A 72089-nucleotide genomic window follows, 5' to 3' on the forward strand; every position below is an offset into this window, starting at 1 on the left:
TTTTTTTAAGCATGCAAAGAACCCACTGATCTCTTCCAAGTGCCGTGTATCTGGACATTTTCATGTGTACCTCCCGCAGGCATCTTGAGGTTGACGGGTCTGAAACTCACCCACTGCTCACCACCCAAAATGAGTTTCCCTCTATAAATCAGAGAATGACACCCCATTTATCTGGGCACTTGAGTCAGAAAACTCTCATGAAACAGACATTCGTCAAGCATCTACATCTAAGGACGTGTGTCTGGCTATGAATAGATGAAAGCAAACACGGTAGTTCCTATTTTCGCTAAAAACAGAAATCTCACAGAGGAAGACATAGACATGGCCAACATGCGCATGAGAAAATGCTCTGCATCACTTGCCATCAGGGAAATACACATCAAAACCACAATGAGATCCCACCTCACACCAGTGAGAATGGGGAAAATTAACAAGGCAGGAAACCACAAATGTTGGAGAGGATGCGGAGAAAGGGGAACCCTCCTGCACTGTTGGTGGGAATGTGAACAGGTGCAGCCACTCTGGAAAACTGTGTGGAGGTTCCTCAAAGAGTCAAAAAATAGATCTGCCCTACGACCCAGCAATTGCACTGCTAGGGATTTACCCCAAAGATACTGATGCAGTGAAACGTCGGGACACCTGCACCCCGATGTTTCTAGCAGCCATGTCCACAATAGCCAAACTGTGGAAGGAGCCTCGGTGTCCATCGAAAGATGATGGATAAAGAAGATGTGGTCTATGTATACAATGGAATATTCCTCAGCCGTTAGAAACGACAAATACCCACCATTTGCTTCGACGTGGATCGGAACTGGAGGGTATTATGCTGAGTGAAGTAAGTCAATCGGAGAAGGACAAACATCTTATGGTCTCTTTTATTTGGGGAATATGAATAATAGTGAAAGGGAATAGAAGGGAAGGGAGAAGAAATGGGTAGGAAATACCAGAAAGGGAGACAGAACATGAAGACTCCTAACTCTGGGAAACAAACTAGGGGTGATGGAAGGGGAGGAGGGCGGGGGGTGGGGGTGACTGGGTGACGGGCACTGAGGGGGGCACTTGATGGAATGAGCACTGGGTGTTATTCTGTATGTTGGCAAATTGAACACCTATAAAAAATAAATTTATTATTTAAAAAAAAACTGTTTATGAGACTCTATCCTTACTTTCTCTTACTTCTGCCGTCCTAGTTCATCAAGTTCCATCACTTCTACTTCCTAAATTCCTCTGGGATCTATTTCCATTACATTGTCAATACCCCAGAGCAGGCCACCATCTTCCTTTCTCTGTATTACAATGTTGTCCCAATTGGTTTCCCTCCCTCTTGAACTGGTTTCCTTGCCACTCTTGAATTCTATTTTTCTCACGGTAGCCAGAACCATCATCTAAAATATAAATCTTATCATGTCAAAACCCCTCAAGCTTTCTATTACCTTTAGGAATAACTCCTTAACATGACTAGAATATTCTTCGTGATCTGGTCTCTGCTTACCTCCTCAGCCCCCTGTCTAGAATCTGTGTTCTTAGACTGTGCTCTACTCTCATGTGTGGGTCTTCCCACGAGTCGTTACCTCTGAGCACTTCTCCTCCTCCCCCTTCAACCCGGCCAATTCCTAGATATTCTCAAGTATGGAGCCAATTGGGTTGAACTGCATTTTCTAAAAAAAAAAAAAATATTTTTATGACCTGCCTCCCTTCCCCATGAGAATATAAGATGTCAGGTCAATTGTTAGATTGGCTTTCTACATTTGTTCACTATTAAGTTTCTAATATCTAGTTCAATGTCTGGCACAAAATTAGGGGCTCAATAAAGTTTTTTGAATGAAAAGATGATTGCCAAGAAAGCCAGGAGGAAAGTCAACTCATTCAGACTATGGAATAGGTAAAAACTTCTTGACTCTCTGAAAAATCAGGATAAGTAAGAGTCAGGCAAAGAAATCAGGATAGCCCAAATAGTCAATAAAAATAAGGTCTCAAAGTATAAAACTGCCTCATGAACGGGGAGTGGGTGTGATGGGAGATAAGGTTGGAAGCATAAACAGTGACAAGACCATGGAGGTCCTCCTAGCGCCAGGCTATGGAGTTAGACTTTATCTTGGAGGTGATAAGAAAGATGGATTGAAGAAATCTAAGCAGACAAGTGAAACTTTTGGATTTACATTTGGGACTGATCCTTCTGGCTGCTACTTACAAGATGAATTTGGGCCTGTGGGCAGCGGTGGTAAGGCTAGGGACGGCACTGAGATAGTGGAAGTGAAAGGGACAAATTAAAGTTGGAATGGCTCATGAGCCCTCCCAAGTGGATCCATCTAGAAGGCCAGGAAATCATTGTAGGAGTCACCAAAGGGACATGACCACTGGTTGACCTGTGAGCTGGACACCGGCAACTGGAGGCTCCTCATGCCCTCCCCTGTCCTTGAAATGTGTGTCCACCTTGCTTCCCCTGGGTCCAGAGGCTGCTCCAAGGACACAGCCTTGAGATAGTGATGTGCTGCCCATCTGGATTGCATACGTGACTGGACCCCATTCAGGATTCTACGTAAACTTTCAAGGTTTGGCAGGCAGAACAAGCCTTGTACGTAAGTTCCTTTGCTTCGTCAACCTGCTACCTACCCCTCTGGAGTGGCCTACCTCTTTCTTCCACCTCTCCCTGCCCTCCAACTATGGGCCTGGTTTCCGATTACACCCAGGAAGGTTCAAGGAGACTGTGAACCAATAGAAATAAAAGTCTGAATCTCAAAGAAGTCTGGAACAGCAGTTTTAGGCTCCATGAGCAAATAGATTAAAACAATGAGTGGGTGATACTCCCAAGGAGAAAATACAGATTACTACTACTACTACTACTACTACTACTACTACTACTACTACTAATATGTTGGAACCTACAGTGTTTAAAGGGCAGGGAGAGAAAGAGCCAGCTAAGAAGTACGAAGGAGGCAGAAGAAAAAGAAGCGACGCAAAGGGAGTTAGGTTTCAAGGAGGATCTGATCAGTGGTAGCAAATGCAGCTGAGGGGTCTAGAAGGAGAAGCACTGATCCATGTGCCCCTGTGTAGTGCTTCCTCCAGGGCGCCGAGCTGGGGATTTATGGGATGCACTCAGGGCTACAGTTCTGCCAGGCTCCTGGGTCAGAGGCATGGGACGCAGGGAGTGTGGATGCTGATAAACCCCGCAGTCTAGGCTGGGAAGGGGGGCGATGGCCTGAGGACTAATGGGGAAAATGAAAGAGAAGGGCAGGTATTCAGCACGTGAGGGTATACAGGTGCAGGAAGACAAGACGCCACAGCCATGAAGGATCCTAGGTCCAATTTTCTGCTGTAGTTAGTGTCTTTATGCAGGATTAAGACTCCAGAAAGTCTAGGTTGAGGGGCCCTTGGATGGCGCAATGGCTGAGCATCAGCCTTTGGCTCAGGTTGTGATCCCGGGGTCCTGGGATCGAACCCCACATCCCGCAGGGGGCCTGCTTCTTCTCCCTCTGCCTGCGTCTCCGCCTCTCTCTCTCTCTCTCTCTGTGGGTCTCTCATGAATAAGTAAAATCTTTAAAAAAACAAAAAACTCACACTTAGATAATAATAATTCCAATAAATACCCATTAGTCTTGTTTGTTTTTTTTTTTTCATACTTTTAAGTCTGACACAACTATCCAGTTGCCGTATGCCCCCGATCCAACCATCACACCGCGGAGCTGCCTTGCTCTTCTCCACGTTGGGTCCATTCAGATCTCGGGCCACGTACAGGTCACGCCTTCCTTGTCCTGGGCGCTCAGCAGTTCAGACGTTTGGGGGGCGCCGGTGCGGGCGAAGTCACGCAGGAGGTCTTGCTGGGGACCACAAATAAGCAACGACAACCAAGAGAAGAGCCGGTGCTCGCCTCGGGAGGGCCTCTCCCCTAGAAGAGCCCGAAGGCCCTCAGGCCGCTCCGGCGGGTCACACAGCTGGCGGGGTCCGCTGGCAGGAGGCGGAGCCTGGGCCCAGCTGCGGGCCCAGAGCTGTGCTTCCACCCTCCGGCGTCCCCCTCCCGGCCCTAAGGGCGCGTGCCCCAGGGGAGGAGAAGCCTGCGCAAGTCAGCAGGGCCCCTGGCGCGAGCGCCCACGAAAGGCCTTTTTTCTTTTCTTTTTTTCTTTTCTTTTCTTTCTTTTCTTTTCTTTTCTTTTCTTTTCTTTTCTTTTCTTTTCTTTCTTTTCTTTTCTTTTCTTTTCTTTTCTTTTTTTCTTTTCTTTTCTTTTCTCCTCTCCCTTCGTCACTTGGCTCTCCGACATCTTTCACGATTCCATTTTCCTGGCCTCCTTCTGAGTTTTGCCAGGTTCTGACTTTGAGCTCTACCTGAGTACATGGAATCAGGGAACGACGACAACAAAAAAGAATAAAAGAAAAAAAAGAGGCGGGTTCGGACTCGCACATCCATACGCACAGACAAGCACCAGAACCTGTCGATTCCAGCACAGTCTTTCTAGCACCACGTCCTCCCCGTATTCCGCGCAGTCCAGCTCCGCGCAGTCCAGCTCCGGCTCCCCCGCCGCCAGGCGCAGGCCCGCGGGGGCTCCAGGGCCCCAAACCCGCAGACCTCACGGCTCCGCCCCGGCTCCAGCGCGCTCAGGTCTTGCGCTGCAAGAGACCGACTTGCGCTCCGGTGCGAAGAGCCCAGTGGGGTCGGGAGCACCTGCGGGCCCGGCTCCGGGGGGGGGGGGCGGGTCACGGGGGAAGAGCCCAGCGCTGGGGCGCAGCGGGATCGGGAGCACCTGCGGGCCCGGCTCCGGGGGGGGGGGGCGGGTCACGGGGGGAAGAAGGCCCAGCGCTGGGGCGCAGCGGGATCGGGAGCACCTGCCGGCCCGGCTCCGGGTGGGGGGGGCTGTTACGGAGGAAGAGCCCAGCGCTTCCGGCGGACCTCAGCGCCCCCCACCACGTCACCCGGAATCCTGGTCCGCCCGGACGCCAACGCCGCGAGAAACGGTTCCGCCCGCATCCCGGCGCCCTCCCTCGCAGCGCAAGCCCCTCCCGGGTCGAGTCTCTTGAGCCTCCTCGGCCTCCGGCGCGGCGGCCGCGCAGGAAGTGGGCGGGGCGGAAGTGAGCGGGGCTTCGGATTGGAGGCGGCAAGTTTGAAAAGGGACGAGCGGCCGGTGGTTGGCGTCTGTTGACTTTTGGCGTGTGTCTTCGGGTGCTGCAGCCCCGCAGCTCCTCGGCGTCCTGCGGGCGGCGGGCGGGCGGGCGCGGTGAGTGCGCGGGGGCGGGCACGGGCGGACGTCTTTTGTTTCTTGTTGTTGTTTGGCCTTTGCCTCCTGGAGTTTGGATTCCCTAAACCAGCGTGTTTTAGCAAAGCGAAGGGTGCACGACCTTAGCAGGTGTCCTGGCAACGTCCACTCTGTTCAGCTTCTCGGTGTCGCAAATAAGTGAGGAACCGGAGGGAGAATTTAGCGGTTGATACCTGCTGACTTGCTGGGCGGTCCTGGGGTCGCCGTGCGTACGCGACCGGGTCATTTACCTCCTCGAGAGCTGTACTGTGCCCTCGGGAGGCCGCGCCCCCCCCCCGCCGCCCCCCCCGCCGCCCCCCCGCCGCCCCCGAGATGAATTGGAACTGAGGTTTGCCATCAAAGAAAGGTAGGAATTGGGCATGGGAGATGATTTCAAGAAAGAAGCACTGGGAGTTACTGGGAACGTCTGGGAGGAGACTCACTTGACACAGGAAACTCATGGATTTGTTAAATACTGGAATGCTTAAAAAAAAAAAAAAGAAAGAAAGAAAAAAACAACAGAAACATTTGGAACCGAGGTGGTGGGTCGGGTGATGGAGGTATTTTTTTCGCGAAGATGTTACATGATGCATTCGTGTTTGTAAGGACTGCTCTGGTAGTGTGCAAGACGTTAGAAAAGGATGTGTGATGATGGTGGTGGAGGTGTTTTACACCTACTCTTTCTCTCTTACAATAATCTTTTTTTTTTCTTTTTAAAGATTTTATTTATTTATTCATGAGAGATAGAAGCAGAGACCCAGGCAGAGGGAGAAGCAGGTTCCCTGCAGGAAGCCCGATGTGGGACTCGATCCCAGGACCCCGGGGTCATGCCCTGGGCTGAAGGCAGACGCTCAACCACTGGGCCACCCGGGTGTCCCGATAATCTTTTTTTCTTTAAAGGTTTATTTATTTGAGAGAGAGAGAGAGAGAGCGTGAGCAAGCACAAGCCGGAGGGGCAGAGGGACAGAGAATCCCCAGGAGACTCCATGCTGAGCTCAGAGCCTGACCTGCGGCTCCATCCCGTGACCCAGAGGTCACCACCAGAGCCAAAACCAAGAGTCTGACTCTTCACTGACCCCCTATCATGAATTTCTTTGATCCAGATGTAGCTTGTTTCCGAAAAGTGACTTTTTCTGCAATCCTCTAGCCAAGTCTTTATCAATGGTTTTTAAATCTGTGACTTAGATGAAAATGTGGAATGTGTGTTTATGCTGAAAAGGACATTTACTATGTGAGGTGTCAGGATCTGGAATGAAAGTCATAAAATTCAGTAATGGGAAGTGCAGATCCTTGCTTAAGGTTCAAATAATTATGTAAGAAAAACATGGAGAAGACCTGGCTTGCTATCGATGGGTCCCATTGAAGAAGGTCTCGGAGCTTTAGTTGATTTGTGTGTGTGTGTGTGTGTGTGTGTGTGTGTGTGTGTGTGTGAGAGAGAGAGAGAGAGAGACAGACAGACAGAGTCAGTAGGGGCTACAGTTGTCGACTAGACCAGCAGTGGCCGATGTCTACTGTGTGGATACTCTGCCCCAGGCAAACCGTATCTGGAGTATCGTGCTCAGTCTGAGCATTGCGTTTTGAGAAGACATTGACCAAATTGGTTTAGAGGAAAGTAAGTAAAATGGTAAAGTCTCTAAAATGATGTCATATAAGCAGTGGCTCTACTTAGATCATATTTACTTAACCTTAGAGAAGAGATAGCAAGGCAGAGATAGGATAGCTTTCTTCACATTTTTATTTTTTATTTTTTTTCTTCACATTTTTAAAAGTGATGTCATGGAAACAGAAATTAATGCATTCTTTGTGGTTGCACTGACTAGAAATAGGACCAATGAGCAGATTTCTAATCTAATGATTGAGCCGTACTGAAGTGGAAAAGAGTTGCCTTGAGAATTAGTGAATTTTGTGATGTTTGCACGTGTTCACACAGAAGTGCAAAGATGTTTCCAGCCGTCTTTCAGAATGGCTTTCTACATTTATCAGAGGTTATAGGCAAGTTGGAGAGGCTTCTTTTTAGCTATAGAATTCTAAGAAACATTAGGCACCCAAAGAAACGGATTTTTCAGAATCATGGGTCATTTCCGTTTTTTTGCAAAACTGGGTATATTCACACTGGGTCTCTTGAATTATGCTACTTCCTCACAGAGTGCGGGATCGGAATGTAATAAATCCAATGTTGTGAACAAGGCAGAGGCAGTGGCTGCTATGGCTCGTGCTTCTCCTGCTGTCACTACTGCTGCTCTGTTGGGCACAGCTGGAAATAAGAAGAAAATGAAAAGATGTCAGCTTACAGGGGCTCCAAGTGCAGTGTCGGGGTTCTAGGAACATGACCACAAGACACTGTGGCAGGCATCATAACAGTTAAATGCAGAGCTCTAGGACACGATTTCTTAACCTCAACGTCACTGACACTTGGACTGAATAATTACTTGCCGCGGGGGGCTGACCTGGGCACGGTAGGTTGTTTAGCAGCATGCTGGGCCTCTCCCCACCAGGTTTCCATGGCACCCCCATTCCAGTCCTGACGGCCAAAGATGTCTCCACACGTACCCAGATGTCCCCCCGCTCCTGGGGTTGGGGGTGCTTAGTTGCCAGAACGACTGCTCCAGGGGGACACAGGTGGGAATATTTCACATCCAAGGACATTAGGGAAGAGTGATTTTTACTGTTGTTTTTTTTTTTTTTTTTTTTTAGGTCATCTCTCTGGTGATTGGAATTCCTACCAATCACAGCATTCTATTTTGACTGTATTTTTTTACTGTTGTTTTTTTTTTTTTAGGTCATCTCTCTGGTGATTGGAATTCCTACCAATCACAGCATTCTATTTTGACTGTATTTTTTGTTTTAGCTCTCTGTTCCTGTGTGCTTCTTAAATCTTATTATCCATCTCATTATGTGTACATTTAATAGCATGTAAGATCGCCGTACAATTTCATTATCTCCCTATATTGATACTGTTTATATCGAACTTCTGCTGAGAGTGTCGCCTACATATCTTGCTTTGAGGATTCTCAGGACCAATCTTGTTAAACCCTAAGTCCCCCGAATTTAACAAAGAAAACACATGGTTTTTCAAGTATATTCGAGCAAAGTCCTCTTTCAACAGCATTAGGAAATTTAGAGAATGACTGAGCCATTTCAGAATAAAATGTATTTTAGGACACACACATATATACACACATTTATTATTTAGGATATACATATGTATGTAATTGTGTCATCTTACTAGGGTGTTTGATGGTAGTTAGCACTTCTATGACTAGTTCAATGATGGCTTGTTAAATTTGCTTATATTCATCAGCTTCCAGATAAAGAGAACAGCGGGTTGTGCCATGTTTCTGATCTTTGCCTTTTCTTCCTTCAGACTAGCGGGAGACTCCCAAGATGGAAACTTTGTCTTTCCCCAGATATAACATAGAGGAGATTGTGATTCATATTCGCAACAAAATCTTAACAGGAACTGATGGTAAAAACCTCTCCAAGAGCGATCTTTATCCAAATCCAAAGGTACAGTGTGATTGTGTTTGCATGTGGATGGTGGCATTTAAAAACAAGTGAAACTACTCTGCCTCTGTAGTGTTTGCAGAAGAGGATGTGCCCTATTACTTGATGTGGGCCAGTCATTTTAATCCAGAAGCAGTCTCACCTAGTGTAATTTTAAAATACTGTTAAGTTTATATGTCAGGTGACATCTACATTCCCATTAGGAATTCAGTTCTTTAATATGGTTGTTTTCTTAAAAAAAAAAAAAATCCACTTCTAAATCATAGACATATTAAAGTATATTAAATTTTTTATTATTATCGTAGTGGTCTGAGCATATCATTTATTGGTAGGACTTGGAGGAACCTCTTCTAAGTGGTTTCCAACAATAAAAAGTGCCTAGAAACAATTCTCTTTGGAAGCTTACAGATTAATTTTCTTGCATTTTGCCCCAAGGGGGGGGGGGATTGACTTGTTTTGACAGGCTTCGTTCTTATTTCTTTAGTTATTAAATGCAAAAATGAACTACTTATGTGTCACAGAAAATCCCAAAGTCTCCGTCCATCCTTCTGTGTTGGTCTTGAAGAAAACCCGGTTTAATGATATAGAACTCAAACTTTTTGATCTCAGTCCCTTTTTAATCTTTAAAATGGAAGGAATAATCTCAGAATAAATGAATTTGTATATGGAACAAAACTGGTTCTACAGGCCAGTACTTGGCAGCTGCTGAATTAAAAGATGAAACTTTTTAAAATTCCATGCTACTCTAATAAATTTATACCTCTAGGATCATAGTGTTCACTTAAACTTTAATATCTCAGGAAACCTTAACATCTAAAGCATGAAATAAGTTTACCCATGGTCTTTTTTTTTTTTTTTTTTTTTAATACACTCTCAGTATGGCCATTATGGTTGCCACATGCCTGCAATCTGTTTTAAAAGACTAACCCGTCTTCCCTAATGTGGATGGATTGGATTTACATATACTTGTTCTCATTCTGTTTATAAGCTTAAAACAGCTGATCTCATTGACCACTTATTACATCTGAGCAAACTGATAAGTATATAGGTGTTTTAAAATTTGGAAAAAATGAAATATTTCAAGGGGAATAGAGTAATTTTGTTACTCTTAGCATCCATTGACTACAATTTCGAATGGTAATGATGACAGCAATTCAGCTGTAGAGTCGTGCATCAGAGTATTAAAAGTTGTTTTTCTTTTGCAGCCTGAAGTCTTGCACATGATCTACATGAGAGCCTTACAAATAGTATATGGAATTCGACTGGAGCATTTTTACATGGTGGGTTTAAGATGAGGCAAAATTACATTCTTTCGCTGCGTTTCCCTTGTTCAGATGGCATACTGGCTTCAGGATGGGAAGTTCTTGACTTTGATTTTAACAAAATCAAAGGCTTATATAAAATTAATGTCCCTTGCAGAAGAATCTTATAATAATAGCTTATATTGATAGCTTTAGTAAGACAACAGTAGTAAAAGACTTAAATGACACGAATAACTGTGCAGTTATTCACAGATTTACAGGTTTGTCTTCAGAGCCTAATGAGCAGCAGCAGAGCCTTCCCACATACTCTCTTTTCTGAGGAAGGACTCCCAAATTACAGTGAAAGATGTATATTAATGTTTAAAACAATTGAAATAAGGCAACTGAGCTTTAGCAAATTAGGTATTGCTAGTAGGAAAAGTCATTTTTCTTAATTTTGTTTTTGAAGCCTCGGGGCATGATCTGAAGTTTTACTAAAAATGTACTATCGTTAGGATCTCATCAGTATGATTACATATTGCTTAAAAATCAAAGGCTTTGCCACGTATTTGCTATGGAAACTTGCTAAGGCCTAGTTTCTTTGTGTACAAAAAAGGGATAGCGCACTGTTGTGAAAATTAAGAAAGAATGCATATGAAATGCTTAACATAGTACTTGATATTTAGTAAATGCTGACTTTACCCCTTCATTCTTTCATTCATTTAAAAAATCATTACTGAGCACCTGCTGTGAACCTTGGCACTATTAGTAACAATTCTAGTTTTGTGCTAGGATCTGTATTGTTTGCTAAGTTTTAAAAATTTAATGATAAGATTATTTTGATATTAATTCATGATTAAGGAGGGGCGGCAGGCTGGCTCAGTAGAGCATGTGACTCTTAAGCTGAGGGTCATGAGTTCAAGCCCTGCATTGGGTGTGGAGCCTACTTAAAAAAAAAAAAAAAAAAAGTATCTTAAGGTTGGAAATTTTACTCATTTTGTCTATCAATGTATAACTTAGATTTTGTGATATCTTACATTTAGATGCCAGTGAACTCAGAAGTCATGTATCCACATATCATGGAAGGCTTCTTGCCAGTCAGCAATTTATTTATTCATCTGTGAGTAAAGTCTTAGACTACATGCATTTTATTTTCTTAGACTACATGCATTCATATTTTCATTACATTAAGCTCTCTTAATGACAGGATTTTCTTGGAGAAAGAATTTCTATCATCTCCCTCTCCACTCTTTCAGCACATTCAAAATTGTAGACTTTCTTCAAATAGAACTAACAGCTTCCCTCTGTGGCATTTAAAATTCTGCTTTCAAAGGAGGTTTTAAGGTTGTGAATCTAAAATGGTCTGAAGGTTTTTAGAGTCCTAGTACCTCCAAAAGTGTGTGCTGTTTATTAGGATTTATGCCTTGGTATTGTTTGAATACTTGTGTACAGAAAATGTAGATTTTCTGGATTATACATGATAGTAGACTTCTGCTTGGTCTTTTGACATTGAGAAACATATCCAGAAATCTCTTGGAAAATAAAATGTTTATATCCTGTAGTTTAAATATAACTCATAGTATTCTTTCTCCACTTTTTCTTCAAGGGACTCATTTATGCCCATCTGTCGGGTGAATGACTTTGAGATTGCTGATATTCTATATCCAAGTAAGTGAGAATTTAAAATAATTTTTAATATCTGACTTCAATTTAATATTTTACTTCCCCATCAATAAATGTAAAAAAAAACAAAACAACTACAGGTAATTGGCTTTAGAAAATATATCCCATTCCTAAGGATGGATTTTTTAATCGTTATTACTGGAATTGTTTTCCTTTGTAGATCCGTAGGAAGGCTGTTTTTCTGATCCGTTTTTCTTAACTCCTTACACTCAAAATTTATTCTGTAAATTTGAAAACATGAATATGCAAGCTGTGATATTGCATAGTGGATTCATCATACTGATTTTCTCAAGTAGAACAATTACTTCTTACCTTAAAGAAAAATATCTTTTACCTTGGATAAGAATAGTCTTGATATTTATTAAAATGTCAATTTCTCTTTCTCTTAACTTTATTTAGATGTCCCTTAATTCATTTGACTCCTTGATATTTATACATCAAGCTGTTCTATGTTGCAAGAGATTCAGTGTGCTATTCAAAAATTTTTTTTCGGGCACCTGGGTGGCTCATGGTTGAGCATCTGCCTTTTGCTCAGGTGGTGATCCTGGGGTCCTGGGATCGAGGCCTGCATCAGGCTCTCCACAGGGAGCCTGCTTCTCCCTCTGCCTGTATCTCTGCCTCTTTCTGTGTCTCTCATGAATAAATAAATAAAAAATCTTTAAAAGAACGTTTTTTCCTCTTCCTGATCTACCTTTTTGTTTATTGATCTATAATTTACACAAAATAAAAATTAACCAATTATAAACATAACTAATTTTGACAAAGATATATAGTTGTCTTGCCGCTGCCACAATCATGCATGGAAATTGAGCCTACAACAGTTCCCTGGGGCCCCCTTGCAGTTGATCACTTCCCACCACCCCTCTTCCCTGACAACCACTGATCTACTTTCTGACACTGTAGTTTCTTGTCTAATATTTGATATAAATGAGATAATAGTCTGTAGTCTTTTGTGTCTGGCTTCTTTAACTTAGCAGAATGCTTTTGAGATTAGTTGCATTTATTAGTACTTTGTTTCTTTTTATTTTGGAATAGTATTCTATTGTAAATATAAACTACAATTTTTGTAGTTGATACACATGTATATTGTTTCCATTTTTGGCCATTATGAACAAGGCTGCTCTGAACCTAGGCGATGAGTCTTCCTAAGGACCTGTGTTTTTATCTCTTTGGGTAAATGCCTAGCAGTAGAAATGCTGGCTCATGTGTTAGGTGCATACTCAGTGTTTTAAGAAACTGCTGAACTGTTTTCCAAAGTGGTGGCATCATACCATCAGCAATATCTGGTAGTTTTCAATTGCTCCATGTCCTCCCTGGACTTGATACTGGAGATTTTTAGTGGTTTTTATTTTCATTTCACTGATGACTAAGAGCATATGTTCATAGGCTTATTTGCTATCCATATATCCTCTTAGGCGAAGTGTCTTTTTGAATCATTCTTTTAAGATTTTATTTTTTAAAATAATCTCTGTACCCAATGTGGGGCTTAAGCTCACAATCCCGGATCAAGAGTCAGATGCGGGGATCCCTGGGTGGCTCAGCGGTTTAGTGCCACCTTTGGCCCAGGGTGTGATCCTGGAGTCCCGGGATCGAGTCCCACGTCAGGATCCCTGCGTAGAGCCTGCTTCTCCCTCTGCCTGTGTCTCTGCCTCTCTCTCTGTGTCTCTCATGAATAAATAAGTAAAATCTTAAGAAAAAAAAAAAAAAAAGAATCACATGCTCTACCAATTGAGCAAGCCACATGTCTTTTTTTTGTTTGTTTGTCTTATTATTGTACGGCTTCTTCAGATACTATAAAAACACATAGTTTATCAGATAAATATTATGCAAATATTTTCTCCCCGTCTATTACTTGCTTTTTTAATATAACAATATCTTTGGAAAGCAAAATATACTTCAATTTGAAGATTCTAATTGATCAGTTTTTTCTTTTTTCATAAAAATGATTCATAAAACCATTTTTTGTGTGTGTAGTAGTAAGAAATCTTGGCCTCAGAGATGTAAGATTTTACTTGTGTATTCTAAGTATATCATAGTTCTATCTATCATCTATTTATTTTAGAGAGAGAGCGGGTGCGCTAGAGTGTGCATGAGTGGGGGATGGGGCAGCAGGTGAGGGAGAGAGAATCTCAAGCAGGCCCCACACCCAGTGCAGAGCCAGGTGCTGGGCTTGATCCCCTGATCCTGAGATCATGACCTGAGCCAAAATCAAATGTTGGGTGCTTAACCAACTAAGGCACCCAGACACCCCAAGCATATTATAGTTTTAGCTTTTATTATTTAATGCTTGGATTTTTATATATGATGTAAGGTCAGGGTCAAAGTTTATGTTTTTTTCTTTTTTGGATATAGTCACCAATTATTTCAGCACTACTTGTTGAAAAGATTGTTCTTTTTCCATTGAATTACCTTGGCAGTTTTTGTCAAAAATCAACTGACCAACTACCACACACCTATTAGAATAGCAAAAGTCCAGAACACTGATAATATCAAATGCTGATGGTTTGTTGCCAGTGTTCCTGAGTGAGCTTTGGTGTTTTCCCTTTTCAGGGAACTTATCCACTTCATATAAGTTGGCAAATTTATTAACATAAAGTTGTTGGTAACTTTCCTTTATCATTTTTCAGTCTTTGGGGTCCATAGTGATGTCCCTCTCTCATTCTGACACTGGTAATTTATTTCTTCACCCGTGTAGTTTTCCCAGACCAGTGTGGCCAGAGGCTAATCAATTTTGTTTATCTTTTCAAAGAATCAGCTTTTGGTTTCACTGATTTTTCTGAATTCATGTTTTCTATTTTATTGGTTTCTGTACTTATTGTTCCCTCTTTTTTTCATGTGTAGTTTGGATTTGCTGGATTTTTTTCTTTTTTTTTTTTTTTTTTTTAAGGTAGAAGCTGAGGACATGAATTTGAGACCTGTCTTCTTTCCTAATACAGGTGTTTAGTGCCATAAATTTCCCTTTTGTCCCGCTTTAGCCATATCCCATAACTCGACAACAGATTGTTTCTTCTGTGTGCGTACATGTGCACATAAGCCTTTGGATTATAAATTTAAGCTTGTCTTCAGCAGAATAGTCCTGTGGCCTTCTGCTCCTGGAGTTGAGGCCACATCCCTCCTGAGATGCTTTTTGCTTCTGGCAGTAGTTCCAGGGTTAGTGTTGGCTAATGATCACTTTTTAATTCCTGATTGTGGTAGTTCTTGGATCACATACAGAGTTTAACTCAAACAAAATCCTTATGGTGGTGGGTTCAAGTTTTAGAATTCTGAGATTATTTTTCTCACCAGAGACAAAGCTAAGAGACAGTAGTAGCTTTGTCATTTCCTTCACTGGTGTGAGAGATTTTCGTTTTCCTTATCTACTTTTTCACTAAGGATGTAGTCTTCCTAGAGTCCCACATCTTCTAGGGACCTCAGCTCCGAGTCCCGAGGCATCAGCAACTGTTCCTACATGAAAGTAATTATTTACTTGCTTACTTAGCTGGGACTTATTTTCTTTTCATCCTCTCCCTGTCTAGTTGCTTAGAAGACTTTTCTCCTTATCACAAGTTTTTAGCATTATAATGTGCTTTTGGGGGATTTTCTATTTGTTGTCATGTTCCTCTCCCCCACTGTTCTCCTACTCCCACTTAGATTTACTCACTTCCTTGGCTATGTCTGTAGTGTCTATCTAATTTGGAAAATATCTGGATATTTTATACAAGGTTTTTTTCTGCCAGTCCTCTCTGTGGGATCCAATTACACATTTGTTATGCTATTTGATGTCCTTCAGCTCATAGGTGCTATATTCATTATTTTCTCTCTGGCCTTTCAGATAGCTTTTATTGTTGTGTCTTCATTGTCACTAATGCATTCATCTGTCGGGTCAGTCTGCTATTAATCCCATCTGGTGTGTTTTTTATTTCAGACATTTTTTAAGTATAAAAGTTTGATTTGGGACTTAAAAAAAAATCTTCCTCTTTTCTTATAATGCTGATGCATTTCTCTTTCTTCCTGAACAAACAGAATATATTTATAGAATATATTTATAAAGGCTGTCAGGAAGATAGAGTTTAGTTGAGAAAGGCCAAGGCCTCTAGAACTCATAAATTCTAGTTGCCTTAGCCTCTCCAAACACCAAACTTATCTTTGTGACTCGGCAAATCCTGATAGTTGTTTGTGTTCTCTCCTTGCAGTAGAGCCTGAAAACCCCCAAGTAGGCTGGCGCTATATGGGTTCACCTCATTTGTTTCTCTCAGGGACTTGTTATCTGGTGTCTAAAATTGTTGCTTTTTATATTTTATCTGGTTTTCAAGTTGTTTAAGATAGAGTAAATTTATTTCCTATTATTCACTCTTAGCCCAAAATGGTTTACTTTTTTTTTTAAGTTATTAATGCAAAGATAATTCTGATCTTATATTAGAGCACAGTTTTTGCACTTTGATTAATTATAGCATGCACACAGCTTTATTCTACATGCTACAAGCAGAGTATATGGTGGGAGAGGATGAATTTTATTTTTACATTGTCTCAAAGATTTACTTAAGGAGTCTTGCTTTCTCTTTTAGAGACAAAACGGACAAGTCGGTTTTTAAGTGGCATTATCAACTTTATTCACTTCAGAGAAGCATGCCGTGAGACGTATATGGAATTTCTTTGGCAATATGTAAGATGTAAATATATTTTTGGGTCACATAACCAGATCAGTAGCATCACTTATGAACTAATCCGTTTTGAAATGATTGTCACAGATATCTAATTGTCATATAGCTGTTAGGATCAATTTTATTTTAATATTTATTTAAGTCACAGATTTCCATTACTGGAAAATGTATATCAGAATGAAGTTCTCTTTGCTATTGGATAACATTAGGGAAAGGCTGGGTTTTTGTTCTAATCTTAACTATAGTTGAGGCTCCTTTTCTATATTAGGAAATATAAAGGAAGAGGAAAAGTGACAAATTCACATTATTTTTTCTTTGAAGTTTAATAGTAGTGTAGTGTGCTTTATTTAATTGAGGTATTTGAGATTTATGTTTGCTTTCTAAAGAATGGCCTAAAATGATGTTTTGTCTATCATGCTTGCCCAATGTTGCATTGTAAGATTAGTCCAAGTAAATCACTTTAACAGATGGAAACTCATTTCATCAACGATTTAGAGACTTTGGAAAGATTATGGGTCACCCGTGTGATCTGTTTCCATCTGTCCTTAGTTTTGGGTTACCATATTCTTAGAAAAGTGCCAGAGTTACACCAGACAATTAGAACTTCAGCTCTAGCTACATTGAGTATATAGATAATTGCTTCCTTGCACAAATCATGTTAAGCCGATACTTTTTAAACATCACAGACTCCCCAAAGCCTCATGTGTATTTGCTAAAACACTCACAGAAACATACAACTTTGCTTGGCTAATTTCTCCTCATTTTTAAAGACACAGCTCAAACATCTGTTGTTTTTATGAAGCACTCTTTGCTGTTCCTCCCCAGCCATTACCCAGGTTGGCTGGATGTCGTTCTATGTAGTCCCATAGCAAGCTGGTTTGTAGACTAACATGCATGTATCTGACCCTTCAAGGGAAATGAGCTACTTAAATCCCAACTGTAACTCTGTCTTCTTGAGTATTATTCTTGGCACTTAGCACAGTGCCTATGGTAAGAACTCAGCATTTAATGTGTGAATAAGGAATTCCTAATTCACTCATCACGAATTCTTGTCCTCTCTTAAAGTCTTATTTCTGATGGTGAAAGCTGAGAGGTGAGTAAGCATTTTGCAGTGTGTACCGGGAGTTTTTTTGTTTTGTTTTGTTTTGTTTAAGCACATCACTGTTTGTGTTGAAAGGCACTAATATGAAAGTTGCTTTAACAGAAATCTTCTCTGGACAAAATGCACCAGTTAAATACTGCACACCAGGAAGCATTAATGAAATTAGAGAAACTTGAGTAAGTAGATTAACAAATAAATATAATTTCAAGATGTAAAATGAATCATGAATAGCATATTACAACCCTGTAGGCTACTTCAAGTAAAGCAGACTATTTAAGTTTACCTGTCCCCAAAAAAGGAAAAACTCTTTCTTCTTTCTCATAGTATGTAATATATTCTTATAGTTAGTGAATTAGCCTGAGTTGTTTTAAAGCGATTCACTTAACTCCTAAATTCTGTCTGGAAGTATTTATTGTGTGTTGGTGAGCAGTAACTGGCCCCTCCTTCTTCCTTAAGGTCAGTTAATTCTATTAAAAGTTTTACTCCTTCAACAGAGCTTTGTTTTGTTTTGCCTCACCAGTCACTTAGGAGAGTCATTCAGGAATTAGGATTTCTTGGTCAGGTAGATAGATAGATTTTGAGCAGAAGGATTCCCCATCCCTTGTAATTTCTTGATGGCTATGAGTTTCTTTGTTTCACGGGGAAGCTTTCCTAAACTGCCCTGATACAGATTGTCTTTAGAGACTGCAGTACACTGCAGAGACTGGGAATAGGAGGCAGATACTAAAATTTCACAGGTAAGTTTAGCATAAACCAAGTCAAGAGATAAGTGACAGACTGGGAGCAGGTATTTGCAGCCTATGCAGCAGAGGAGCACTGTCCCTCATAAGAAAGCCTGTATAATATTCCTAATGTATGAAGTTCCTACCAACTAAGAGCAGAAGGAAAATAGGAAAATGGGCAGAGGCTAAGAACAGGGAATTTACAGAGGAAGAAATGCAAATAGCTAATTAAAAATATGTAAAGATTATTAAACTCACCAGCAGTCAGGGAAATAATAATTAAAACCACAATTCTGTACCATTGTCTCAAAACAGAAGTTGTGAACCATGCCCATGGCAGAAACTTTTACACGGGCAAATGCTGTTAAGAAGGATGGACCGGGCAAAGGGAATGGCTGATATCTGGGAGAGAGGGGAGGAGAGGAGTCTGGCAGGAGCCAGCACTGACAGGAAAGGGAGTATCTCACTCCTCGAATTAAGGAGCCGCATTAGAAAAGGCAGGTCCGCATGCAGGCGAGTCCATAGGTGGATTCGTAGATTCGGTGGTGGAAGGCCAAAGGAGCCCATCTGATCTTTATTTTCTGTGTTGTAGAGGCCAGGTCATCTATTTTAAATCTCTGTCACATGGAGGGATGAGAACTCAGAAACATGAAAGCAGATAGTTTTTTGTTGTTGCTTTCACTTGAGTCATTTGAGGACAGGGACTGTTTTGGCCTTGCAAAGTTAAGAACTTGATACATGTTGTTTTCATCTGTTTTGCTATGTTTAGTTCTGTTCCAGTTGAAGAACAAGCAGAGTTCAAGCAGCTTTCCGATGATATTCAGGAGCTGCAGCAATCACTGAATCAAGAATTTCGTCAAAAAACGGTATCAGCTGTGTTGTTGACCTTAAAAATTAAACAGTCAGTTATCTTATCAGCAAAAATAAGCTTATTTGGGAATAGCAGAGAATTGCAGTTTGGCACAAGTAGGCTGCGGCAAAAACCATAGGCTAGCCCAACAAACAAACGAGAGAAATGTTCTTTTATGGAGAAGGGGGACGTTGGGAGGGGTTGTTGTGAATGGAAGTCCGGGGAGGAAAGGCAGGAGTCGAGAGTGGTGATGGTTCCTCACTGGTGGAGCAGCAGGGGTAGTGCCTTTCCCGTGGAGATGGGGTGGGTGTCTTGCCCTGTTGGGGTCCCCAGTTGATGAGGTGGTTGATGAGGCTTCCTGTGGTTGACGCTGGTGGTGCGGAGTGAGAGCTCCCCCTCCTGGCCTCTCAACCCCAAGTGAATGAGGTTTCATTTTATTTCCACCATTGTTAGCTTAAAATAAAAAAAAAAAAAAATTAACGGATGTGGAGGGGGTAAGGGCATGTTACTTTCAGTTACTAAAGATATAGGGTCAATTGCTGTGCCCGTTTGTGCTCCTTATGGAAATGTACTTCTGTCCACCGTGATTATTCATTTGTGTGGTCAAAGTTCTACACTGTCTTGTTGACTAGACTTTTTTAGGATTTTCCGCGTTCTAGTCTTGCTGTTCCCATGATGTGTGGGAGCACCCTGGACTTGACACAAACCTGCGGGGCTGCTTAGGGTGTTTTAAAATTTCAGGGGAAACAGAGATGCTCAGCATCTGTCTTGCCGTGCTTGAACCACTGGCTCCGGGTTCCAGTAACTGACATTGCCTCTTTTTGTATCTTTGTGAACCTGGGTTTTGGCATTTGCTATGGTGAGAAACCAGTATTCCATGAGAAACCTCATAGAGCAGGAAATGAGAATGTCTGTGTCCACTTAGATTCCAACGTGTGTGAATTTGTACAGTGCCCAATAGGTCATGCATCCAATGGGAGTAGTTGTGGTTACTTAAGAATGAATGAAACATTGTTTTTTCTTTGGATTTGTATGCATGACTTTTTCAAAGGGCTACTAAGTTGTTAGGACATAAGTACTTATGCAGTGATGTGGCCTCCACTATTTACTAAAGGAACCCTTAGGTATTTCTTCTGGCCTGGGGGCATCGTAAACAGAAATTTGAGAATATCTGTTCTAATCCATTTAACTCCTTTCCTTTCTTACCTTTTATTTTATGAGAAAGCATTGAGTGGCGAAATTTAAATCTATTTTGAATCATTACAGAAAACAGTTTTCTTTTTTCCTTAGATAGTGCTTCAGGAAAGAAATTCCCAAAAGAAGTCTGAGATTTCAGAGAAAACCAAGCGTTTGGTAAGTGTCTTTTCATATAACCAGCATTTAAGGTTTGAATATTTTGTGTGGAGTATTTTAACTGTTATTATAGTCTAATGTTTCTCCATTTTTCCTTAAAATGAAACTAATTCAACTGTTTTCAATTTAAATATAATAGCTGACTACTGTTTTTTTTTTAAAATGGAAACGCAGAAATGTATGAGGAGAGTGAAAATCACCTGAAAGCTCAGCACACAGTCTGATTTGTGTCATATTATGACACCTCTCTGTGCAGAGAGGCATGTGTAATTTTACATCAGAGCTATTAGACTCTATATGCCTCAAACCTGCCTTTTTTTTTTTTTTTCCGCTGAACAAAAGAGCAGAAATACTTTCACGCCACTGTAGATCCTCATTACCTTAACAGCTGCATGTGGCTGTGATTGCACTTATGTAGGTCCTTCTGGTGCCCTAGGGACAGACACTCGCTGGCTTCTAATGTTTCTTCTGCTGGACAGCTGCGTGTGTGTGCTGCACACCCACCCGCATACACACACAGGTGTCTGTGTACCGGGCTGCTTTTCATCTTCCTACATGGAAGATTTCTGGGTTCAAGGAAATACACGTTTAAAACTACCCCACCTTGCCAAACTGACTTCTAAAAGGATATCAATTTACATTCCTACCAATAGAATCTGAGAGTGTTCTTTTTTTCTATTGTTGCCAAAATGTGATGCTTTTAGTTTGCTTTGTCACTTATATAGGAAAAAACAACACCTCATTTTAATTTTGATTTTTTTTTTCATTCTTAGTGATTTTGACATCTATTGAATGGTTTGTTATTTCTTATTTTGTAAACTACCTGTGGTTCCTGGCTTATTTGGTGTTTTTGTTTGTTTGTTTGTTTGTTTGTTTGTTTTTTTAAGAAACTATGAATTAGGGATATTAACTATCTTTAAAATTCATGATTTTTTTCCATTAGAAGGCTTATGTTTTTACTGTAAAATTTATAGACACGGCCTTTATGGTTTGTGGATTTAATTCTATACATAAAAAACCCTGTCCCATTTCTCATGTTTTTAATCCCACATTGTCTCATTGTACTTTTATGGCTTCCCTATTAACACATATTATAGAACTACCTGAAATTTACTTTGGTGTAAAATATTCCTCATTTTTTTTTATTAGCAAATGCTTTGATCTGAGTAGTATTGACTGTGGTTCAGTTTTATTATTCAGTTCTTTCTGTCCCATTAAAATCTACATTAAAACAACATCATTTTGTAATTAGAATATCCAGTTTAGTCTTCTTATAAAGGGAAGAAATGTGATGAAAGTCAATGTCAGGACAGCCGGGTGGCTCAGTGGTTTAGTGCTACCTTCAGCCCAGGGTGTGATCCTGGAGACCTGGGATCAAGCCCCCCTGCGTGGAGCCTGCTTCTCCCTCTGCCTGTGTCTCTGCCTCTCTGTCTAGACCTCTGTGTCTGTCATGAATAAATAAATAAAATCTTAAAAAAAAAAGAAAAAGAAAGTCAATGTCAGTTGTAAGGAGGGTGGCCTCTAGTTTTGTAGAGCTTGTGAAAGTAGAAAACCTAGTGGGGCTGTTGTTAAAATAACATATTGTTTCAAACATTGAATTTTAGCCTCTGAGTTAGTTGGTCAAAATGTAAAATCATTTGTGGTATTTTTAGTTAAAAAATAATTTGTAGACAATTTACACAAGCTGTAGGGGAATATATTCCTGTTACAAAATACTCAAATGCATACATATGTATAGTGAGAGGGACAGAGAGTCAGACACAGAAGGCCCTCTTCTCTGGCCTCCTTCCCCTCCTGTCCTTTTCCAGTGACATTGCATGCATTTATTTATATAGATGCATATAGTTATCTGTTGCTGCTTTCTTATTGTGTTCCTAGAAATGGGTTTATGTTATACGTTGACCTATAATTGATTCTTTTTTTTTTTTTAAGATTTTATTTATTTATTCATGAGAGACAGACAGAGAGAGAGAGAGGCAGAGACACAGGCAGAGGGAGAAGCAGGCTCCACGCAGGGAGCCTGATGTAGGACTCGATCCCGGGACTCCAGGATCATGCCTTGGGCTGAATGCAGGCGCTAAACTGCTGAGCCACCCAGGGATCCCCCTATAATTTATTCTTTTACTTAATATTCTTGAAAATATTTCCATATTGATACATAGTCTCTCACAATGTAAACGTAATTTATCAACTAATTCTTGAGGAGGAAGTTCATATGAATATTTTTATCTTTTTATATAATTTTAGACTTGCAGAGAGTTTTCACAGAATTCTCCAATCCAATGCCCTTCACTTCAGTTCCCCAAATGGTTTGAAATTCAGGAGAGCAAGGAAATTTGTTATAATTCAACAGGCCTGTATTGACCACCTCCTCATGCTGTTGCTTTGTCTGTGTTCTGGGAGAACAAAGATAACTCTTCACAACCCCAAATCATTCAGTCAAATTCAGTAACACAGATTAAGTCCATAATTAAACCATTGTGTGTACAGTGATTGTACCCTTCATAGAAAGAAGGTAGAGGAAGTGGGAGCAGGATTTCCAAGGCTGAATGAAACTCAAGAGGCGCTACAGGAGTGGGATGATGGTATTCAGAAGGACTGTACTGCTCAAAGAGAGATCACTTGCATCTGTAAACCTAGGACTGGTATTAGCAGGTTGTTGATGTACTGGAACTGGCCAAAGAGGACATTGGCAAGGACAGGAGGAGTACACTAAAGGACCTCGAATGTCTTGCGGAGAGGCTTAGTCTTTAGCCCATAGACAGATGGGAGCAAATAAGCAGGTGATCATAATTTAATTTTAACCCCACAACAACAAGCATGTACCCAATTTCTTTGTTCTTTTCCATTATTATGGTAAGTTAACAATTTTATTACTCTAATATGTAAATATGTTTTCTCAACAGAATGAACTGAAATTGTCAGTAGTTTCTTTGAAAGAAGTTCAAGAGAGTTTGAAAACAAAAATTGTGGATTCTCCAGAGAAGCTAAAGAATTATAAAGAAAAAATGAAAGACACAGTCCAGAAACTTAAAAATTCCAGGGTGAATTTCCTTTTATAATTTTAATGCTTTTCCATGTATATTTTTTTCTTTTTAGCAACTCTTGTTTAGTTGTATGTTAATTTTGTGATTTCCAAGTTTATCTACACTTCTTTTCCTCTTAAACTTTTTGCTCTTGTCCCTGATATGTAATTCTCTTCTAAAGTAGGTGTAGGGAAAAGAAGTACAGTGTTAAGACATTTGTTCAATTATGCAACACATTTTTGAGATTTTTGTCCTGGGTGATCAAAATAGAAATTCTGTCCCCAGGAGACTTATTTAGTTATTTTTTCTGATAGAGAAAAGTATTAAGTTTATAATCAATTATATAATGGAAGTACATGGCAAGTTCCTATACCTTCTGCTTAGTTTTGCTGTGAACCTAAAATTGCTCTGAAAATATTTTTTAAAAAGCATCAAAAAGAGAAACAAAAAATAGTATAGGGTTCGTTGAAATAATGAGGGTAGCCTGATTTAATGTTTTGGAAACCTGGTAGTGGGGGGAAGGAAGTAGGAATTGATGCTGACATCTGAAGAATAGACAGTGGATATTCTACTAAATTTGTACATGGAAGACCATTGGAGGCAGAGGGAGCAACATGTGTAAATTCTTTGAGGTAGAAGGAAGCAAGGTATATTCAAGGAACACAGCCTAATGCACAGGAGGGGGAGTGGCATGAGGCAACCACAGAAAAATAAACAATAGGCAGATTATTCAGGATACTGGATTTTACTTTAGGAGCAAGGGCACACCACTGGTTACTTTAAAAGGTAGATATTGGAACATGATATAATCTATGTTTAAAAAGATGAATTACTGTGAAAGATGACTGGAGACACAGTGGGATAGAAGTAGCAGCAGGTAGACAAGTTAGCATCCTTTGTGAGACAGGGATTTTTTTTTTTTTTTTTTGAGACAGGGATTTTATATTATCAATTGAAAGAACATTACTGGTTTATCTCTGAATTTCCTATTCTAATGATTCCTGATAATTAAGAATTATCACACAGGAATAGACAAAGATCACCAGAACAGAAATGAGAGCCAAAAATAGGTCTGAGTATTTAGGAGAAAAGTGTAGTTTACTTAATAAAATTAGTTAAGGTTCAGTTGGCTGTTCACTTAGAAGAAAAGGGAACTGTGTCTATACCTTGGACCATTTAAAAAACAAATTCTATGTGGATTAAAACTTTAACAATTTTAGAAATTTTAGAACATTTGTATAATCTTAAAATGGGATGAATTTTTTTTTTTTAATTGAGATTGGAAACCCAAAGGCTATAGAAAAAAACCTATGGAACATGTTTATAGTGCCTATGAGAGGTAAAGGAATTACATCCATGACATGCAAAGAGTGTTTACAGATTGGTAAGAAAAAGACAACAGAAATGAGCAATAATATGATTAAGCATTTCACTGATGACAAAGTCCAATTGGTTGATAAGGTGGGTGGAGGGGTAGGCTAGTGGGGAGAAGAAAAGTCAGTCTGTATTGTTACGGTGGTTGGAGTGAACATGTTCATTTTCTAATTTCAGAAGACGAATTAATCTTTTAAAAAGAATCAGCTGTAGTGATAGTTATTATACAGATGAATAGGAAGATTATAATTGGTAATACAATTGCCCAGGAGTAATTAGGAGCAGTTTGAATATTAGCAGACACGAACTCTTTTAAAATCATCATGAATAACCTTTGGAAGGTACTTCAGTGAGTGATTTAGTAAAATTGTGGCAGTTTTCCTTTGTGTAAGGATATTTGGCAATTAAGAAGCGTAATTATATGTACTTAGACACATGTCAGTAATAGCACATTCTTACTGACCTAGAAACTTAATTGTTCTCTGCTCTTAAGCTTTCAGTATTAAGTGCAGAAATTATTTAAGAGCAAACAAATTGACAGTACTGCAGTTTCATAAAGGAGACGATCAAACTGGTTTTTGTGTTTCTTTTTTTCAAAGCAAGAAGTGATGGAAAAGTATGAAATCTATAGAGACTCCGTTGACTGCTTGCCTTCATTTCAAATGGAGGTACAGTTATATCAGAAGAAAATACAGGACCTTGCAGATAATAGGGAAAAATTAACCAGCATCTTAAAAGAGGTTTGTATAGTGTGGAATTTTAATGTTTTTATTATGTAATCATTTACTATAGTTTATAGTTCCTCGGACTTGCTTTTACTTTTTGTTACTATTTTCCTAAAGAAAGGCAGGATCATTCTAGAGTATAATAAATGTGGCAGTGTACACTGAGCAATAAAACATTTTTCTTCTTAAACACAGCCGCGGTAAGGCCTATGGTAACCTTCAGATGAAATGAATGATTAATTAACATGGCAGATTGCCATATATATTTTGGGAGAAAGCAATGGAATTTTAAACTTATTCTAACAGTTGGAAATGATCCTCTCACCAGTAAGCCTAAAGTCCCAACTGACGGCCTCACATTGTACCTGGGATTTTAGTTTATGTACCTGCCCTGAAGATGGAGAGAGCTAATGCCAATGTTATTTAAGTTTCTCAGGCTGGAGGCTTGAAAATCCTTTTTTACTTCTTAACTTTATCACAGTAACCCACACCGTTCCCGGGATCACTAACATTGCATTTGATAAAGGATTTTTTTTTTTTTTTTTGAAGGAAGTAGGGGTTGGAAGGCGAGGTGGCCTGAGGTGTCCTGTCCCAACCCTACACTCCCTTATCTGTCATCCGAAGTTAACAAAAAAGATTGAGGTTGCTGCTTTTACCCGAGGGTTTCCCCTTTTTCTCTCCATTCCTCCTACCTTAGTTGAGACCCAAACCCCTCTGTGCAGCCTGGCCTGGGGTCCTGTTCTTTCCTCACGTCCCCAGCACCTTGGTGCATCCTCCTCCTGACTCTGCATTCTTGTGCTCGGCTTTCCAGGCTCAGGCGGTTTTATTTTACCTTCAGTTTGTCTCATCTCATAGCTCACCCCAGGAAATAGGTGCTCGTGTTTATAAATCCTAATTGGATATGTCAACTTTACATACCTTCTGTGACCTACAGAGCCTGAGCTTGGAGGACCGAATTGAGAGTGACGAGTCAGAGCTGAAGAAGTTGAAGACGGAAGAAAATTCCTTCAAAAGACTGATGATCGTCAAGAAGGAAAAACTCGCCACAGCACAATTCAAAATAAATAAGAAGCACGAGGATGTCAAGCAGTACAAACACACCGTGATGGAGTAGGAACTTGTTTTGTTTGACATGTTGGAAAATAATTGGGAGAAGCTGGTCTATTTTTTCCCCAAGATCCCCAAACTCCTATGATTTCTAAAAGTTATTCCACCTGCGGGTGACTAAAAAAGGATGAATTAATTTTGAATTGGATAATGCTGTGTCTAGATCTAGAGATGTTTTAGGTCCTAGATTTTTCCCATTCCGGATGTCCTGCTTCCAGTTCCCTTGCATGATTCTCTGAAGGGCTCTGGTGCCACAGCTTGTCTCAGTGTACTTAAAGGACTGGGCCAGGGCTGCCTTACATGAATCAACTGGCCATGTGATAGTCTGGGTGGGCTGTGGCATCATAGCATCCACATTTTGAGAAAAAGTCTTGTCTACCTTATCCAGGTAAGAATGAATACTTCCCTAAGTGTTTATGGCTGTCGTTAGGATGCTGGGGTGTTGCTTGGGGAGAGCCTTCTTCCCGTTGGTTCTGAGAATGTATTATTAGAATATGCCCCTGCCCCCCCCCCCCCCATCTCCGAGATGTCTGCGTTTCAGCCTGCACATGGTAAAGGTTTCCTTTGTTCTCGGTCATGCAGATGAAGATGAAGTGGAACCGGGGGATTTTGTATTTGCTGCCAAACTGCCTTGCAGAAAAGGCCTGAGCCACATCCCCCCCCCCCAGTGGGGGACACATGGGGGTGCACATTTTAAAGTCTCCATTGTAAATTATAGCCCTTGGGTACAGCCCCCCCCCCGCCCTCCGCCCCGGGGGTTTGCAGTTCTCTGCTTTTATGTCCTGAGAAGGGGGTTAGGTTTGTCAAACAAATATACACATCTCTTTGGAATCAAAAGGAAGAAGTTAATGTTTACCTTTTCAGATGCTTGCGCAGAGTTAAAATTTAGCTGTCTGATTTCCTCTAGAGATTGCAAAAAAGTTCAAGAAAAAAGAGGAGCTGTCTATGAGCGAGTAACCACAATGAATCAAGAAATCCAGAAAATTAAATTTGCAATTCAGCAACTGAAGGATGCCACTGAGAGGGAGAAGCTGAAGTCTCAGGTGAGTGGGTGCCCACAGGTGCCTTTCTGGCGGTCTCACCAGCTCACAGAGGCGGTTCTGCTGCCCTCATGTTCAAGATTCTGTTGGCTCTCTGAAATAGAGATTGACCTCCCGGTTCCCTGGTTCTGATTCCATCTACAGCCCCTTCTCCATTACCCGTGTTTGGAGGTATGCCTCCTTCATACTTTTTTTTCCCCTTGTCCTTTCCCCCTAACCCAGCCGAGCACCGTGCTCTGCAGTAGGAGTGGGTGCTCCGTACAGGTTCTGAACTTTTTTGGTAAGTGAAGTTGAATAGTGACGTTAAGTAATATCCTCTAAAAAGTTGCTGCCTTTTTTTTGTCCTGATAAAAGGATCTCAAAAGTATTTCTTGGGGCATCTAGGTGGCTCAGTTGGTGAGGCGTCTGCCTTCGGCTCAGGTCATGATCCCAGAGTCCTGGGATTGAGCCCCACATCAGGCTCCCTGCTCTACAGGCAGTTTGCTTCTCCCTCTGCCCCTCCCTCGGCTAATGTTCTGTCTCTCTGTTTCTCTCTCTCAAATAAATAAATAAAATAGCTGAGGGTGGCCCCTGTGTGAAACAGAATAGCTGAGGGTGGCCCCTGTGTGATGAGACTTAATGATATCATAGTTGCCTAAAGTTACTTCTGCTCTTATTCTTGCTTGTTTCAGAGTATTCATTTTATCATTTCATAAACAGTTCTGTTTAATAAGGACACATATCTTCTACATTTTTGTCCTTCCGAAATGTCAGTATGCCACACATCAAGTATTTACCAGTTTCTGTCCTTTTCTTAACTGCCAGGGTCTCAAAGAAATAGTCTTTTCCTGATACATGTCCTAGTGCTCATTTTCGCTTGAGTTTCGAAGTTTGACCTATATCTTCCAGATTGCCCTGAACACCTGTGCTAGAAATCACTAAAAACAGCCCTTTATCCTATGAAAGCCCGTGGCCTCTCTTTTTTTTCCCCCTCATTCTTTTTTGCCTTGCCTCTATTGACATATTGGATCCAGGTTTCCTAAAACCCTGATACCTGAGAAATATTTAAAGACTTGCTGTCTCTCCCCTCCACCACCCACATCCAATTTGCAAGGGGTCCTAGTACTGAGATGCCACAGACAGTCCCACATGGGTTCTCAGGAACTTTAACCCCTCCAGAGACAACATCGCTAACTGTGCACATACGTACACTGAGGGTCGTCTCCAGGCTGCTGGGAAAGGGAGGAAGGGGGGAAGGATGGAACGAAGGAAAGGAAAAGAGAATGGCTGTCTTCTCTGCCGCGGTCCATCCGGCCTGCTATCCTGACTTTCTGTGTTTTTCCCTTTCTTTACACATTTCAACTACATCTCTTCTCCTGCCCTGCTCTTGGATATTCACCAAGGCCCAGCCCTTTTTTGTCCTTAGAATGTGGTTTAGAAATGTGAGTATCTTAGGAGAAACCCAGTCCTACTTCTTAAAGCAATCAGTTAGTTAATATTTCTTTGTTACCACATGGTCAGGCGCAGCGAGTGGACCAGCTACTAGGTAAGTCAGCACTTGGCTGGCAGTCCCTGCGGGCCTTACGGCCTTGTGTAACTGGGGTCGGTGCCTCCAGGTCTCACCAGTAACATTCTAAGTTTCTTGACAATAGCCCTCATGTATTTCTTACCTTAGTATGTCCTGTCAAACCGTGCCTGGAATGGTGCCTTAGATGTAGGATGTTTTTCATCAATATTTGTAAACTTGGATGGTCATCTAGCACAGCACTGGCTGTGCATTAGAATTCAAAGAGGAATTAAAAAATGAACAAACCAACCCCACCCAAGTGTCCTGAATTGGAATCGTCAGCTTCTTTAGGGTTCATGATGGGCATTTTTTTTCCTGTGGCTTTTGAGAACCGTTGATAGGTTCTGCTTCATTGTTTTCAATATCATTGAGCTCATAACCATCCAAGCTCTTCTACTAGGACAGCTTTAGTGGTTAAAATGTTATTTCTTATTTCGAATTTAAAATTTCTGTACTCAAGTGAACCAAGATCTCTCTGGAACAAATCTGTATCGTCGTGTGCCTAATATCACTTCAGACATTTGAGGATAATGATCATGGGTTCCTCCAGCCATCTCATCTGGGTTAATGAGCCCCAGTTTTCCAGCCATTCTTTATATAGCTTAATTTTCAGATTCACTACTACCCTGTTTACTGTCTTCTCCCCTCTGTTTCCTGCTTGTCATTATTCTGTTTAAAATGTAGAACCCAGTACTAAACATAGCCTCCCAGATAATACCATGGCCAGTCCCAAAACACAGTGCTTCTGTTAATGATGTGTACTACTGGCTTGGATTTTTAGCAGCAGCTTCTCGCCTTGGCTCATATTGAGCTGGTGATCAATTAAATGACCCCTGTCGGTTCCGCATGTAGCTCTGTCTAGTTAAAATGTTTCACCATGCTTGAGTGCAGCCATTTCTTGGGACTTTTAATTCAGAATTTTACTATTATTTCTTTAAGGCTTCATCTGCTTCCTTCAATATGAATTTCCAAGTATCAAGGTCATATCAACTCTTTGTATCATTCACATTAATGATTTTTTCATGGCTTAGCGTCACCTGCACACTTGATCAACATGCCTTTTTCTCCAAAATAAAAATGCTAAGTAGAATTGGGCCCTTTGTACATTAAATCTTTCTTTTCTTCCGAGTGGCACAGAGCCACTGATCCGGACAGTTCCTGCAGTTGTTGAAGTTGCTAAGTTATAACTTTACGTAGTCTGCGCTGTGGTATCAGCGTGTCCTAAACAGTGTGGGAGAGTCGGAACCCTGTGGTGCATGATGCATTTTGCCAAAGAGCTCCTTTTAGCTTCCTTCATAATTACCTTCCACAAAAAGGAAAAGATAGCCTGCTGTGACTACTAGCCTACTGATAACATAAACAGCCAATTAACATATTTTGTATACTGTATGTATTGTGTACCGTATTCTTACATTATGTAGGCCAGAGAAAAGAAGATGTCATGAAGAAAATCACGAGAGAGAGAAAATACATTTATAATCCTATACCACGAGAAAATCCATGTATAAGTGGACCTGCTCCGTTCAAACCCACGTTGCTCAAGGGTTAACTGTCATCTTAAACTTACCTGATTTGCAAGTGAGAAAGTTACCTAGACCAGTGCCATTCAGTAGAACTTTCTGCAGTGATGGGGATGCTCTTCTGTCCTTTTCAGTCCGGGAGCCACTAGGTAGCTGTGGCTGCTGAGCAGCTAAAGTGTGGAAAGGGCAGCTCAGGGCCCATCGAAAGATGAATGGATAAAGAAGATGTGGCCTGTAGGTATTTAAATGTCAGTTTTCTAGCCTCAGGCACCTAGTGGTTACCACACACACACACACCACAGAACCAGACTCTGAATTTAAAAATATTTAACTTTAGTGATGTCATCATAGTAAGATATACTTATTTTGTGAATTATATGTGAATTAATAATATAAAGTTCCACTTGGATACAGAATTCAGTTGGAAACTAAAATAGCATTTGAGAGGGTTGTGCTTGTGTCATTAACATCCAGTGACGTTTGCCTCGTAACTTCTACGTGTGCTTGCTTGCTTCTTTCTGTTGAAAGAAGCCCTAGAATGGACCTTTTTTTTTTTTTTTTTTTTTAAAGTAGGCTCCATGTCCAGCATGGAGCCCAATGTCAGGCTTGAACTCTGAGATCAAGACCTGAGCTGAGATCAAGAGTTGGGTGCTCAACCCCCTGAGCCACCCAGGAACCCCTGAAATGGGCTTTTAACACGTCATTCATTTAATGGGGCTCTACCTTCAGGGTTTGGTTCCTCCATGAGAGTGTCTTTGTTCTTGGTAGGAAATGGTTTCCTTAGGCATGTCAAAGTGGTTGGTTCAGATGTTTAGATTGTGTATCTTTCTTTAACCATACTTGGTCTTAATAGTTTCTTACAAGTACTATCGTCCTACCAAATTTATTCAGCTTCCTTTTTAGTAAGAATAAATAGACACTCCTATGGAACTAGGAAGTTAAATTGATCTATAGCTGCTGAATGTGCTGAGTATTTTTTTTTTAAATAGTGTTTACGCAAGCTGGCAACTAATTCACCTTGTTTTTCCTTTAAGATTTAAGAAATAAAGCTTTCAAAAATGTTTGACTTATTTTCTTAATGATTCACATTCCAACATAGTAGTAGTAATTTGATGCCCAATTAGATCTTAGAAATCTAAATAGACTCTTCTATTTTTGTATTAGGATTTAATAACTATCTGTGTTTGGATTTGGGGAAAGTGTTTAGCCTTAAGCATCTATTTATATTCGCTGAATCTTGAGCAATAGTTCTCAAACTTGCATAAATGTCAGAGTCTGGAAATAGTTTCGTTCTTTTTTGAAACGTTATGAATTGCACTATATTAAATTATAATCTATATAATTTGTTCGAAATCAGATAGTATCTACACTAAAATTTAAACTAAGGTAAGTAGAGGCCAAACTGTAGGTTTAAGAAAAATGTAATGAGAGGGACGATTAAAATTGAGGACGTGATACCCATTTATCCCTGCTTCTCCCACCGGAAGAGGACTGCTGTTTTATTTCAGTGATGAAACACCTGTAAACTTAGAATACCACTTCTTGTATCAAGATTTGAGAGTTATTTTTTTTTCCAGAAAAATGAGTAACTTACAAGGATTGAAATTGCACTGGATGAGTATGAGATAGAAGAAAGTGTTTAAAGGGCAACTGGCTTCTTTTATTATTTTTATTCCATCTATAAAAATTGTTCTCGTTTTTTTCTTAATTCTTAGCACATCCACATAAGGTTTATATGAAAACTCATAGCTTATAGAATTACCTGATGAGGGATCCCTGGGTGGCACAGCGGTTTGGCGCCCGCCTTTGGCCCAGGGTGCGATCCTGGAGACCCGGGATCGAATCCCACATCGGGCTCCCGGTGCATGGAGCCTGCTTCTCCCTCTGCTTGTGTCTCTGCCTCTCTCTCTCTATCTGTGTGACTGTCATAAATGAATAAAAATTAAAAAAAAAAAAAAGTTTAAAAAAAAAAAAGAATTACCTGATGAGCTTAGTAAAATGTCTGTAACATGTGTATTTTTCAGTCCTACAGATTACTTATTAAATCTGTTGACCTGTCTTTTCAGTGGTGATTGGGGCCAGATGCAGAGGGTCTAGTTGTCTGCAGTAACCCAGGCACCTGCCTGGTAGAGATGAAAAGCTCCAAAGTAAAAGCTTTTCCTTGACAATTAAAAATACATTCTTCACGTCTTAGAATCCAAATCATTGTCACATGTCTCTGCTCTGTTCTTTCTAAGCAGTGGACTTTTTTGGTGTGTCTGTGGAGCCTGCAGAAGGATTCTTAAAATGAGTAAGCACGCGCGCACGTGTGTGTGTGTGTGCGCGCGTGCGCATAAGATCATTTAGGCTTTACAATGTTATTAATAAATATTAATGAGATGGTTAGAATTCTTGTAACTCATCAGTTTAGGTTGACACGTGGGATAATTCTTAGTCCATTTCATTTTCCACTTAGGAAATATTTCTAAGTTTGAAAACTGCTTTGGAGAGATACCATGAAGGCATTGACAAGGCCACAGAGGACTGTGGTGCTCAGCTGGAGCAGAAGACAGCTGAACTGAGGAAGAGGATGTTCAGAATGTCAGTCTGATGGACACAGTCACTTCTTTCTGCAAATAGCTCACTGCCTTCATCTCCCCTTTGGAAGGAGTAGTGAAATTGAAGTCAACGAAGTATCAGAAGCAGCACATTACTCCATATACTCCCATCGCTTGGTATTTTGTAAGATAATGCATTTGATGTAGGCTTTTATTAACTTATAATTAAAATAACTTGTGTAGCTATTCTGTCCTTGCCCCTTATAAGTAGTTGTAATAAAACCAAAATAAATGAATTTGAAAGATGCAGTTTTTCTATTGTTATCCTGGCCATTGGTGCTTGCTTTGTGGACATCAGGAACATTGAGGTTGAGATCTCGTTTGATCCTCACTTGGGCAACTCTGGCTGCATATTTTTATTACTGCTTTCTGGGTGAAGTAACCACGAGGGTCCTGAGCCAGAACTTGAGCGGTGCGCTGTTAATAATGTTGGCGGTGTATCACACTTTTTTTTTTTAGGATTTTATTTATTTATTCCTGAGAGACACAGAGAGAAGCAGAGATACAAAGGGAGAAGCAGGCTCCCTGCAGGGAACCTCATGTGGGACTCGATCCCCAGACTGGGATCACGCCCTGAGCCAAAGGCAGGCGCTCAACCACGGGACCACCCAGGGGCCCCTGTACCACACTTTCTAGTGTAATCACTTGAAAGAGAAAGTTTGAGTGCGGTGGTCTCATTTTTCACTGATGCTCGTAAACTTAAGATGGTCCATGATTTTACCAGCAAAAATGAGTTTATTCAGTAATAGCAGAAGATGGCAATTCAGGACATGCAGGCTGTGGGAAAACCAGAGGCAAGTCCAACAAAGGAGAGGAACATTAGTTTATGGAGAAGACCGAGGAAGTTGGGAGGGGTTGCTGGAACGAAAGTCCATTGGAGAGAAGCAAGAGTTGAAGGTGATGATGGTTTCTCATTGGTGGAGTTGCTGGCGTGGTCTGTTTCTTGTCGGAGATGCAATGTTCCTCTCTCCCTGCTGGCCTGTAACGACCCTTTACTATTGAGGATTTTTCTGTTAGGATCTGTAATTGGCAGTTCTTCCAGTAATTGATGTTCTGTGCAAGGGCCCCCACTTCTAGCTCCAGACTCTACTGTGGCCAGGTTGGCCTTTATTAATATTCACAATGCCATGGCATTTTTATGAGGAAAATGAGGTAAAATGTGCCTCGGGCTTAAACCAGAGCCATGGTAGACATCAGTAGATACTAAATATTAGTATTTAGAGTCATGGGAAGTCCAAGTACTCGTCTCTTTGTCAGAGATAATAAAATACTAGTGTAGGTAGAGAACAGCTTTTCAGTGAGAGGAAAAGCCCTGCAATGGGAGGAGTAGAAAAATACAAGTGTCCAAGGAGGAAGAATTGGGGTACAAGATTGAGCTACTGGCCTGTCCCTTTCTTGCTTCTTTTTAAATTATTAGGATTTTAAGCCTTTAAACAGTCTGTTGATGAGGCCACGTAACAGGTGTAAACATGACCATGTCTGTCTCTTTTTAAATCTAAAAATGTGACCCCCCCCCACGCCCCCGGACCTATCTCCACTTTCGGCTATTGCTTTTTTTTTTTTTGTGACAATTTAGATAATCACTTTACTCCTGTCAGAAAAGCTAAAATAAAAAAGACAAGAAATAAGAAGTGTTGGTGAGGATGTGGAGAAAAAGGAGAAATGCAAATTGGTGCCGTCACTGTGGAAAACAATATGGAGGTTCTTGAAAAAATTAAAAATAGAATTACCATATGATCCAGTAATTCCATTACCGGGTATTTACCCAAAGAAAATGAAAAGACTAATTCACCCCTATGTTTATTGCAGAATTATTTGGACTAGCCGAGATACGTAAGCATCCCAAGTATCCTTCAGTAGATAAATGGATAAAGATGAGGTGTATGTATATACACAATGGAATATTATTCAGCCACAAAAAAAAAGAATGAAATCTTGCCATTTTCATCAACACGGGTGGATGGACCTAGAGGATGTAATGCTAAGTGAAATTAGATATAGGATTTCCCTCACGCGGAATTTGAGGGGGAAAAAATGGACTCAAATACAGAGAACTGGTGGTTGCCTGAGGGGAGGAGGATGGGGGGATGGAGGGAACAGGCGATGGGGATGAAGAGAACCCTCATCGTGATGAGCACTGAGTAATGTAAAGAATTACTGAATCACAATATTGTACCCCTGAAACTAGTAGCTATATTAATCACACTTCAGAAAAAGAACGGAATTCCTAGAAAACCTAATTCTATACATGTGAATCTGCTCCATGCCCTGCCCATCATGACGCCGTTGCTTTATCCAGAGTAACTCGCTGACCTTTCTGAGATCACCCAGACATTACTAGTATCAAAATTCCCTGGATACTGTTGAATTATCCTCCTCGCATTCTGTCTGTCCAATCCTTTTTTCTCTTTTGTCTCCTAACACCACTTCCTTGGTTCTCTTAACTCCCAGTTTCTTTAAACTCTCTGTTCACCTCTGAAGTGTTTGTGTTCTAGGCCTCTCCCTTGGTCCTCAGCCTCTCACTCCTGCTTGAGAACTTACATCTACTCTCACAGCTTCGCTCACAAACGAGACATCCATGCAACTTTTGCTGCAGTACGCACATTCAATAACATTTTTCCTATTTCTCCTGAATTTCACACTTGCATGTGATGTTAGTAGATGTTTCTGACCTTTGGCATTCTGGGGGAGCCTAATGGACTCTCCCAAAAATAACGTTTTTCGTGTTGGAAATTAAATATGGATTGCAAGGGGAACTGATGAGATTCTGAAACACGAAGGGCTTCGTGGACTGGGGAAGTCGTGGGACCTCTCACTCACAGGACAAAGTAAACGTGCGTGAGTTTTAAGCCCCATCTTAATCTAGACCCTTGCCACTCCTCGTCAGAACTTTACCCTGGACCAGTACGGGACTAGATTGGTGTCCTCAGAGCATCACACTTCCGTGTGTTTGCACGTGTTTTCTCCCTTCGTTTATGTTTTTCCTTTGTTCAGCTGGAAACTACTCATTTTTCAAGTCTCAATCCAAACAACAGCTGAAATACACTTTTAAGCTGCGTCAGGTTTTCCTCTATGTCAGTTATGATTTTCACTAACTCGTGATTTTTTTACACATCTTCGCTTGCTAGACTTCGTGTTTCTTGAGGCCATGTGTGTGTCGCTCTCTCTCTCTGCTTCTCCTTCTCTGTCTCTTGTCTCTGTCCCATACTTCTAGGATAGCATAGAGCTGGGCATCTGCTTGTCACTTACTCTCTTTACTTAAGGAAATGCCATTTTTCTCTCCTGTGACCAAATAATTTATCCATCGAGGTCAGGTTTATCTAAATCCAGCAAGAAACTTGTGTCTCTCGTGCATTTTTTTTCGCACTGAACTGTGAGTTTGCTAGCTTCTCTTCCCCTCCCCAGACAGATAAAAAGCCACATTCAAGAAGCCCTCAGTGTAATCCCCACCAAAACCTATATTGGGCTGTTTCAATTGAAGAACACATTATAAAATTTGAAATTTTTTTTCCCCCAAAGCCGCCTTGAATATATATGACTTACTTGGGCTGTGTAGCATTTTAAAGTTTATTAACAAGGCGCCAACTGCTCTGAAGAAAGGAAAGAGCAGTGTGTGTATGTGACATATGCTGAGGCCTGAGCTGGAAGGAAACTCTGCCCATATTTAGAGTCCAGGCGTCTTTTATGAGTCCAGCTACTTAGCTATATGTAGAGCAAATATTTAATTTCAAATTCGACTGGCATATTTCAAGGAGCTAATCCATTTTATGACAAAGCAAGGGAAATTGAAATATGCACCTTGCAGGCTGAAGTTAATACATCTGATTTTAGCTTAACAGGATGTTTCCTATTTTTAGTAAGACCAGGAAAGTTTTATATGAAATTCCATTTCAAATTCAGGGCCCGCCACCTACTTCAATTAAGTTGGCTCCCTGCCTTTGATTGCAACAGGCCTCTCATCTTCCTATCCATATTGCCACCAGGGGGCATGACACAGCTTGCATGACCAATGCTGGAATAACTTGATTTTAAGATTGGAAAGCTGAAAAATTTAAAGTGATAGTTACAACCCAAAGAAAGTGTCAGAAAGAACTTGGAGGCAATCTATTTAGAGTCAAAATATGTTCTAGCAGTAACTTAAAATTACTTATCATGTTGCTACAAAGATGACTTCAACGCAAAGCTCCAATTTCTGACCCTATTTTATTATCTTTTAAAGATTATTTTATCTAAGTCATCCTCCTCGTGGTTGGCTCTGGATTTCCAGCTCCGATTTCATGCAACTCTTGAAACTGAATTTTCCCTAGACAGGGATTTGAGACACCCCATACGACGACGATGAGCAGGTCACTTAGGAAGCAAACCTCGAACCTCAATTGCCACTGGCCCTGATGACACTGGGGGACATCCTCCTCCTCCTCCTCTTCCTCCTCCTCCTCCTCCTCCTCCTCCTTCTTCTTCTTCTTCTCTTCTTTTCTTCCTTTTTTTTTTTTTGATAAGATAACAAAGTCACTGTCTACCACCACATCCTCCTCCAATCCGTTCATACTGCCACCCCACAGATCTCTCTTTGGAGTTCCCTTGGCCATCCCTTCCCCATTGCTTTATGAATCTTTGCTGCTCACTTCACCATTTCGGAAGAGTCCACAGCCCTTTGAAGGGCAACGTCGTGATGGAGGGAGTACAGTGTAGTGCAGCACTTCTCAGACTGAGGGAGTGTAACATGTGCCGGGGGTACTTGTCAAACATGCCTTGCTTTGGCGGGTCTCTGGGAACCTACACTTGTAACAAACACACTGAGTGGCCCTCCCGACGTGATCCCTGGGGATCACTTCAAGAAGCGCTGCTATGGGATTAAGAGTATCAGCATTAGAACCAGCCCTCACATTACTTTATATAAAATGGGAATAATAACTACATCTCTAGCTCGTAAGGACTGGCGGAGTTTGGGGAAACAATTAGCACAGTGCCTGCCACGTTGCAAATACTCCAGGGGCAGTACGTTGCTCTGGGGACGAGTCTGATATGCTCCCTGCCTTCTGCACTAGCTCTACTATAACCCTCTACTCCTCGTTGGTGAATGTTTGCTGCATTAAAGGATCTAGTCTGTTTGATCACAATGAGCACAAGATCCCAAAGCAAGTAGTTCACAGGGAAAGAAATGGGCTTTGTATTCCTAGCGCAAAAAGACAAAGATCATGACAGTTTTACCTCACCAGGGAAAGGCAGCAGGTACTGGTAGAAAAGGTGCAAACTTCCCTTGGGTCCACAGGGTGTCGCTGCTGGCTCTTCTTTCCAGGTTGAGCAGAGGTAAGAAGGCAGGAGAAGGGTCTCAGACCCCAGGGTTCATCCTGGGTCTGGGTTCATCCAGAGAAATCCTCTGGACTCTTGCCCAACTTACTGCGCTGGAGTTTCTGATGGAGAAGGGCTGGGCTGGGGCTCTAGAATGTGCCTTTCAATCCAGCGCAGGTGAAGCTGATGCTGCAGGTTCGGGATCCCAGTTGGAGAGCCACTGCTTTAAGGGAATCCACCCACAGCCCGATGAGGTCCAAGTCACCTAGAGCTCTCCTTTAAAATGAAGACACTCACTTAGCTGGTCTGGGTGAGACCTGATAAAGCTCTGCTGGCCGCAGACCACACTTGGAATATAACAGTAACAGCCTCAGATCGTTGATCTCACCTTCCTACCGCCAGGCGCCTCGCCCTTCAAGGCTGGGAGGATGTAGGCAAGACGCCTGGCGCAGTGGCCGGGGCGTAGGCAGGCACTTTATACGTGTTGGCCACTATGAAGACGAGGTACTTAGTGCAGTGGTTGGGTTTTGGAAAGACCTTCAAAATCCATGTTTACAACTGACCAGCCGTGTGAACTGGGGCGCGTTACAGAATGGCACTGAGCCTCAAGGGTGTGAATCAGGGATTATAGTGTCTCTGTTTCACAAGCCTGCTGTGCGGGTTAGGTCAGGTAATAATGTGAACTACTTAGCACTCTTGGTGAATGGCTATTGTCACCGGTAAAGCTCAAGAAATGGAGGTGACAGATCGAGGGGCTGTGGCGCGCGCCAGGGGAGCTTTTACAGTTGGAAAGAAACAGAATAGAACCAGGAGAAACAAGTCCTCCTAGGGGTTCTGACTCCCCAGGACCGATGTTCACTTATTGCTATCAGGTCCATCACCAGGCAAAGGAGAGAGGATTCAGAAAATACTGAGATGCTTAAAGCCATCCTTTGGATAAGATTTGAAGGAAAAAAAAATGTTATGGGAATGTTAACATCTCCTAAAAAGTTCTCAGAAATCAACTGCATGTCTCCAGGAGGGCAAAGCTGTCCGGTGTAACCAAGGCAACTTTATAGCAGTTCTCCTTCGGGGGCCAGGATTGACTTTTTTCATTTTAGAACTTAGCACATGATGGGAGTGAAATGATATTTGGTGAAGAAACTTCACTGTATTCAAAGGTATAACAGGCTGCCCCTCATTAGGCTTTTCCATGAATTCTTTGCTTTCCTTGGAAGGGTTCCTCTAACTGGGCTCCCTCCCTTTCCTAGTTTGAGCGCTCCACGTCCCACATTCAGGAAACCCCTTCATTCTGGCGGAGTCACGATGGTTGGTCCCCCTAGACATGTCCTTTTTTTTTTTTTTCTTTCTTTCTTTTTTTTTTTAATTTGGATTGTTCGGCGTGGGATGGCTCTAGTGCAAGAACAGCCATGTCAGTTTTTTTTTATTATTTTATTTTATTTTATTGGAGTTCAATTTGCCAACACATAGCATAACACCCAGTGCTCATCCCATCAAGTGCCACCCTCAGTGCCCATCACCCAGTCACCACCACCCCCCGCCCACCTCCCCTTCTACCATCCCTTGTTCGTTTCCCAGAGTTAGGAGTCTTCCATGTTTTGTCTTCATATCTGATATTTCCCACTCATTTTTTCTCCTTTCCCCTTTATTCCCTTTCACTATTTTTTATATTCCCCAAATGAATGAGACCATATAATGTTTGTCCTTCTCCGATTGACTCATTTCACTCAGCATAATACCCTCCAGTTCCATCCATGTCAAAGCACATGGGGGGTATTTGTCGTTTCTAATGGCTGAGGAATATTCTTATACATGAAAACTTATTCACCCCATGCTCCTACCCCTGGCTGGGCTCCTTACTTTGACAAAGTTTAGCATCCACCCCCACCCACCCCGCCTTCGCTCAATAACTCAAACAACACCTACTAAGAGTCCTCGTAATAGCAGGTCCAATCTGTGTGCAGGGAAAGAAGTGAAAGTATAATTTCTGTTCTCCAGAAGTATCCAGGGACATTGTCAACTCTGAAAGACTTCTCTCCATCCAGAGTCTTCCTTTTTGCTCCAGTCCTTGTGTTTGTAAGCCATGGCTGTGTAACAAATTAGGCCACCAGGCCCTAGATTATCTCGGAGAGACCTAGCCCATCCTCTGCCAACACAGAGAAGGATGAATTTTTTTTGCTTAACTTTTATGTTCAGGGTGAAGGGAAACAGCCAAAGTTCCTATGAGTGAAGATCCTTTGCGCCCAGAAAGGTGGGTGGGGAAGCAAGATCAGAGCACCACACGCCCTCCCAGCCTACAGAGCGTCTGCACAGGGAGACCCTTTGCTCGCTCATAGCTGTCCATCAATGGGATTGTGGGATCTAGGCATTCAAGGAAAAAAGCTCCTTTCTTCAACACATTCAGAGTTCCCCCACCCCTCCAGCCCCTGCACCACATCCCAGCTCCCCCCTTTTGTTAATGGAAAGGAAAAAAAAATGCAAACCTTGGAGTTTTAGCTGGAGCTTCTCCCTCCTGCTGTGCTTTTAACTATGCAGTGATGTACCAAGAAACTTGGTGGTGGTCTAGGACTCTGTGTGACTATCATTTCTCTGTATCTGCAATAAAATATATAAAAATATTAAATATTCATTTAGTTATTTGAAAAAGAATATTTTCTTCCAAAGAGGATGCAACTTTTTTTTTTTAACTTTTAACAAAAGCAATCGGATATTTATTAGCCATATCTCCAGAATTTCGGAGCCTGCAGGTTGAACTCTACAAGCCAGATGTGATGGCAGGGATTTAGATCCGTAGATTCTGGGAAGCTCCCTAGTTGGGCTTCCCTTATAATAGAAACAAATACGGCTCTTTTTCAACTTCCTGTTGTGGCCCTCTGGGATTACCACCAACCTCTGGCCCCACAGAAGTCTTTTTTTTTTTTTTTTTTTTTTGGCTCCATATAAGTCTTGATCTACTTCAATTTTTCTTTGAAACTCAAGACCAGCCTACCTTGCCCTAGTCCCAGTGATTTGACAGTTAGCATGTCCCAAATAGTTGACTTACCTTCCAAAGGTGGTGTTAGAGTAAAGTAGGCCCACTACATCAGTTCTGTCTCCATCAGCCCCAGGAGAAATGTCCCCTCAAAGTCTTCTAAATAGACCACTGGCATGCATGGTTAGGCAGCGCTGCTATAAATGGAAGAGGGCTAGGAATCCAGGTCAAGCTTGGAGTACCCACTGAGAAGTTTTCCCTGACTCTCACAGATAAAATTATTCTTCATTTTCGACTTCCCTGAAGCCCACCATCTTTTTTTTTTTTCTTTCCTGGTTACAAGGGAATTTTTTTCTAAGGATTTATAAACATCTGACATGGGGTTTTAGCCCAGAAACCCTGAAACAAGAGGCTTATTGTTTTAACTGATAACGCTACCAAGTCCCAGCACTAGTTTTGATGTAATGAAAACTCTATAATGTGCTTCATTTCCCAAGAGCCAGTTGAATCTATCCTGGATATTCAGAATATCAAGCAGATGCTTACATCTTTTTAAAATATTTGGTTGTAATACTTGATAACCAAAATCTATACATAATGACTGAATGCAAAGATATTTCTGTTTTTCTAAAAGAAAGGCATTATATTTCAGAAATATGCAAGGCTATTGCATTGCGAATAGTAATGAACATCCCAGTACCACCAACTAACTTCAAAGAGAAAGCACGCATGCAGTTAGAGCCCTTTCCATAGCCCCACGATGACCAACCCCCTCACCACTCTCAGGTAATCATGATCCTGAAATTGTAGTTTATTATTTCCATGAATTTCTTTATTTTTTAATTTTTTTAAAGATTTTATTTATTTATTCATGAGAGACACAGAGGGAGAAGCAGGCTCTCCTCAGGGAGCCCAATGCCGGACTCGATCTCAGGACCCTGGGGTCACTCCCTGAGCCGAAGGCAGATGCTCGACCGCTGAGCCACCCAGGCGTCCCACCATGAATTTCTTTATACTTTTACTGCTTTAGGAAGCATCCCGAACAATACGTGGGCATAATGTGGAATGGCATACTTTATATGTTCTCTTGCAGCTCGTTTTTTTCAATTACTGGGAACAACTTACAAGTGATGACTTTGTTTTGTTCACCGCCTAGGACAGTGCCAGACGCGTAGTGGGTACTCAAGTATTTCTAGACCAAACCAGCATGATATTTGTAAGCTTTGTCTACATACGTATTGCTCTTGTTTCATTTTTACTGCTGTGTAGTATTTCACTTGGTTACATCACATACTCCCATTGAAGGATATTTAGATCATTTCCTTTTTTTCTATTATAGATGTGCTATGCACTGCAAACATCTGTTTACCTTTCAAGACAGATAGTGACACTTCTGGGGTATATATCAGAGTAGGATGATGGGCTTTCCCAAGTGGTTTGCCATTTTATATCAGTGTCAGTGACATTTGTGCATTCTAGAGATTTCCTATCTTTTCCACACTAGGTTTAATCAGAATTCTTAATGTTGGCCATTGGGATGAATGTGTTGGCATTTAGTTGCACTTTTCCTTTTCTATCTTCCTGTTTACTGTTAGGGTAGCATCCTCTCATACGTTCATTGACCGTTCATGTTTCTTTGATGAATTACCCGATCGTATTTTTTGACCACTTTTTGGTTTGGTTACTTATTTTTTTCCTTACTGCTTTCAAGAATATACATATTTTAAAATAGATTTTATTTATTTATTTGGTAGCAAGAGAGAGCAAGCGAGCACAAGCAGGAGGAGGGGTAGAAGGAGAGGGCGTAGCAGACTCCCTGAGGAGCAGGGAACCCGACTTGGGGCTCGATCCCAGGACCCTGGATCGTGACCTGAGCCGAAGGCAGACGTTCAACCAACCGAGCCACCCGGGCACTCCAAGAATATACATTTTATTAATTCTGGGTGCCATCCTTTGTCAGCTTTGCAAATGTCTTATCCCATTTTTGGCTTATCTTTTCATTGTCTTCTCCCTGCAGGATTTAATAAAACAAAACAAAACACAACCTTGCACTGTAGTACTTATTCCATTGAGTTGTAATTTTCAATCCATTACAATCCATTAAAAATACTTCACCCACTAGGTTGTGGGGTCCTCGGAGGCAAACTATCATTCATGGTGCCCTGCACATTTTGGGGTCCAATAAATACTTTTGACTTTCAGTTTTGGAATGGCGAGGGCTCCGTCCCCAGACAAAGTGAAAGACAGCAAGTGGGGAGCGTCCAGGGGTCGGGAAACCACAGCCACTGGCCGGAGCAGCCCGCTTGGTGCTTTGGAAATGAAGTTGTATCAGAGCCCAGCGACGGTCATTGCCCCCGGGTGGTCGGTGGCTGTCCTCCTGCTACTGCGGCAGAGTTCAGTTGTCGTGACAGAGACCATGTAGCCCACAGGTCCCAAGGTATTTACTTATTTTTATATTTTTAAAAAGATGTATTTATTTATTCATGAGAGACACAGGCAGAGAGAGAAGCAGGCTCCCTGCGGGGAGCACGATGAGGGACTCGATCCCGGGACCCTGGGGTCACGACCTGAGCTGAAGGCAGGTGCTCAACCTCTGAGCCCCCCTGGGCCTCCCAGTCCCGAAACACCTAGTGTCTGGTGGTGAGCGGAGCAGGTGAGCCCATCCGCCTGCCTTCTGCTGCCTTCCCTGCTGCAGTGACCTATTGCCTAGAAGCTTCTGCTTAGCCCTGCACGCTGGCGTGTGACAGCGAGATGTGCAAGAACTGCTCTTTCCCCACAACTACCTCCCTCGAGGAGAGAAGGACGTGGGTCAGAAATGACTAAGTAAGTCTGAGATTTATGGGGACGACGCAACCACGTTCCTGTACACCAAGATCAGCTGACCTAGGACACCTTCCTTGGGTGTCAATCGCCTTCTCCAAACATAAAAGGGCGCCTGGGTGGCCCAGCAGTTGGGCACCTGCCTTGGGCCCAGGGCGTGATCCTGGGGTCCTGGGATCGAGTCCCCTGTCGGGCTCCCTGCAGGGAGCCTGCTTCTCCCTCTGCCTGTGTCTCTGCCTCTCTCTGTGTGTCTCTCATGAATAAATAAATAAAATCTTAAAAATAAAATAAAAGAAACATGGGAATCCTCTTTGTCTTTGTCATTGCATATTAATTAGTATTTCTGAGAAAGCTGGAGTCAACATCTTCAGATGGATCTTCATGGAGAGGGCAAAGAAAGAGGCTTTCAGAATATAAACAGAGAGCATTCAAATAAATGTAAACTCTGTACCCCCAAAGAGACTGTCCAGAGTGTCACCTAATAGTGGCTACAGTTGCCATTACTGTTAATTCAGCTGGAGGTTTTGAAAAAGAAAGCATCACTTTTCCAGGTAAACCACCACCTGGTAAGCGAGCGTGGGTCCACGAGCATTCCCCAACATCGAGCCATTGCAATCAAATGGTGCAGAAAAATGTTGCCTTCCTAATCCACTATTAGATTTATTTCCCCCATAATTTAAAGATAAATTTGTGAGTAACAAGTCACTTGACACAGTATGTTGTTTCTCTAGACCGCAAAGGACCAAAACTGAAACAAACGAACAAAATACAAATCTCGCAGTGATAGAGAAAGGAAAAAGATAAGGAAATATTTCATGGAAAAACTCGACTGGAAAAAAAAAGATTTCTGGACAGATTACTGCTTTTAAGGCCTTTTTATTTTAGTTAATTTGCGGAGGGGTGGATGTTTAGTCGTTTATTTTTAAGTTTTTACGTTCAAGTACAAGAAGCAGTTATAGTAGTTTCAGGTGTACAATATAATGATTCCACGATTCTAGACGTTACTCAGTGCGCCTCACAAGAAGTGTGCTCTGAATCTCCCTCACCTATGTCTCCCGTTCCTCTCCTCCCCTGAAGCCTTCTTTTGGAGCAAAACAGGTGTTTGTGAAGCCTTCCCTTGTGGGTGCATTTACCACATACAGGTGAACAACCTCTAGTAAGAAAGGCTGAGGGATCAAGTTTGCCCCGACCTAAGAATTCCTATTTCTAGTTTATTTTGTAGGGATTAGAACCAGCTGCCTTGAGTTCAACAGGCTTAACATAATTAATTTATAATTAATTAACATTGTTATTATTATATTATGTTAATATAATTAACATAAAAGGGTGCCTGGGTGGCCCAGCTGTTGGGCGCCTGCCTGCCTTTGGCCCAGGGCGTGATCCGGGGGTCCTGGAATTGAGTCCCACGTCGGGCTCCCTGCATGGAGCCTCCTTCTCCCTCTGCCTGTGTCTCTGCCTCTCTCTCTCTGTGTCTCTCATGAATAAATAAATAAAATCTTTAAAAAAAAAAAAAGAAGAAGCTCCATCGTTATACCCAGGGGAGATGTTCTTTGGGACAGGGGTCTGCTGTCATCTCGGTTTGCTGACTTTCCCCAGTAAAGTCGCAATTCCAGCTTGATCTTGGCTTTTAACTCATGGCCTGTTGTGTGGTGAGCAGGACAAGCTCAGACCCGGCTATGTGGCCCTTTCCAGGGGAAGGTTGTAAGCCCTGGTCCAGCAGGTCAAGGTGACACCCCGGCAAGCGTGCTAGGATCACACACTTTGGGTTCAAAAGAAAAAAATGCACCGAATCTCTTCTTTCATTTTCCTAACATCACCAGCCTATGCGTGTCGCCACTCCTCACCTCATCCCGTTTTAAAAGTTCAATGATAAAATATACAGAATGTTTAAAAATAATCTAAATTAATGTAGCCCCCCATAATGCCATCATTCTATTTTTAACCCACTGATACAGAAATGGATATTATTTCATAAAAATATCTACCAAAAATTGCCTCCAGGTTCACCAACTACTTAGGGACGGAGAAGGAGTCTTGGAATGCCTTTGTAAGCACCCTCCCCTGCCTTCCTCCCCATCATCACCCTCCGCTGCCCACAGAGGAGGTCACTCCATAAATGTGGCTTTACGGCTCCTGATATTAGAACGCATTATTTACCTGGTGGCACTTTGTAGGGAATAATTGGGGCAGATGGAGGGGGCCTAGGATGGAGCGGGGGGGGGGTGGGGGTGGTGGGGGGTGGCAGAGGGACAGAGGGAAGCAGTGAAGGAAGACGGTCTCTGAAAGCATTTGCTAATTTACAACTTCTGGGGCCGCCGAAACCACTTTCAGATTTTGCAGCCTTTGACATTTCTGCAATTTTTCCGTGTCTTTGCTGCTGTTCCAGGACGACAGATAAGAAACCCTCAAACCTCGCTGTATTCTGTAATAATGAGATTGGAAAGAAAAGATCTTTTTCATCTTTTTAACATTAAAAAAAAATACTAGTCAAAGCCCGGCAGTTCAACAAATATTACTCATGTCGTTGGCAAGAAGAAAAGGGGACTTTTGAATTAAAAAAATAAAAAAAAGGACAAGACGAACACAGAAGCATTGTTTGCATATCAGGAAAATTAATCTACGTAGGAAAGTGTGAGAGCCTGCAATTCAGAAAGCAAAGAATTAGGACAGCCCAGCTGAGAATAATTTTCTAGCCAGTTAATTTAATTGCATAAATCATTCCTTTGTTAGCAATAAAGAGATATAATTAAAATGAGATTGCCTCTAGTTTCTATTCTCTAGAAACTAAAGGAATTGATTTTGGGCAAAGCATTCTTCCAAATACCGGATCGGCAAATTACATTTACCTTTTTAGAAAAGCTAAATTATTTTGCCGTAATATCATGGTGGGTTTAATTAATTATAGATCTGCCATATGATCTTAAAGAAATAATTTATTTAATGTCCTTAGAACAGAAGTTTGCAATCATGTGTGCATCCCTTTGGTAGATGGTGTGCAGATTTTTACAAACAGGTCAGAAGTTTAACAGGCAGCTGTCAGGAGGAATTTGAGGCAGTATAACGATTGTTTGGGGTTTTGGTTTGCTGTCCTTATTTAAAATAATAAAAAAAAAATCCGCCACTACTTAGTATTGCATAATTTAACTGAACTCATTTAGATGGGCTTTATTCTAAAATTGCTACTGGTAATTATTTGCTGTCTCCGAACCTTTGGGATTTAAAGAGCCTATAATTGTCTATTAAATAGGGGGAAATCAGATCAAAGAGGAATGCAAAAAGTCTCCTACTATAAAGCACAGGTCTGCTGATCAGTCAATTGAATGTCAGAGAGAATCGCAAGCTGTGACAGAGAAGAGGCTCATTTTTATGGTAATGAACTTGAATTTTTAAAAAAATGTGCTACAGCAGACTCGCTCTCTCGCTGCAGTTTTCAAGTTTGCTGGTATTAATTGGCAACAGGGATTTGTGCAATGTTGGGAGGGCAACTCACCGGCCTTTCGGGGGGCCTGGGGTCTGGGAAAACCGTGTCCCAGAGCCATGGCTGGCACGGGAGTCCCTACCCACCCCCCAAGCCCAAGCCTCACAGGAGCCGGTGGTTCTCTTTCCATCTTAAGCTTCAGTCGCTTTCGGGGTTAGTGGTTGCTGGAGCCTGGTGGGCGCCTTGTCCTCGCCCAGGCCTCTAGCAAAGGCTTGCAGTGCATCGCTAATGCTTCCTTAAGTTAGGGCAGCCCCGGTGGCTCAGCGGTTTGGCACCACCTTCGGCCCAGGGCCTGATCCTGGAGTCCTGGGATCAAGTCCCATATCCCATATCGGGCTCCCTCCGTGGAGCCTACTTCTCCCTCTGCCTGTGTCTTTGCTTCTCTCTCTCTCTCATGAGTGAATAAATAAAATCCTAAAAAAAAACAAAACAAATGCTTCCTTAAGTTAGAGGGTGTCATAGGGATGTCCCTTATCATTCACAGTGTAGTAACCTTCCCTATTTCTGAAAGATAAACACTTCTCTTAAAGGAGAACAGAATGCTGTAAAATAGATTGATTTTTATACTGGACAAAATGTTTGGAGTGGCTGTTGGAGGTTCACGTGTTGACCTGTGAGGGCCAGAAGTACACCACCATTTACCCAACTCCTGGCTCATGAGAGAGAAGGCAGCCGGAGGAGAAAACCAGCCCAGGGCTCAGGAGAGATGAGGTCGTCCTGCAAGATTTCCAGGGCTCCCTGAAGATCTTCCAGAGGAGCTGGACAGGGAGGAAGGAGGATGACTATCTAGATGCTTCTGCAGCCCCCCAACCCCCTGCACTCACTCCCCAGGGAAGAACTGTTGGATCTGAGCACCATCAGCTTAGAAAGTGGCAGATGACTCCCTTCTCCACCAGGGCAGTTGCTGCGATGGACACCGGGATGGGACTCCAAGAACAGGGCCTAGCCCTCAGATCCCAAATGCCACCTAGGCTTGTCACCTAACGCCACAACTTCTGGACTTTGATTCTTCCTCTTGGCTCGCGGCCGGGCACCAGGCCCGACTGGCTGGTCCCTGATCACCCTTGCAGAACGCTCAGAGCTGCCGCGACCTCCCTCCCTCCCTATGCCTAGTCTTTGTGACTAAAACCATTGACTTGAGCAGACCATCGGTGCAGCAAAAATAACTAAAAATTAATGTGAAGTTGATCAACAAATGCTCTGGTTTATTTGGAAAGTCTAGACTGAAACATGAACGTAGAGGACATCGTCAGCGTTCAAATGATGGCTTCAGCCCAAATCGTTATGGACTCTAAATACTCTTACCTTATTAGGAGCAGTTTCGATCTTATCCCCTGATTCTGGAACATCTCTGCTAATTAATCTCAACTTCAGGCAATATCGGGGCCTGTTCTATATACTGTTTTTCTTAATCCGCGTCAGTCGGAACGAGTTTCCGACTTGCTCCCCAGTACTGTGGTTTTGGTCGTTCTATTTTGTCTTCAGCAAGGATACTTTCTGTTCAGCAAGTTCACTCGTGGGTGGCACGGATAGTGCTGCTAATTGCATAGGTCAAGGGACATCCCAACATGCAACGCCCAGCTCCTTCAAATGGGATGCCTGTCTGGATACATCTGGAAGCATCCATCAGTGTTATCGGGTGTAACTGGAATACTTAGGACATCCTGGGCCGTCTCCCGAGTACGTGGTCTGATTCGGGAACATCATGACATTCATTCTCATCACGTGGAGACTGTTTCATGCCCCGCCTGCCCCCCCACCTAGGTTACAGATGGGGGAACTTCAGGTTGGAGAAGTTCCACGACCCTCGCGGAAGCCCAAGCACAAGAAGCAGATTGCCAGCACGTCCTCATAGCAGCCTCTGGCTTTCCTACTTTAGCTCCCAGTCAGTCACCTGATGTGGACCAGGTAAGAGTGACGTCTAATCAAATTATTTTGCCATAGAAGGCTTTCATTTTTGTAATGTTTGAAAACAGGTTAAAAATACCCACCAGCGCATAAGTATTTATGAACCATAAAGAGTTTCAGGGGCTTTGGGCTTTATCTTTGCAAGTCCCACTAAGGGCTATTACGGTTACTTGGTATGACCTTGGCTGCGACCACAGGTCAAGGGCATGACCTCCTCTCCTTGGTGCTCCAGGCCATTACTACCACCTCCCTCCTCTATGTCCCATGATATCCTTTACCTACCTGTCTGTGTGTCACAGGAGTTTGTTGTTACTTCCCTACATGAGCAACTCCACCTCCACCTGTGAGCTTTTGGGCTCACTCTGTTCGATCTCCAACTTCCGGGGCAGAGACACCCCATTACACGTTATTGTTCTTATTACCAATATGGGGGGGTCATCCCATGACCTTGGCCCCCATGGCATCCAGGTCATGTCCTTGGCCTCCTATACACAATTTCTATCAAGAGATATGTCTACCGTGCTTCACAAAGGACCTTTTTCAGGCTAGATCTATAATACATTTTGCAAAACGGAAGTCATCCCAAGCTGTGTCAGGCCTTTCAACAATTGCCAGGAGACGTGCGTGCATAATATTGGACGTGGAAGACCATCGTGCTCCTGAGCGGCTGCAGCTGGCGCTCCTCAGCGCTGTGTCTGAGGCCCTCTTTTCATGGTCTGCCGTTTCCCTGGACTTTGTTGTCTGCTTTTCTGTTAATTTCCAATTCTATATGTCCAGCCCAGATCTTTCTTCTGCACCCAGACCCATGCTTGTGCTTTTCTTCTGAGCACCCCCCGCTTAGATGTACCATAGGACCCTCTTCCAACGCATCCTAAATATAACCCATCAATTTCATTTCCCCTTCTTAGCAGTGGTACCACCAGTTACCCGGTTGCACAAGACAAAAAAAGAAAGAAAAAAAAACCCACCTCCCTGCTCTATATTTCTTCTCTTCCCTCATCCCTTGTACAATCGAGTCAACACTCTAACCAACTCTCATTTCTAAACGTTTCTGGACCCCGGATCCTTTTTCTCATCCCTTGAACCACTTGCTACCTTCCGTCTTGCTCTTCTCCAACAAGACTCTACAGCAAAGCCAAAATAATCATAATTCTTAGAAATACTGTCATCTGCCTAACAGACTCCGCTATCTTCTCATTACCCTTGGGATAAAGATGAAACTCCTGAAACATGGCTCCGAGGGCCCTTGATGATCTTCTCTGTCTCATGCACTCTTGCCTCTCCCAGCCCTTGGAATGCAGACGTCCGTGCAAATGTCACCTCCTCAAAGACTCTCTCCCTGACCACCGTGGCTGAAGCAGCTGACCCCTAACCCACTCAACCCCGATCTCATTATTCTACTTTTTTAGTGAGCTTTCCAGGCATGAGGTAGTCTTGTTACTGTCCGCCTGTTTGCTCCCTGGCCATCTTCCCCCGCTAGGACTTAAGGCCCCCCTCAGTGTCTGTCATGCCCACAGCTCTTCCTCCAGATTCTAGAACGGTGCCTGGTACATAGCAGACACTTCATAAATATTTGTGGATCTCTTGAAGCCTCCTTCATGTTCGGATTATTTTCACGATACCTCATGCTCTATATTTCTCCTTAGGGCCCTTGACACATATTTCTCATTTACCACCCCCATCCCCCAACATACATACTTTTTTGTTTTTTGGTTTTTATTTTACTTTTATTACCTACTATTCACCTTAAACATTGATTCTTCCAGGAAGCCTTTCCTAACCTCGGTTAAGCCCCCTGTGGCATCTTCACATATGCCATGTTCTTCCTATCAAAACACTGAACATTATCAAAATTATTAACACATATCTGCCTTCCGCAATCGACTCTGGGGGAATATTTCTTTGTTTCATTTCTGTTCCCACGGCCTTGTATCGTGCCTGGCTCACAATCGGTGCTCAGTAATACTTTGTGGAAGGATGCATGCATGAAATCAATGGCTCTGCTCTGTGGGGGATTTATTTTCAGACCGGACCCCAAATAGGAAATGGCACTTTCTCCCAGGAGGGGAGACAAACATGCTCTGTCTCCGCAGCACACCGACAGTCCATCGGGGCAGAGCGCTGACCTGCAGCATCAAGCAGCTAGAGAAGCTGATCCTAGGATAGGTAGGTAATCAGCACATATTTGGCAGCGTGTCTTGGAAGGAGCGAGCATCCGTCGTGGTACTCTTGGAAAACACTCAGGACTTAGAGCTGAGAGCAAACAATGCCCAGCTGCAGGCAGATACTAAGAAAAATTTTTGCAGGGCCACGATGAAGGACCTTGCTATTTGGAAGCATCGCTGCAGAGAGACCAGGGTGGCAGTGAGGACAGAGCGCATACCATAGAGCAGAATTTCCAAAATTAGGGCTACATGGAAGAGGAATCTGGCTGTTTCTAGAACAGAGAGGTGTGTGCATGATTTTTTCCTTTTGGCCACATCAAGCTGAAGGATATTTTGTCTCTAATTTCTCCCTGAGGAAGGAATTGAAGAGGAGTGGCCACGTCCTACCTTACAGTTGCTCTAGCTGAGGTCCGGAGAGTCCTCCCTCTGGCAGTTGGGTCCCTCAAAGTGACTATGTTCATTTGCAGTTCATACTTCAGGGTTTTCACAAAGTCTTCATTATTTCCCCCTCAACTCCAAGATCCTGGCACATTTGGACTGGGTAGCTCCTATGGTGACCCCAACAGCCAAACTTTTGGCTCCCAACTTAGCAAATAAGGTAGTTTTTTGTTTGGAGAAGCTTATTTCTCCCCAGGTAAGCTACAGAAAATTTGATAGAATCCTTTGGAAGATGATGAAATTCATGAAATGACTTGCCCAACCACAGAGCACCAGGGTGTTGGGATGAAAGAGAATCCAGCGGGGGCTCGGAAGAGCATACATTCCCCCATAGGGGTGCGGACTCAGACACCTGCCCTCCTGTCGGGGTCTCCAGGGTCCATTCAGAGTCTCAGTGATTCTCTGAAGAAGGAGCTTTGCCATCCCAGCAAACATTTGACATCAGGGCTAGCACATAAAATCCAGGATACCCAGTTACATCTCAATTTCAGATACACAACGAGTATTTTTTTTTTAGTATAAGTATATTTTACATTTATATTTGTTGTGTATCTGAGATTCAGATGTAATTGGGCATCTTGTACTTTTTATTTGCTAAATGTAGCGATCCTAATTAAAATACATTCATCAGTATGAGAAGAACACTGTTTCGCTCAGTTGGCTCTACTCACCATCACATAAAGCCACTGAAAGTTAGGGAAGTAAAAGAACCTTCCCCGAGCTTTTACTAAGTGCCAGTTGCTGTCACAGGCAGCACACGTATGTCGCGTTCCTCCGACTTCTTCACGAGGGAGTGGAGTTGACAGCCGACTGCAGGAGGTGGCATTTGGAAAGCTGGTGAATGGATTTCCATACATGACCTTCCATTCAGATCTCAGTTTGCTGCATTTTGTTGCATTTTTTTTTCTCCTCCTTTGGCCAGTCAGGCTCTGACAAGGCTGTGCACTTGATTTTCAGAATAGGTGAAGTCTCTTAGTGGAGGGACCACAGCTGACATTACGCCGGGACCACGAGGGGTCCTTTGAGAAGCCATAAACAACCAGCTGATAGATTGCTCAGGAATTTAAATATCTAGGCATTCATTTTAATTAAGCACTTCATTGGAAAACACATAACATAGACTACTGTCACTAGAACTGTGACAGCTATATTGCAATTTTATGGCCCAAAATTTAATCAGCAGGTGCTGATTAATCCCGCTCTAAAAATCTTCCCTTAGCCGGCGATTGCCCAGATTCTCCATGATTCGCAAGGGGAAGGGGGGTGGTCGGTGCTGCTGAGAAAATAGATGGTCGTCCTTTTACTTCCGCACCCTGTCCTTTGGGAGTTCTGACCTCAGCGGAAAGCAAACTTCCTTAGCAGCAGTGTCCCCCTGACTATAATTTAGTATTTTTAAAACCTGAGAAGAGAACCACCTTTCACAATGATCCAGCTCTGAGTTTGCAAGGACTAGGCTTAAACATTCATAGCTCATGTCCAGACAGTGAAACACAAGCCCCCTCCATGAACCCCCTTCCCCACCTGACTCCCCCCACCCCATATTCCAGGATTCTTTCCCCCAACCTGCTCAGGGGTTTTTCTTGACCTATTGTCCTGCCTTCAAAGTCCTGCCCTTCTCTGCTTGGCCAAATCCCCCTTATACTTCCATCGACTTCCAGATCAAATGCCTCTAGAAGCCTGACTTCTACGTCAGGGCCCTGATCCCACAGCTGCCTTCATGTGTCTACAGCACTAGATGCGTGTACACTAGGTATGCATTTTTCACATGAATTTCTATCTGCTTCTAAAGGTAAAGTCTGCATTCAGAAAAGGGAAAATTATGAAAAGCTGAAAATCACCAGTAAATCTACCACTCGGAGATACAATGCTAATATTTTGTTAGTATTACCTTTCACACCTTTTTCTGCGTGTATGGTGGATAGGTGAGTCATGAAACATTTCCTCAGTTCTTCACCTCCAACTGTCTTCTTGTCATTTGCAATATGCCTTTGGGGCGTCTTCCGTCAGGAGGTGGGGTCTACTTGACTCCCTTTTGTCAGGGTTGACCTTGTGACCTTATTTGGAAAATGGACCGTGACAGAAGTGATGGCGTGTGCGTTCTGAGCCTTGTACACTTGCACTTTCTTTCTTGGAAACTCAAGACACCATGAGGACAACCCCAGGTTGACCTGATGAAGGATAAAAGAACATTCACAGAACAGGTGAATCATTCCAGCTGAGGCTATCCTACACCAGCCAGCTCCCAACTGACCAGCTAATCAAGGATGCCCAAACCAACTCAGTGGAGATGCACACAGGGAGGAGAACTGCCCATGTGAGCCCAACTTGAATTAGCCAGAGAATTATGAGCTAAATTAATGGTTACTTTAGGTCACTAAATTTTGAGGGGCAGTTTGTTATGCAGAAACAGCTTACGGTTGTATACATATTTTTACATGGTGGAGATTACATCAAATTGCAACAAATTTGTATCTTTCCTTCTTCTTAACATTTTAATCATGATCATAAAAAATTTCTGGCCAACCATTGTGTTTATCACTATATGATAGTCTACTCTATGGGTGTAGAATGAAACCTTACCATCTTCCTGTATTTTACAACTAGATTGTTTTGAAAAATCTTTATGATAGAAAGTAGCATAATGGATATCTTCGAAGTAGAAGCAAATTACCGAGCTAAAGGCCATATGATCATTTTGAAGGTCTTGGATATATACTGACGAATCTTTTTCAGAAAGATTACAACTCTCGGCAAAGTCACTGTGCGGCCCCAAACAGCTTATTTTACCACAATCTTGCCACAGTTAAGTATTACTTAGAAATAAGTCGTCAGTTTGGTTGTCAATAAATGCATCTCATTCTTTCTTATTTTTTCGTATGTGAAGTTGGGATGATATTCTTTTTTTTATTGCCTATTTGACTTCATTCTTTTGTGATTGGGCTCTTCATTCACATTTTTTGTTTTCCTTTTTTAGTAGCTGTGCATTGATTTGTGTGTCCCCTATGTTAATATGTTAATAATGTGTTATGTTAATAATACATATTGCCAATAGCTGCTATTTATTTAATGGCTACTAAGGAGCTAACATTGCACATAAAGTATCTCATCTAAATCCTCACAACAAGTTTTTTCAAGGCAAACTGTAGTATTCCCTTTTTACAGATGGGAAAACAGGCCCAGAGAAATTCAAGGTTATACGTAGAAGGCCCAGATTCTAGAGTCTGGCTTTTACCCTTAGATACTACTACTTCACTTTGTTCATCACAATTCTGTAAGGCGTTTGCTTTATTTTGTCTTGTTTTATTGTGTTTTGTCCTACCTTGTTTGTTACTACATTATAGAGAGGTTATTTCTTTACAGATTCATCTGTCTTTCCCACTGTTAACTTCTTATTATGGTTGAAATTAAATATTTATACCTCCTACACCTGATGTCGTTCCTGGACATGACATATGTCCCATAAACACTTGTCAAACTGAATTCTTTGCTCTCACGGTAACACTGATAATTTGATGGCCACAGTTTTTGTCTGATGGGCTGCTACATATATTAGAATCCCCCCTTCCCCAGCCAGATGTTACAAAATAAGCAGGCTAATTACATTAGATTATTTTACTTGGCCGACTTGTTTTCCCAGAATGAGGTAGCAACTGATGCCAGATCCATGGCCTATAATCATGGTTGAAAATAAATATCACTGGGTTGAACCCCCAATAGCCTATGATATTGAACCACCTGAAGTAGAAAGTCATGCACAATACTCTTGAACCCTCTTCCATATGTCAGGAATTCGGCCAAAAGTACATTTATGGTTCCTTTCCCTGCCCCTCAAAAATTATTAATGATCAATCCAACTATATTCCTTGAACAATAGTTGTGGGAAAAAAAACTAAATTTAGTTACTGAAGACAAGACCTGTGTACAAGTTTCTTGATCTTTCAGTCACTTTGAAGATAAGGTCCAAAGCTATGTTTAAGAGAACATCAAGCTAAAGGAATAATACACTTAAACTAGTGATTCAGTTTACAATACCAATCTAAAAACTGCATGTGATTCCCCTGCTTTTAAATTCACCTTAAGTTGATCCAGTTTTGACCTCCCTAACTTTTCAGGATGCCACATTATGCCTGTTATTTCTGTGAAAGGTTTTGGAAATCCTTGGTCCAAAGAGAAAGAGTTCCGATCAGATTCATAAAAAGGGAGCCTTTCTGATCTGCATCCATTTCATCTGCAGGTACCATTAAATCTCCTTGGAAACAGGAAGGATGGTGGCCACGCCCATTTGCGCAATGAAATAGTTACTAGGTTAACAAATGAGTCCTCGCAGGCGCTTACTAAAATTTGTGTGTATTTGCTTTCTAAAGCAAATCAAAATTAAATAAGCAGGACTCTTTTCTTTCCTGGTGGGACCCCTAGCTACCTTGGGGACAGACAGACAACTGCTAGCTTCAGCCTAGGGAAGATTTGGAATAGCCTGGAAATGCTGAGCTGTGCCTTTGTATGAATGTGCAGCACCTGGCACGAGTATTTTAAAACCCCCAGGAGAGAGTCACCAGTTTTTTTTTAAAAGCTGAGCAACAACTTGCTCAGTTTCAAACTAGGTCAGTGAACATAGAAGGTGGGAGATTTTTGTTAAGATCAACTTCTCCTTATATTTAATAACAGTTTCAAGAACAAGGTTGGGGGGCATGCTGACAGGGAAAGAATCCACTTCCTTAGATGAATGCATGATTTCTCAAATGGAAGAGACCACCGGGTTCCCAAATTCCGAAGTCTTTCTGACAACACTCCAATAATTTTTCATTTATGTTTTGCAAGAAGGGTTATTAGCCAGTAGATTGGAATCCTCTAGCAGATATGATTTTCTCTTAAAAGTGTTTAAGTTAGCAGGTCAGAAATATGTAAATAGATCAACCCGGTGCCATGGCATGCGTAGCCTAGAAAATAAGGTCAAATATATATGAGTGTGTTCAGTGATCAATGTGATATTTCAAAATAATGGGAAATGGACAGTGTAGATGCCAGAGGCTACTTACCTATTCTGAGGAGACAGACACTGAATTCCTACCTTGTACCTGGGATCAAGGTAAATGTCAAAAGAACTGAGCATAAATGTCAGCATTACAAGAATATTACACAATCTTGTGTTCTGTTCTTCATCAATCCTACACATTTCCTTACATATTTATTTCTGGGTACTTTATACTTTTTCTGCTGATGTGTTAGCACGGGTATCTTTTTTGATTATAGTTTCCAGCTGATTGATTACTATCAAAGAAAGCTGTTTAATATTAATCTTGTATCCAGCCACTTCCTAAATTCTTTAGTAGTTCTTATAGTTGTTTTTATTTCAGTTGAATCTCTTGGAATATATATATATATATATTTTTAATTTATTATTCTTTTTGTTTGTTTTATTTAATTAACTATTAATTCCAGAATACTGTATAACTGGTGATGGCTAGAGGCATTTCTCTCATTTCTGGCTTTAGAGAATACATCCACTGTCTCATTACATAATTTTACATTTGTTACCGATTTCTGTTTCATACTTTTTACTGTTTTTAGAAATTTTCATTCTATTCCTATTTTAATTAGAATTTTTGTTATGAATTGCTGCTTACTTTTATTACTTCTTTTTACAAATCATTGTTCAATTTTTTTCTCTCTCTTTTTTAAAAGATTTTGTTTATTTATTCATTAGAGACAGAGAGAGAGAGAGAGGGAGAGAGAGAGAGAGAGAGAGAGAGAGAGAGAAGCAGAGATACAGGCAGAGGGAGAAGCAGGCTCCATGTGGGGAGGCTGATGTGGGACTGGACCCCAGGTCTCCAGGATCAGGCCCTGGGCTGAAGGCGGCACTAAACCACTGAGCCACCCAGGCTGCCCTCTTTTCTCTTTCTTAAAGATTTTATTTATTTATTTATTCATGAGAGATACACAGAGTGAGGTGGAGAGATAGCCAGAGAGAGAAGCAGGCTCCTTGCAGGGATCCCGATGTGGGACTAGATCCCAGAACTCCAGGATCACTCCCCAGGCCAAAAGCAGGGAACACTACTGAACAATAGCTTTTTAAATTAAATGTACTTAACAAAAATAACACAATATTATTTATTGCTGCTTTTCCTTCAACTTAACCTTGGAATAAACTCCACTTGATCATGAATACTTTTTAATGCATTCTATGGCTCTTCATTAATGTTTTATTTGGTAATTTTTTATCTACATTTGTTAAGTGATATTGGGCCATAATTTTTATTTTGTGCTTGCTTGTAGCTTTTCTAATCTTTGACAATGTATACAATATCCTCTCCTAATACAGTTCTATTCAGATTTCCTGTCTCATGTGGACTGTTTTGATAATTTAGTTTTTCTGGAAATAGGTCCATTTCAGGTACATTTTTCAAATTGTTATATTACATAATTTATGTATTTTAAAAATTATTATAGCTTTAACTGTAATTGTAAACCTTTCTCACTTCCGAATTTGTATATTTGTATTCCCTTTTTTTCTCACTTATTTCCCTTTTAAATAAGTGTTTACATTTTTTTTTTTCAAATTGTTACAGCTTTGACGTTGTCTCTTTGTTATTTCCTGGTGGGTTTTTTTTTTTTTTTTTTAGATTTTTATTTAGTCATTCATTAGAGACACACAAAGAGAGAGGCAGAGACATAGGCAGAGGAAGGAGCAGGCTCCCTGTGGGGAGCCCCATGCTACTCAATCCCAGGACCCTAGGATCAGGACCTGAGCCAAAGGCCAATGGTCAACCACTGGACCACCTAGGTGTTCCTGTTATTTCCTAGCTTTATTGCATCTTTCTTTTTTTTTTTTTTCTTATTTATGATAGTCACACAGAGAGAGAGAGAGGCAGAGACACAGGCAGAGGGAGAAGCAGGCTCCATGCACCGGGAGCCCGACGTGGGATTCGATCCCCGGTCTCCAGGATCGTGCCCTGGGCCAAAGGCAGGCGCCAAACCTCTGCGCCACCCAGGGATCCCTTACTGCATCTTTCTTAAGAGAGTTTTGGCCTACTTGCTTTGTGGACAGCTGCACAAATATGTGTTCTCCTTCTGTAATATACAAATTTGTATATATCCACCAAAACAAATGCATTATTTGTATTAACCAAATTATTTCCTTATTTATGGAGCATCTACCATGCACTGGGCACGTATGAAGTGCCAGGTCCAGTGGCAACCAAACAGATGTGCTTCCCTGCTTTAGAGTTACCTTTTATTTTCTCTTCCATTTTTAATATTTTTAATGAGATAAATTGTTCATAAAATAAACTGTTCATACTTAAAGCACACAATTAGATGAATTTTGACAGATGCGTATACTCATGAAATGACAACCCCAGTCATGATAAGGGACATTTTATCCTTCTCTAGAGCTTCCTTGCATCTCTTTGCAATCCATCTCTTCCTCTGCCCTGGCCCCAGGCAACCACTGAGCTGTATTTTGACACTGTAAATTATTTTGCATCTTCTAGAATTTTCTGTAAATGAAGTCATACAGTATACAGTGTTTTGTGTTTAGCTTCTTCATTCAGCGTAATGATTTTTGACATTCATCCAAGTTTCTATATATGTCAGTAGTTCATTCCTATTTATTGCTATGTGATATTCTACTGTATGGATACATCACAGTTTGCTTATTGATTCACTTCCTAATGGGCATTTGTGTTATTTCCAGTTTTTGCTATTACAAATAAAGTTGCTACAAACTTTCATGTATAAGTGATTGTGTGGACATATGTTCTCATTCCTCTTGGGTAAATAATTAGGAGTGGAAAGACTGAATCTTATGGTATCTATATTAGACTAATCTTTATAGATGACACAAAGTTGGATTTGGGGTTTGGAACCAATATGTAAATTTTTTCCTTTAACAGTAAAATTTAGTCTATATATATTTATAGACCCAAAAAATCTATAAAATCTCACTTTATTTTTATACACTTCCTTCTTATTTTTCTACTTAACCTGTTTTCCTTAATAACTTTTCCCCCTATTGTAGCATTTCTCAAAATATGGTCTATAGAATAATAGCCCTATTGAGATACTATACAAAAAGTAGTTTTTGTAATCAAATAAATTGAAGAAATGCTTCTTCTTAGAGATTTGCAATTTGTGTTACTATTTAAGGGCTCTGAGAAACCCTCCCTAATACTCCCCAGTGGTTTCCCATTGCTTTTAGATTTGGGATTTGTCCCAGATGCTTAGTGCAGCCTGTGATCTCCTGTAACCTGGTCCCTCCCAACCTCATGACACTCTCTGACTTGATTTGTTCTGCGAATATGCCAAGTTCTTTCCTGCCTCAGACCTTCACACAAACGGTTCTTTCTGCTCAGGGTTCTTTTTCTTACTTTTGCAACTAGATAACTCATTCTTCCAGTTCACAAGTCAAATACCATTTCATTGAGGAAACCTTCTAGACTATAGATCAAGTCTACACATTATATATTCCCCAAGCATCTTGTGCCGTTCCTCTGTAGCACTGATTATAACAACAAATAATTAAATAGTTATTTGTATGATAATTGATTAATGGCTGTTTTCCTGGATGGATTGTAAGCACCATAAAAGCAGGAACTTGTCCATCTTGTTCATTAATAGAGCCTCCTGTTCTATATGAATAGTAGGCAGTCCATAAATATGTATTGAATTAATCAAGAATCCAAGTAATTTCATTTAACCTGACATTCCTCAAGCTTATTTGACATATCCCTTGCTAATATTCTATAGAATTCATAGTCAGTTGGGACACCTGGGTGGCTCAGTGGTTTAGCGCCTGCCTTCAGCCCAGGGTATGATCCTGGAGTCCCAGGATCGAGTCCTGCATCGGGCTCCTCCATGGAGTCTGCTTCTCCCTCTGCCTGTGTCTCTGCCTCTCTCTCTCTGTGTCTCTCATGAATAAATAAAAAAAAATCTTAAAAAAAAAAAGAATTCGTAGTCAGTCAATAATGCTGTTGGGAAATGTAGCTCTGTAGGGTGTGTGTGTATGTGTTGCTAGTAATTATTTCATTCACTTACTCAATAAATATGTATTGAGTGCTGTTCTGTGCTAGGCATCTCAGTGCTCAGAAGCACTGTGTTTCTGTGCCTGTGTAGCTTACCTTTTTGTGGGGACGGTTAGCCAATACATGTCTAAACGTAAATATGCCCAGTGATAATGAGTGCTGTTGAAGAAAAAGAACAGAGTCGGATGAGAAGATAGGAAATGGGGATTGTGTTTTAATTGATACAGGTGGTCAGAAAGGACATCTTCCAAAAGGTGACATTTGACAGAAGACCCAAGGTGGAGTAAGCTGAGCTGCTGACAGAGTGAACAGCAAGGGCTAAGTGCCTGAGCTGGGAACTCATTTGGCAAGGAGTTGAGTACAACTATAGCAGAAGAACTGACTGATGGAGGATATGAGGTCACAGAAGGAGGTGGTGGGGGCATGAGGTTGTGCAGGACGATGAAGGTGCTATGGAGAGCTTTGGATTTAACTCTGAGGGAGAGGTGAAGGTATGGAGCAGAGCAAGGATAAGGTGTGACATACTTTAGAAAGGTCGCTGGCTCTTCTGTGGGCAGTATCAGGAGGAAGAAGGAAAATTGTTAGGAATCTCTTGAAAAGGATAGGTGAAGGAGATGACTAGGGAGGTAATGGCACAGACGACAGGTGAGAGCAGGATTCTCTGGACATTCAATGTAGAGGCACCCGAGAATAGGGATTCGGTGTGGAGTGTCAGAGGGGTCAAGCTTGACAGGAGTCAAGCATCATTTGAGGGAGTTTTGGCTTGAGCTGCAGTACAATTGGGGTCGCTTATTGAGACAGCGGAAGATTGAGAATGTAGACTGTGGATGAACCAAACCTGAGTTGGGGTTGATTTTGCTAAGTCTGAGATGCCCAGTAGGGACCCAAGTGGAGATGGAGATTAGGTCACGGTAAGTCAGGGGAGAGATCAGGGCTATAGGTATAAATTTGGAGGACAACAGTGTAATGATATTAGTTAAAACTACAGGATTGAATGAGATTATCAAAGAAGTAAGTAAGCACAGATCAAAAATAAAAGGAGTCCAAAGACTAAACCTTTGGTCCTTTAATGTTATCTTACCCCCAGTAAGTTAAAATTAACAACGTTGCCGTATGAGAAAATGAAATGGACGTAAAGAGCTTTTCTTTCCTTTCTCTTTTTCTTTCTTTCTCTCTCTCTTTCTTTCTTTCTTTCTTTCTTTCTTTCTTTCTTTCTTTCTTTCTTATGAGAAAATTTTCTCATCGTGTTCCTTCTTTAAAATGTAATTTCAGTAATCAGGCAGCCCGGGTGGCTCAGTGGTTTAGTGCCACCTTTGGCCCAGGGCGTGATCCTGGAGACATGGGATCCAGTCCCATATCAGGTTCCCTGCATGGAGCCTGCTTCTCTCTCTGCCTTTCTCTTTCTCTCTCTCTGTGTCTCTCATGAATGGATAAATAAAATCTTTAAGAAAAATGTAATTTCAGTAATCACTGAGCTCAGTATATACTTACAGCATTTCCTTCTTTATCATTTTATATTAATTCATTCCTCAATGAAAAGCACACGGATTAAAGTATTTTCAGAATTGGTACATAAATGCTATCTCTTCCTAGTCCTAGCATATCTGAAAGTATTTTTTTTCCTAACATGTGAATTATAATCTCACTGACTATGGACTCCTTGAATTATAGCCATTTCCTTTATACTCAATAGTTATTGATCTATTGTCTTCTAGTCTTCAGGCATTTAATGTTATCAGGAGATATCTGAGCCCCTACCTTTTTCCTCTTTCTAGTCAATAGTCTGTGTTCATTGGATTTCATTTATTTATGTTTTTGGTTATTGTTAGTTTTTTGTTTGCTTTTTTCCCCCTAATTGGAAGCTAATGGGGTTATTTCTTCATAAAACTCAAAAAGTTACCGGATGTATTCAGGTCTTGATTTCTGTAATTTTCTCAGATTTTAATATTAAAGTTATATTTTTTCATAAAATAAATTGCAGAGCTTCCCATTTTCATTGTTTAAAATAGTTTAAACTATCAAATATAAGAGAGAGAATTTAATCATTTTCCAAATTCATCCATGGCATCTGGTCCTAAGCAAATTATCTATTTTTTCATAGGTCTTTTTTTAAAAAAAATTCATTTATGTTTTATTAGCAAATTATGTTTTTTTCTCTAGGTTTTCAAACAAGGCTCCACAGGGCACAGATTGTATTCTTTCCTAATTTTCAAAGTCTCTTGTATCCCTTTCCTTTTCTGATTTTTATATTTTTACTCTCTCCCTCTTTTCCCATTAAACAAGACTTTGGGAAGTTGAGTTTTTAAAATAGTTCTTTCAAACAGATTTTGGGTTTATGAGTCTTCTCTAACTTTTTGGTTTTAATTCTGGCATTTGTCTGTATTAATTATCTCCTACTTTCTTTTGAATCCTTTTGTTCCCGTTTTAAAAAGATTTATTTTTGTATTTTAGAGATAGAAAGTGAGAGGGCATAAGTGGGAGGGGCAGAGACAGGGGGAGAATCTCAAGCTGACTCTGCCACTGAGAGTGGATTCTGATGAGGGGCTCAATCTCATGACCCTAGATCATGACCTGAGCTGAAACCAAGAGTTAGATGCTTAACTACCACCCAGGCAACCCCCCCCCCCCCCGCCTCTTTGATCCTTTTTAAAGTTCTTAAGTTGGGTCCTAAGCTCCTTTGTCAATATTATTTCTAATTGAAAAATAAATGTTTTTATTTTTTATTAAATTTAAACTAAATATTATTTTATGGGGATCCCTGGGTGGCGCAGCGGTTTGGCGCCTGCCTTTGGCCCAGGGCGCGATCCTGGAGACCCAGGATCGAATCCCACGTCGGGCTCTCAGTGCATGGAGCCTGCTTCTCCCTCTGCCTATGTCTCTGCCTCTCTCTCTCTCCCTCTGTGACTATCATAAATAAATAAAAATTAAAAAATAAAATAAAATAAAATAAAAAAAAATTTAAACTAAATATTATTTTAAAGTATTTTAAAAAACATTTCATTTATAAATTATTTGAGAGATGGAGAGTGAGAGAGAGAGAGCACACATGAGCAGGGGCAGAGGGAGAGGGAGAAATGGACTCCCCACTGAGCAGGGAGCCCAATGTGGGGCTCCATCCCAGGACCCTGAGATCATGACCTGAGTTGAAGGCAGATACTTAACCGACTGAGCCACTCAGGTGCCCCTAAAATAAATATTTAAATAACATTTTAAAAAAGTTTCCTCTGAGTAGAAATTTAGCTATTATAAGTTATAATATGATGCATACTCTAGTTTCTTAGTAAGAATTCCAATTTTGACTAACTTTTGGATCAATGGCTTTGTAGGGCTACTTTTCTTAATTTCTTAAGAATTAAAATCTCTATGCCATCCTTTTAAAAATTTTATTTCTAATTTTTATTGAAGTAAATTATAAAAATCTCTCTTGCAAGTATTGTTAAAATTGTCTTCTGACAGTTAGAAGGTAGATTTTTGTAAATATTCCATAGATATATGAAATAAATTTACATTCTCCTTGTTTAAAAGTGTATATTTCTTTCTTTCTTTCTTTCTTTCTTTCTTTCTTTCTTTCTTTCTTTCTTTCTCTTTCTCTCTCTCTCTCTTTCATCATACACACGAGTAGTGCATGGGTAAAACTTAACTTTTTATTGTTCATGCTGTTCCCCTGCCCTTATATAATTTTGTCCACCAGATCTATTTGATTATGTGCTTTTTGTACAAATAACCAATAGGAAAATAGGTAAAGGTTATGAACAGGCATTTCACCTAAAAGGGACTCATAGAGCCAATACAAACATGGAGAAATATTTACCATCATAAATGCAAGTCAAGATTTTAGTGACTTACCATTTTATACCAATTGTACAGGCAAACATTTAAAAGTCTACAATACTGGGGATCCCTGGGTGGCTCAGTGGTTTAGCACCTGCCTTCAGCCCAGAGTGTGATCCTGGAGTCCCGGGATCCAGTCCTGCATCTGGCTCCCTGCATGGAGCCCGCATCTGGCTCCCTGCATGGAGCCTGCATCTCCCTCTGCCTGTGTCTCTGCCTCTCTCTGTGTCTCTCATGAATGAATAAATAAAATATTTAAAAAATATATTTCAAAAAAAGACTACAATATCAAGTATGGGAGAGGATGTGGGCAGGAAAGACCTCTTACATAGTGCTCTGTTCTTCAAAAACCAGTTTGGCATCATCTTTGAAAGTTAAATAGTCACGTACCCTGTATATATATGCAACAGACCCGCTTGCCATAGCTATTACAGAACACATGTATAAAATATTCATAACATCACTGGTTGATAAAATCAAAACCTCTAAAACCCCCAAAGTCATCAACAGGAGAATGGAAGGATGAACTAGGGTTCGGTGAAATATTCTTTGGTAATGAACACTATAAGGACACACAGCAAGCAAATGGGTGAATCTTAGTAATAAGATAGCAGTGAAAAAGTAAATTTCCCAAAGATTTCATACATGGAATTCATTTATATAAAAGTAAGAGTGAGTGAGTGAGTGAGTGAGTGTGTGTGTGTGTGTGTGTGTGTGTGATTTAGGAAAATATAAATGGAAGGGGGTTGTGTAAAAAGGGAAGCAAGTATGTGCTAAATTCAGGACTCAGTGATATTTATGTCAGGTGGGGGAAAACACGAGGTGGGATAGAAGAGGGACATATGGTTAGATATAGATGGTTGTTGCTTTCTTACAACTTGTTGCACGTAGGGATTTTCAGGTGTTAGTAATATAATTAAAAAAATGAATGAAATATTGAACTAACTTTATAAAAATAGGCGATGAATAGATCAGTGATGAGAACTAGAAATTATAAATAATCCACTTTTGTGAGCCTGGAGTCACAAAAAATAATTTTAATAGTATTAAATCAATAATTTAATAACTGGACTTTAAAACAATCAACATACAATTTCCCTCTTTGATCTATTTGTCAATTAACTTTAAACATCACCTTGTTTAATATTAATAGTGACACTAATATTTTTGTATTTACTTGTGTTTGTCTGGTACCTCTTTTCCTACCTCTGTATTTTCAATGTTATTTTCTAAATTTGTCTTAAACATGTGTCTTGTAAAATAAAGTTCTTCAAACTTTAAAGTGCAGGTGAACGACATTTGGATCTTCTTAAGCTATAGTTCTTGTTTGGTGGGTTTTGGGTGAAACCTACATTTCTACATTTCTAACAGGCTCTAGGTGATGCTGATGCTGCTGATTCCATGCACTTTTTAAAAAGTATTTTATTTATTTATTTGAGAGAGAGAGACAGAGGTAGTATCGGAGATAGCACGAGCAGCGGGGAGAGGGAGAGGCAGGCTTTCCACTGAGCAGGGAGCCCAGCCCAACACAGGGCTTGATTCCAGGATCCTGGGATCATGATCTGAGCCAAGGGCAGCCACTTAACTGACTGAGCCACCCAGATACCCCACGGTTCCACGAACTTTGAGTAACAACAATCTAAACAATATATAGCTGAGTTTTGTTTGTTTGCATTTTTATTTTATTTTTTTAAAGATTTTATTTGTTTATTCATGAGAGACACACAGAGAGAGGCAGAGACACAGGCAGAGGGAGAAACAGGATCTCTGTGGGGAGCCTGAAGAGGGACTCAGTCCTGGGACCGGGATCATGACCTGAGCCAAAGGCAGACACTCAACCACTGAGTCACCTGGGTGTCCTATTTGTTTGCTCTTTTAATTTAAGCTTGGTTTTTTCAACAAGAAAGTCTTAGTCTCTGTAAGTTAGTAAGAGAATTCAGCATATTCACATTTAATGAAACCAATATGTATACTTGATTTTAATCCTTCCATTCTACTTTATATTTAATTTAGCATTTCATTTTTTATGCTAATTAAATCAGGTTTGGAATTTCTAAAATAATTTTCTATTCAACTCGTGGTGCTTTTCTTATTCTCAACATCGACAATTTATTGCCTCAACAAATATTTATTAAGTGCCTACAATTCTGGATTTCAGGCTCTACTACAAAGCTGTATGGTACTGGCACAAAAACAGACACAAAGATCAATGGAACAGAATAGAGAACCCAGAAATGGACCCTCCACTCTATGGTCAACTAATTTTTGACAAAGCAGGAAAAATAGCCAATGGAAAAGAGTCTCTTCAACAAATAATGTTAGGAAAATTGGACAGCCATATACAGAAGAATGAAACTAGACCATTTCCTCACACCATACACAAAAATAGACTCAAAAGATTTGAAAGACCTAAATGTGAGACAGGAATCCATCAAAATCCTAGAGGAGAACACAGGCAGCAACCATTGTGACCTTGGCCACAGCAACTTCTTACTAGACACGTCTCCAAAGGCAAGGGAAACAAAGGCAAAATGAACTATTGGGATTCATCTAGATAAAAAGCACTTGCACAGCAAAGGAAACAGTCGACAAAACCAAAAGACAACCAACAGAATGGGAGAAGATATTTGCAAATGTCTTATCAAATAAAGGGCTAGTATCCAAAATCTATAAAGAACTTATTAAACTCAACACCCAAAGAACAAATAATCCAATCAAAAAATGAGCAGAAGACATGAACAATCATTTCTCCAAAGAAGATATACAAATGGCTAACAGACACGTGAAAAAATGCTCGACATCACTCAGCATCAGGAAAGTACACATAAAATCACAATGAGATACCACCTCACACTGGTCAGAATAGCTAAAATGAACAGGAAACAGCAGATGTTGACCAGGATCTGGAGGAAAGGGAACACGCTTACACTGCTGGTGGGGATGCAAGCCGGTGCAGCCATTCTGGAAAACAGTAGGGAGGTTCCTCAAAAAGTTGGAAATAAAGCTACCCTACAACCCAGGTATTGCTCTACTAGGTACTGACCCTAAAGATACAGATGTAGTGATCTGAAGGGGCACCTGCACCCCAGTGTTTAGAACAGCAATGTCCACAATAGCCATACTATGGAAAGAGTCCAAATGTCCATCGACAGATGAATGGATAAAGAAGATGTGGCATATAATCAATCATCAAAAAAAAAATCTTGTCATTTGCAACAATGTAAATGGAACTAGAGTGTATTATGCTAAGTGAGATAAGTCAACTGGAGAAAGACAATTATCATATGATCTCACTCGTATGCAGAATTTAAGTAACAAAACAGAGAATCATAATAGAAAAGAGAAAAAAATAAAACAAGACAAAATCAGAGAGGAAGACAAACCATAAGAAACTCTTAACTCTAGGAAACAAACAGAGGGTCACAGGAGGGATGGGGTGGGGGATGGGGTAACCAGGTGATGGGCATTAAAGAAGGCTCATGATACAATGAGCACTGGATATTAAGGCTGACGAATCACTGACCTCTACCTCTGAAGCCAATAATACATTTTATGTCAATTAATTGAATTTAAATAAAAAATTTAAAAATGCAAAAAACTGCCTTCACTTATTCATTGAGCATGTTTCTTTGCTATTCTTTGAAAACAAAATGCTGTTTCTTCCTTCCAAGATGCTGTTCGTCTGCTGATTCCCCCACCCCAGAAAAAAGCAGATCTTTAGACTGTTTTTTTTCTTTTCCTCTCTTTCCCAAGTAATATCTTCATAATTCATTCACCCATCCCCAAGATTTACAACCCCTAGGTATTGCTGAAGTAGTTTTATATCTTTAATTTCAAACTATATTTAGGTTTTCCCTTACAGGATGTGCTTTCTATTTTAGGAATTCTAGTCTCACAGTGACATTGTTCCTTATCCATCGTTCTGTCATTATTCTTTTAGATTCAATTATACATATTGCCAGGTTTATCCCTTGCTTCTTTTTCCTCTCCTATGTAACTTCCCCTAACTTAAATTCTTCCTTGGGATTAGTTTGCTGTTTAAAGTCCTTCCCATTAATATTTTTCTCAGAATATGTGAATGGTGTATTTTCTAAGTTGTTGTATATCATTTTCTTCTCTCTCTCTTTTTAAAGATTTAATTAATTAATTAATTAATTAAAGAGAGAGAGAGAAAGAACCAGCGGTGGGGGGGGGGCACAATTGTGGGCAGAGGAGGAGCAGACTCCCTGCTAGGCAGGGCGCACGACATGGGCTCAATCCCAGGACCCCAGTATCATGACTTGAGCTGAGGTCAGACACTTAACCGACTGAGCCACCCAGGTGCCCTTCATTCTCTTAAATTAATAGATATATGAGTGCTATCTTGGCTGGATATAGAATTATTGGGTTGCATCTACTGAATTTTAAAGTTTTAAAGTTGCATTTCAAGTTCTAGAAAGTGTCTATGCTTTAATTGACTTAATTCTTTAAGTGCTCATAGTATTATCATCATTTTGCTCACATTGTCATCTTCTCTAAGGCTTCTTCACCAGCAGGAACTTTGTGCTATTATTCCTCTCTTTGGCTATTTGTTTTGGTCCTTCCTTGAAACATTGTTCCATGAGGTCTGTGGGGTCAGGCTCAGCTGCCATGTGCTCTACATGGGATCAGTATCTGTGATGAAGCTGAAATAGTGATATCTATAGTGATGGGCCAGTGGCACAGTGGCCAGCACATCATCCCCTCCTCATATCTCAGCTTTTAAAATTTATTTTATTTTATTTTATTTATTTTATTTTATTTTATTTTATTTATGATAGTCACAGAGAGAGAGAGAGAGAGAGAGGAGAGGCAGAGAGACACAGGCAGAAGGAGAAGCAGGCTCCATGCACCGGGAGCCCGAGGTGGGATTCGATCCCGGGTCTCCAGGATCGTGCCCTGGGCCAAAGGCAGGCGCCAAACCACTGTGCCACCCAGGGATCCCAGCTTTTTAAATTTAGATACTAGATACTTCTGCAGTTTCTCAGAACCTGGGGAGGCCAGTTGGTCTTCCCAACACCACTTTCCCATGTTTGCTCTCCTCTTTCTCTTGAGGGTTCATTCTACGGGAAGACCAGGCTTCCCGTAGAATGAATAAATAAATAAAATCTAGGAGGGTTCTTGGGTTAGAACCACCCTGAATTTGGGATGCAAAGCACACTGCGATACATCAAAGCAATCAGCAACTTACCAGATGTGTCACTTCTGAGAAAGTCCAGATCCTTCAGCCTGGCATTAAAGGGCTTTCTCCTCTTACCTTTCTGATATAAGCTCCTCCATTTTCTAATAGATGCCCAGAAAATGTACTCCTTTCTGCCCATGCCAAGGAGAAAATTTTGCATTTATCCCTGGATTATACTTTCTGACTATTTCCATTTATTAAAACTGAAAATACACTTCTAACCCTTACTACAATGCCATTTCCCCACAAATTTTTCCTTATATCTTCATATAGAAATAATCTCTCATTTAACTCACATGTATGTAATCACTTCCTAATAATACCTAAATATTTGACACTTACTTAGCACTTCTACCGAATTTTAATCTATCAGGCACTATTCTAAAAACTTCACATATATTAATTCATGTATTTCCTGCTTAGTCTGTTTTATCCCTTCTAGTAAAGAAAAATAATAATGTTCTTCAGCATAATTCATGTTTTAATCTATCTGGGTGTCTCATTGATTGCCTGGTGGTGCCCTGCCATGTTGAACATACTCAATAAACACACTTTTGAAAGAATGAATAACAATAGCAATAATGTTGATTGACTTTTTTTAAAAGATTTTATTTATTTATTCATGAAAGATGCAGAGAGAGAGGCAGAGACATAGGCAGAAGAAGAAGCAGGCTCCCCGCAGGGAGCCTGAGGCAGGACTTGATCTGAAGATCCTGGGATCATGACCTGAGCTGAAGGCAGATTCTCAACCACTGAGCCACCCAGGTGCCCTAATGTTGACTGACTTTATACTAATATTTCCATTGGTTGAGAATTTTGAGGACTTAACACATGTCACCAGAGCAAACTTTGATTCAGTAAAGAGAGGAATCTGTCTACCATACGGCTATGATCCATCACCTCCAGAGTATCACCAATACCAGGATACCCACTACAATTATAACCAGCCCAGAGATTGCTTCCAAGATCCGGGCATCATGAGTGATTGTCTAATCTGATTGGGCAAAGTCATCTGGTTACATTAAATTCTATCACACACCCAGGTGTTCAGGGTTCTAACATGAATCAGTGCAAAACAAGAGTTTTCAGTAGATATTTTTACAGAGGAGTTCTTCTCTTAGTGTCTTAGACATTAAAACCAAACAGCCTTTGCTGGTATGGGTCTGCTATATCAGACTGCAAAGAAAACAAAAGTTAATTGTAATATTTGGACAAACAAATCAACTTGTTCTCCTCTTTTCTGTTTCTGACATAGTAGTTAGTGGAATATAAAAGTTCCTCTTTCTATTTTCAACAGAAAGATCTGTACTGGCCACCTTGATAGGAGGTTATGGTTAAAATGATTTGGGAATGAAAAGGAAACCTAATCACCTGGGAAAATTCATTGACTGATTGATTAATTTATTCTGACATCAGTTGTAGAAGCACCTAGTGGATATCTGCTTTGGGTCTGCTACTGTGGTAATAGCTTGGACTTAACATTTATGTCTATCTTCTAGATCCAGTTCCTTAATCTGAACAGTTAGGGATGTTGGTATAATTTTGGCTCTTATCACTCAGACTTCATAATTCTTTCTATTTTGTCGCTCTTAATATTTATATGACATCTGGTGAGTGATTGATCTTCTATAGGACCCTATGGTCACTCACATTTGCTTATCACCAGTGCATTGGGGGCAATCCCTAGATTTATGGCTGCCAATAAAAGTTG

The 72089-nt window shown here is 41.0% G+C and overlaps 1 protein-coding gene across 2 annotated transcripts; it reads left to right on the forward strand.

The window, feature by feature from the left end:
* Positions 1 to 5085: 5085 nt before the first annotated feature.
* Positions 5086 to 33494, forward strand: NUF2 (NUF2 component of NDC80 kinetochore complex). 2 transcript variants are annotated; one of them, XM_055333828.1, is made up of 15 exons: positions 5086 to 5207; positions 7721 to 7844; positions 8590 to 8732; positions 9935 to 10009; positions 11014 to 11090; positions 11577 to 11638; positions 16198 to 16295; positions 17498 to 17571; positions 18887 to 18983; positions 20258 to 20320; positions 23227 to 23364; positions 25320 to 25460; positions 26380 to 26555; positions 27460 to 27595; positions 33114 to 33494. In XM_055333828.1, exons 3-15 carry the CDS (start codon positions 8610 to 8612, stop codon positions 33246 to 33248), a joined length of 1395 nt encoding a protein of 464 aa, XP_055189803.1. In that variant the 5' UTR covers positions 5086 to 5207; positions 7721 to 7844; positions 8590 to 8609; the 3' UTR covers positions 33249 to 33494. The 2 variants fall into 2 exon arrangements, with proteins under 2 accessions (XP_055189803.1, XP_055189802.1); XM_055333827.1 differs by lacking the exon at positions 7721 to 7844.
* The last annotated feature ends 38595 nt before the right edge of the window (positions 33495 to 72089 follow it).

This window comes from Nyctereutes procyonoides, unplaced genomic scaffold, assembly GCF_905146905.1.
Source record: "Nyctereutes procyonoides isolate TBG_1078 unplaced genomic scaffold, NYPRO_anot_genome, whole genome shotgun sequence".
Classification (NCBI taxonomy): Eukaryota; Metazoa; Chordata; class Mammalia; order Carnivora; family Canidae; genus Nyctereutes; species Nyctereutes procyonoides.

Excerpts from the sequence above, each read along its gene's own strand:
- NUF2 (XM_055333828.1), top strand. The coding sequence starts at position 8,610 with ATGGAAACTTTGTCTTTCCCCAGATATAACATAGAGGAGATTGTGATT. Across the intron at positions 10,010-11,013 it reads GACTGGAGCATTTTTACATG|ATGCCAGTGAACTCAGAAGT; the intron begins GTGGGTTTAAGA and ends TCTTACATTTAG. Across the intron at positions 17,572-18,886 it reads ATGAAATTAGAGAAACTTGA|TTCTGTTCCAGTTGAAGAAC; the intron begins GTAAGTAGATTA and ends TGCTATGTTTAG.